Source organism: Dreissena polymorpha, chromosome 14 (assembly GCF_020536995.1).
Source record: "Dreissena polymorpha isolate Duluth1 chromosome 14, UMN_Dpol_1.0, whole genome shotgun sequence".
Taxonomy (NCBI): Eukaryota; Metazoa; Mollusca; class Bivalvia; order Myida; family Dreissenidae; genus Dreissena; species Dreissena polymorpha.
The window spans coordinates 10,956,802-11,023,943 of NC_068368.1; the positions used below are offsets into that span (position 1 = coordinate 10,956,802).

The 67,142-nt window shown below is 35.2% G+C and overlaps 1 protein-coding gene and 1 long non-coding RNA gene across 2 annotated transcripts; one reads left to right on the forward strand and one right to left on the reverse strand.

Moving 5' to 3' along the window:
- Positions 1-49,326: 49,326 nt before the first annotated feature.
- On the reverse strand, positions 49,327-55,994 carry LOC127857716 (homeodomain-only protein-like). Its single transcript, XM_052394381.1, has 2 exons — positions 55,340-55,994; positions 49,327-49,446 (listed from the first exon to the last, which is right to left on the reverse strand). Exons 1-2 carry the CDS (start codon positions 55,508-55,510, stop codon positions 49,369-49,371), a joined length of 249 nt encoding a protein of 82 aa, XP_052250341.1. The 5' UTR covers positions 55,511-55,994; the 3' UTR covers positions 49,327-49,368.
- LOC127857722 (uncharacterized) lies at positions 50,242-51,393 on the forward strand. The gene is made up of 2 exons (XR_008038580.1): positions 50,242-50,316; positions 51,043-51,393. It is a non-coding gene; the product is annotated as an uncharacterized LOC127857722 (long non-coding RNA).
- Positions 55,995-67,142: the final 11,148 nt, after the last annotated feature.

A 67,142-nucleotide genomic window follows, 5' to 3' on the forward strand; every position in this document is an offset into this window, starting at 1 on the left:
TAATTTGTTATCTCATTATATTAGAACAACTCAACACTACAGCATGCACGATTACATTTTTCGCTATTTTATGCTTCCCAGCTGATCGCATAGTAAAAGACTGAATCATATACATTGAAAGTCTCTCCGAAATATGTAATACTCATATAAATAAAGCAATCCATTGTTTAAAAGATATCATTGATTTATATATCTAAATGCTGTACCTGAATGCGGCGTACGAAATCTTTTAAAAGGGATCAGATGGTCTTACATATTTTAAAACCAATAGCTTTAATCGGATAACTTTATTAACCAAATAGAATTATAACAAAACAAGTGATATCAAATTATAATCGTAGGAAATCATAACACATCGACAGACCGCTGTGACGATGCCTTAAAACTAGTATTGCGGGTTAAAACCGACTTGTGTCCCTTAGCCCCTCCTGCCATTCACCAGAATATTCTATATGTACAACATATTGTCTGTACATGCAATATGTTGTAGGAATATGAATTATTATTACTTTTTTCATTATACCTATTATTTTACTTAATGTGTTTAGCCTTTTATATTAACAAAATTATGGTTACCGGTGTGTATTAAAGTTTAAAATAAGGGTGCGATTATGAACTTGAATACAAACAGCTTCAATTAATTTTTGCGTGACTATAAACATGTAAACTGTTTTGTTAAATGATGACATTAACGGCTATCACTCAGCTCATGCTTCTCTGTTAAGCAAATACATTGCAATAAATATACTATTAACGTGATATAATTCGATTTTATTGATGATGGGAGATACTATTTCCGTGATATACATCGGCTTCGCTTACGATTAGTCCTGCAATATATGTAATATTTATTTGCTGAAGATGAAAGTAAACTTCATCAAATCAGTTAAAGCATTTTAATATTGACAAGGTGGTGTGCATGTTTCTGAAAAATCGGACAAAACATTTGTTCATGCAGACATTATAAGTTTTTCAATATAGTTAGAAAAGAAATCCCAGTATTGTATGCATCAAAATAGTATGGATTCAGACATAATTGTATATGACAATATGTTCTCGCTTTATTTTATCACATTCGCTTAACATCGGCGAATTGTCATTGTGTGATATGCAGTATTTTTTTCTGCGGCTTTAATAATTCAAAGTATCAAATCAAATAAAATCAAATTTTATTTTAAGTCGGTACAAGTGTAACAAAGAAACATTAGCTATGAATAGCTATTAACCGACATTTACAATAATAACAATGATAACTTGCATATTAAAAATACATCAGCATTAAATGATCAATCAAATAGACTATTAAGACATGAGGTATTTAAAAACAAATATATTCATACAGAGACACAATTAAAAGAACTGGCAGTCTACAAACATCACAAATATAATTGGAAGAAATAAATCGGCGAGTAAATAAGATATTTTCCCTGAACGGGAACATAAGTCAAGCAACTTGTGGTGCATTTGTTGAGATGTTACTTCAAGCTTTCACTTAACACGTATTGTTTTTTTTTCTAAACCTCACGTGGTCGTTTTTTATTAAGAATATTAGTATCAACTATAAATACTTAAAACTTAATGATGATAATACTGATATATTTTCAAACAAAAACAACTGTTATAATACCTCGCACAAAATTAGTTTTACCCTTAAACAATTGTGAAAACTTTGTTAGTTATAACTCTCTTAAGGAAGTTAAGACGTTATACTTGAAGAAACATGGGCGTAGGTACGTCTGTCATTCCGTCTACCTGCTGTAAAGCTGTTTGTCTGTAGACACGAACACTTTTAAAGGTGTTTCTCCTTCCTTTTGACATAAACACTTTTCGGCAGTATGCCTTTTGATACAAAGCTGGACATGAGCGATTTCTTTATGTAAACAAAATTATGTTTCTTTATCCATTTGGACAGTAAATAATTATATAATATTATGCAGGTTTAACAGGTTGTATATCTAGTATGTTATATCGTATAGTACTTTAACATTTTTGTTATATAATGGGGTGAATATTTGCCACGCAATAGGGGTCAAACGGTTATAAAGATACATATTGGATATAAAAATCTTACACAATATGCCCTCTCTGTAAACAAGAGGCCGACAGTGTTGTGGTTAGTAACATCGTATTGCTGTCCTAAACCCACCAAGTGTTCTAATCATGCCCCTAGGATTAAACATGGCAACATCCCAGGGGTTACATGATTTTTTTAACTTGTATATTAAATACGTTATATTATATTGTGTGGGTTACTATAGTGTACTTTTTGGTATAAAGCAATGTATAATGTTGTATAATGTTATAATGACCTGCCCAAAGTGCTAACTGATTTGGAACATATACCTATGTGCGTCATCACTGGGTATTCTTCGTCAATAATGTGAGAATCTTTAGTTTTAATCGAGGTTTATTTATAAGAATCATCCCTATTTCATTATAAATGTAAGCATCAAAGAAAGCTGTGTAAGACCACGATTATTGTTTTTTTCGTGGGGAATGCATGCCTTTTAATGTGTTCACAGTGACTATGAGAATAATTGACAACACGTTTTGAAAATGTGTTTTGTTATTTTAGCTCATTTTAAACATGAAGCAAGTTAAATAGTTATGGCCTCAAACGATATTTATTGATTCAAGGCTTATGCAAGATCACTTCGCATTTAGTTCGTTTTGTAAATTCCAGCATTGTCAGAAGAAAGACACTGAAGTAAAAGTAGTAAAACAACAACGTTGCATATATATAATGTGTTGTGTATTTCATTTATAAATTTATTTCATGGAAAGTAGTATTACAAGGCATTTATTAAGTTGTGTAGGAATTATTTTAGCAAAGCATATTTTAATCACATAAGGAAATAGCAAAGACAAACTAGATTCTTACTGCTATGTACATTTATATGTTTTTACAAAAAACTCTTTACCATTAACGTTATAAATTTTACCAAAAAATCAACATAAAGAATTCGATAACAAAGTAATTGCAATTCAAAAAAGTGAGCCACCAAGCTGAGTCATTGGAAAAAACAACAGGAGACATGGCTTTACGCAATTGCGCGATCATGCTAGGTACATAATCTTTTAAAACATGAGATGAAAAGATGAAAAGAAAAAAAATAGTCATAATAATGATTTTAAAATGTTAACATAAAAGGGCAAAACAGACAAGCCCCAACTTTTTTTATAAATCTGGCTTTATCCGTTAAATTTTGTTTTTTTATTATATATGTGTCCGATTTTTAAGACGTCTCAGATGGACCATTGAATATAGCATAGTCCCTATTGATAAGCAGCTGCACGAAATGCCTACAGAATGTTTTTTTTCTTCTGGTAGATGGTGACGATGAACACATTTACGAAGAGATTTCTGCGTTGACGTCTAGGGAATTGAAACATGTTTTTGTTATCGGCAATATAATGGTAACAATCAAAGAGGGTGACATCACTAAAGAAGATGCTGACTGTATTGTTAACAGCTCCAATGATAATTTAGATCTTAAACTAGGTACGTTTTAGTAGTATACATAACATTATATAATATACATAAATATGAGAGTTATATGATTTAAAACAAAATATGCAAATGAAATATAAAATATCACACATTTGTTTGTTTTTAATATTTGTAGGACAAGTTTCTACAGCCCTTGTCAATCTCTGTGGACCAAATCTTGTGGAGGAGGCCAAAGCCAAAAGTATGTTTAATTTGTTACTCAATAAATACTTCATGGCAGGCGGTTCCAATAATATGTTTTTGTTATAACTTAAGGAAACCGATTCATCGATGCAGAACCTTTTCACAACGTGATCGAGAGTTACTTAGGTGGAAAACCAAGAATAGGCGTCCGCCATACTTTGTTCGACATGACATAGCTTTTAACACCTTCAAACAATGCGCAACAATATTATAATAAACCTCTCAAAGCCATGAATCACATTATCTCAATACGGATTGACTTTCTAAATAGAGAAACAATGTTAATAGATTTTTTGATATGGTGACCCTTAACTTAATATCCAAACACAATAAAACACTTGTCATCCATACGCATGCGTTTGTTCCTTTTTACGAACATCTACAAAGTATTTTATCTTGTTAAATATTACTCTGGAATATATATATACTATGTTTTCCGACCATTCCGACACTTGTGTGTAATGTCATTTCATTGTTCCTTTAAAATGTGCAACTCTGTTGCTCAGGTCTCCTGCCTACCATTGAGTAATTGCATGGTAATTAAATTGAATGCGTGTTAATTCCTGTTATTATTGTTTAATTTGAGTTACAATGCTCTGAGATTAAATGATTAAATGTATCATGACTATTGCTGGGCCAATTGTGAGGTTAAGCGCTCTAAAACCGGTTTAAACCCACATTGCTTTGCATTTACCGTTCCAAGGCGGTAACCCCAGCTTTATTCTTCTATGTGTGTATGTTGTTTCGTATTGCGCTGTTTCGTACTGTTTTGGCAAATGGTCACTTGCCTTAATTAAGGACTATTGTTTCAAAAAGATATATGCTCGAATAAAACCCTTCAGTGATAGCTCTTGGATATTGAAGTATTGATGGCAAAGGAATTCGTGCCAGTTGTCAATCGGTGACATTCGTTGAAAATTTGTATTACAATACAAAAAAGTGAAACTCCAGCTGCTTGAGCAGTAATGCATTCTTATTACACAATTGTGAGGTCCTTTATTTAGGGCAAGTGACCAATATAGCATCATACATTGTTAAGTTAATATTTCTGATCGTCATCGTGCAAATACAGGAAGAAGCAGCAATATTGGGTGTAAAAAATCCTACTACATAGCTTGGTTATTTATGTGACTGCTAAAAATTAATCAATCGAGAAACACCCGTCATGCTTGTTAACTCATTGAGCGACATATAAAATACTATTATTATATTATATTGATATATATTTACAGAAGAAGAAATGAAAAGGACAGGATTAGCGATTACCAAAGCACCTGGACTTCGGTGTAAATTCATCATGCACGTTGTTGTCAAAGTAGATGAGCGGAAACAAGTTGTTGGACAATGTCTAAGGAAGGCAAAAACAGAAAACATTCGAAGCATTGCTTTTCCGGCTTTAGGGACAGGTTTGCTTTATCAATTACTAAATTGTAAACTTAAGGCAGCTTGGGTTAATCGATCATGGTAATATAGACATTCAGCTGAGTTAAATGAATATTGATATATTTAACGTTGATACAGGATTGAACTTCCGTGTTGACGATATTGCTCAGGCGATGTGCATGGCTTTTGACGATTTTAAAAATGAAGGATGTGGATCGTTGACAGATATCAGATTTGTTATCATAAAGCCTGAGATGGTTGATAAGTTCTGCCAAGCTGCAAAACGTGCTAATTGGGTGCAATCAGGTAAATGTCACGGAAAAAACATTACTTTACATTTACATTAACGACATTCGTTACTCTAAACTGATTCGCAAGTGACGTAATTACACTTTTCCGAAGGTTCATATACAGATTTAATGTTAATGATTCCGGCTGTTAAAAAACAAATGGTTGGTGATGTCAAAATGTCAATTAAAAGCACAGTTACTCTATTACACACCGACATCTTTTTAAAAAAATCGCATTAGGGTGTTTTTAACAAAGAGCTTGATTGGAATAACATATTATTAAGAAGCCAATGTAGACATGTTGATACGTGAAAACAAATAATATTGTAACATAGTTTTGTAAAATGTACTATTCATTGACATTAGTTTGCTGGAAATGAAATTAATTTGTTTCATTGACTTATCTCCTACACTATGTTGGGTGGTATTTTGTGGTTGTTTTCAAAAAAAGACAAAGAAAATAATAGTTAAGCGCTTTCTTTTCAGACCGCTTTATTCTAATCACGGATGTTAAATAAACATTAAAGATTCACATAAAGAAATAGTTTAAAATCAGTTAAGTAATAAATAATTACCTTTAACGTGTTTTAATAGCATACACAACACATTGAAAATAAACATAACTTGGGCATTATTTTAAATATTGATGACCTATTAAGAATCATTTAATAAATACTTTTTAAAAAATACGATTATCATCATTCTAACTAAGACGTCTTTTAAATATGTATTGAAAAACATTCCCACTTTATGATAGTATTATCATTACATCCATTGCGTATTGCTATATGGCCGACACATTTAAGCCATGTCGGTGCAAATACTTCTTTATTTTACCGAGCCCTCAAGTCTCACGGCGCTTGCCCTTGCAAGCAAATGCCTATATATTAATGTTTAACAAGGGACAACATTGTCACACAACCAGGTTTTCAATATGAAAAAAAGTCTGATAAAAGGAGACAAGTCAAACTGAACTGATTGTTTATAATTAACCCCATTTGTTTCCAAATAAATCTATTTTTAGTCGTTGCGACCTTGACCTTGGAGATATTGACGTAATTTTTTCGTGTGCCACACCGTCAAATGATGGTGAACACATATGCCAAATGATTGTATCTTCTAACAATGAATGACATAGTTATGGCCCGGAAAAGCTCATTTATGGCCATTTTTGACCTTTGAACTCAAAGTGTGACCTTGACCATGAAGATATCGACGTAATTTTTTCGTGCGACACACCGTATAATGATGGTGAACAAATGTGCCAAATGATTTTATCTTCTCACAATGAATGACATAGTTATTGCCCGGACAAGTTCATTTATGGTCATTTTTGACCTTAGAACTCAAAGTGTGACCTTGACCTTGGAGATATCGACGTAATTCTTTCGCGTGACACGCTGACTAATGATGGTGAACAAATTTGCCAAATGATTTAAAAATCTCACAATGAACGACAAAGTTATGGCCCGGACAAGCATGTTCCGCCCGCCCGCCAGCCCACCAGCCCGCCCGCCCGCCCGACCATCCGCCCGACCGCCCGCCGACATTCGCCAATCTGATTACCAGTTTTTTCCTTAGGAAAACCGGGTTTAAAAAACGCTAACGAAAGCATTTATTTAATACGTGCTTAAAGAAATTTGTTTTAATTAACTAAACAAGCTATAGATACGCCCTTAGTTGAACCTCACAATTTAAGGGTTTATTTTTTTTCCTAGGACTTCCCAAGAAACCCACTTTTGATGCTGTTGGAACACAGTCTCGAGATCTGACTGGCGATACCATTCATCTGCAATTGTACGCGTTGGATGATTCAGACATCAGAAACGCCATCAAACAGTTAGAAAGAATGATTCAGGGCGAGTGCACATCGTTCACATTCACCGATCCCATCGTAAAACGTTTAAATGAGACACAGGTACGATTTAATAATAAGACTCGTATCCAATTATAAGCATCACATTTAATAATAGCAATATCTTTCATTGTACATTATGCTAAACTAAACTTTATTTTTCATTTGTTAACTGGAACACAAAAAACTCGTTTATAGATAAGCGATAATGGTTGACTTGGGGATTCGGGCGATTATGCCGGCGGGTTATCCGACTAGATTGTCATTGTAATGTATCAAACAATAGGCGTTTCGAATTACTGTCATATTTTATTTTTTCTTGAACAATCGTGATGAGATTTTGCACCATTGTTTCTTTATATAATCTTTTCTAACGGTCAATGCAAAACACACTCGAGGTTAAATGGTGCGCCGAATTTCATACTTAGCCCTGACGTATTCTATCAACTTATTTGAATAACACTCCACTGATTAAATAGGCCAACAGAGCGAGCTTATAATAATTGCATTGTAGTTGTGTATTTTTTATCATATCTTTGCATCAATCTTGAATAGAAAAATGCACAACTGTTCCTCGGATGTTCCACTTCCCATTCCAAGAACATTTTTCAGTCATACACAACGTAACCATAGTTAACAAAGATTTACATTTTAAAATAATTTAACATATATTATTTAAATAGTCCTCCAGATCAGTCATTCATATTGGTCCGATCATCTGCAAACTATGATCGATGGAGCTCACAGAACATTTATTTACATTTTTTATTCCGTTCTTCTTTAGACAAATCGTATAATTTGTCTGATAATATAAGGTGTCTTCGTTGATACTCTGAAAAAAGCTCATACTTTATGTTTACTTTGTTTTGAATTATACTACTTGGCTTAAATTTATAAAATAAAACATGGCCGACTTGTGGACATCTTCGAATATATTTTCATCTATCCTGGTTCCTTGAGTACTAACACATTATACAGTAAATTAAAACTTATTGCAAGTTGATTATCCAGATGTTTTATATTAAAATTTTACTTTTATATTGAGAAGAAATATAATGCCATATTTTTGTGATCATCGTATAAAAATGACTGGTTTGCGACAATCGTTTTGTTTCCTCTACGACTGGGATTTTCATATCTGTAAAATTAAAAAATTCCTGAAATGCTGTCAATTGTTTTGAGCTCAAAACATCATGTAATGACAATAAATTAAATTGTAATCGATTTACTTTTTGACATTCAACGAAGATTAACCTTTCGTTGTGTATTTGTGTCACTATTTCTTCAACTTTTCATTTGACACTTTCAAAACTGGGGATACATTCAGCAATTTAGCATGCATATATACTCCATCGCCAAAAATATGACCTTACTGCAGTTACCACATGTATCTCTTTGAAAATTAATCTGTAAAGCCCTTTTTAGTGTGTGTAACTATACAACTGTAAAACCCGTGTGCAAGTGGGTATAATCAACTAAATATATTAACTCAATCATTTTAAATGAACCATCAACAAATCAAGACTAGTATAAAGCAGCATTTAAAACGAGTCTTCTTGATAGTAATCTTGAGCAAAAGGACACATTCAACCTAGATAAAAAAAAGTCAGTTTTGGGATTGTTTATAAACGGTATAGGTTGTTGTAGCCCACAAAAGTTTTAACTATAACAAACTAATACAATACCGAACAATTTTGATCTGCCACTGTCACATAGGAAAAATGTGTGTAGCTAAATAATACAGGGTAGGGATTTGAACAGTCAATAAATTCAACGTTTTACTTTTAGTACATATTATTCTAAATATGTTAAACTATTAGGAATAAATGAATTGTGACATGCATTATTATTGTAGAGAATAAAACATTCTTAATATATACTAAATATTTTAAGTACAAGCAAGCGTTAGTATCATTCTAAAACAGTTTTCATAAAAAACGTAAATATGATTTTTTATACATAATTAAACCCCTCATCTAATAATGTTTTTCAAACTTAGAAAATACGATTGCATTAAATGTATGATAGCCCAATTAAAGATTGATACTAATTCATATTAATAATAAAAATTGACATTTTGTCACTAATCTGTAAACAATATAATAATCAACACTCGTATAAATGACATATTTAATGTTACTGCAACACGTGACTTATAGGTTACCACTCATGTGTAATCTGATTGGAGCAAATTAACGTTAGTTTAACTAAGACAACATTAATTACAGTACTTAGTGCACCTTGACGCAATCGTATGAATTTTGAATTACAATAAATTTACTCATCAAACTTTGTGCATTCACGCTAGTTGCATGGAATCACATTGATATCTACATGTCAACGACTTATAAATAAATGCAAACTCAACTAAATAAACTTGCCAACAGAGAATCACATGCTAAAAAACGTTAAATATTTCCATTAGATTATTGTCATTTTGTCTTTGTGTATAAATGACAAGATGTACAAAATAAATGCTATTATATCATTTTTTCTGTATTATTATTTTGCCGCAGTACACTTCTAATTTTTTTGCAAAAATGACCAATCAAAGTACGTCCATGAAAAAATATCATATGATCACAAAAACTATAAAATAAACAGTTTATTACGCTGTCGTTTAAACATATTTCAGAAAAAAAAGGTTCATTGAAAACAAATTAACATTACCTATAATAAAGTGATGTACACAAAAGCACTCACTATCGCCAATAAAAGATCACTGTTTACAGCAGTATCTCACCTGTCAGCTCAACAGTTGGAGTATCATTTTACAAATTTGTAAAATTCTAAATTTATCCAAGGGGCACACTATGCAACAATAGTTTTTTATTTGATTGTACTTTTTCATTAAATTCACGATAGTGACCCCCTTTTGCTGTGACACCCTATTTGCGAGTTGACTGTATGCAGTATCAGCAGGAACAAAATACGTATTTGGTCCTTTGATTCATATTACAAAACGGAGCAACATAACTACAAAGCACGAGGCATAACGTACATATATACAACAACAACAAAAATGAACCAAACTTAATAAACAATACTCCAGTCACCAGTAACGTGTTTAACTCAATAACATATTTTAATGGTGCAATTATAAAAATGTGTAAATCAAATCGTGCTGCGCGACCACTATTGAACTAGACATTGATAAGAAGTCGCGGGTATTTTCAGCATTGATATAACAAATTACTTTCCCAACGCATGAATAGCGCCATTAAAATAACTTTGATGACAGTTTCGTTTTCATAGGAAAAAAAAAGATAATTATTTGTTAATGTGAATGAATATAGCTTTCTAATTATACAATACAAACATTCAGATCGTTCATAAATACATAAATTCGTGATGGCCGAAACATGAAACTGTGCCACATTATTTAGGCAGTTAGTATTCCCGCTGAATATAATTATCGCAGGAAATCTAGTTTAAAACCGATCTTCGAACGCTGCGCAGAAACAATTTACTTTTGATGGTGGAAAAAAAATCGTTGTCCTTATAATGGTCCCTACATAGGATGATGAAAACGCACTAACATTTAACATACAATTATAACCATAAGAAACAGGACGAAACACATTACATGGTCATGCACAGCTACAATGCACGCATTCACTTTACCGTGATTACCGTCGTCCCAGTTTTAGTATTTTATGTTTATTGTTGGTGTAATAAAAGTGAATAAGAACAATACTGCCCCCCCCCCCCTTATAGAGTTTCTGGAGTTTCATTGTTTGATATGGTTAATCTTTGGAATATTATATAATATAGAGTTCCTCTACGAATGTTATTTGAATCATGTCCAAGGTTTAAAAACCGACAATGCCATAGGAGTCACATTTTAAACATATGCATTATTTATACTTATTTAAAAATATCTAGAAAAAACAAGGCCCAGAGCTGTGTTGCTTAGTTTGTAACACCTATTATTTTTCATTCACACTGTTTCTTCAAATCATGCCCCTGGGTTCAAACTAACCATAACTAGGAGTAACTTGGTTTATGTTGACTGTTATAGCAAACTAATTTTAATACTCTTTGCTAAAATGGCAATGTTCAGAACTAGACATATTGTTAAGTAACATTGCATAATGCGCCCCTACTTAGTTTGTTCAGTGTCTGCCACTGTCGTTAAAAATATCCGTAACTCAGGGTGCTCAGGTTCTTTATCTTATAGGTACATTGTGACATGTGAGCGTTCAAAGATCGTATTGGTCATTTTGTAAATACAGGGTCAGTATAATTTAAAAAAGGTGCACGTTATTCTTCTTATATTTGCAAACAGTTCATGTTTCGCTTTTTATTATGAAGATACATCTGGTGTTTAACTAGATCAGTTTTTGAGAGAGGCCCCGTGTTATTTAAAAAAAATGAAAAGTGTTAAAATGTCAAAATTTGAAACATCAGTGGTGGACCTTTTTCTGATACTGCTGGGTCATGTCCAATCTTCTTTGTGTCAAACCATTTTATTTGGTTTTCTTGCATTTCCAATATAAGAAATAAGAAATTTTGGTGCATACATGTTTAACAAATACTTGACTAAACGGTTAAAAAAGAACATTACTTTTTTCTAGATGCAGGCGATTGGAAAAGTTGTAAAAAACAACCAAGTTGATCTGAAACACTCCAACGGTCAACCAGAAATTTATGGGCTGCTGACAAATGTACACACAGCAAGTATTCAAATAAACAGGTAACTGTATTTATGTTGTCTTGGTAATGTACATTACTGCAAAGTGATGTTCTGTTAATTTATTCGCGTATATGTTCTACTTTTCAAATGTGACATTTGTATGTTACTTTACCGACATTTCCTGTTACAATTACGTATAGATTAGTCTGTAAGTAAAACAGCGGATTATGTTAACCAATATGCTAGTTGTTACAGTAAAATTATAACGCGTTATGGTGCTGAAGTCAAAATTGGACATGCATCGTAACGATGTAAATTATTGTATTGAAATTTTGGCAACGTCTGATGCCTTCAACAAATTTCGTACTTTTTGTACGATGTCATTAAAGAAATGTTTCAACAAAAAATATTTTTAATAATTATAATCACAAGGACATTTTGTGCTTGCCCTGGCGTTTTAACCAGTGACCTCTAAAAGCAACCCAATCGCGCTTCCGCTCCACCGCTCAGCCTTGAGTTCAGAGGGTAGACAATCGGTAAATTATGTTTTTGCTAATTATCGACTGTAGCGTTACACGTGCTTCTTTTAATTTTCAATTGATTATCGATTACCCAAGATATATTTTGTAAAATGCTCTTGTTCAGGTGTTCTTTTTTCATAATTATTATTATACATACATTATGTTTTTATCTAAGAAAATCTTTTTCAAACTTATCACTTTGCAAAACAGTGAACAAGTCCCTTTAATAGAGTGGTGAAAACGTCAAATTGTCTTACGAATTACACAAGTAAATATTGACCACGATTAACTTGAATTGCTCTTGCTCTGTGGACAGTAACGAGTTTTCAAGTTTTGTTGCGTATTTGTTGCATAGTTCGCTATGAGATGTAATTTTATTGAGTATATTATTTCAACAAAAGTATCATTTCCGTTAGTCATAAACTATTACAAATTATATTTAATGGATTAATATTATACATTTCTAACTGCTTCATGTTTTTTTCAAAACATGCACTATCTGTATTTTAAGATTAAATTGTTCTCTTAAACCTAATTAATTGATAAGAGTTCAGTTACTTATTATAAATGTATACAAAACCAATATTGAGTTATATAATATGACTAACCTCTTCATCCATGAAATTTCATGTATGTCTTCCCCGGTCGTTTTGGGCCAGGGTGACTACCAGAAATTGTCCCGAGTGTATATATGAAACCAATTGAATATTGGACGCTTCTATCTTTTAATAATTTAATTTTAAAATCCAGAGTATTTATATATCGATTAGGTGATAATTATTATATGATTATACCCCATCGTATTTTCTAGGCCATCTCACTAGATATGTTGACATGTTGTATGTATGAATGTTTTCTTTTTACATTGCGTTCAAGGATAACCCATGAAAATGCACGCACTTATTTCCAATGAGGTCCTTTGTTTTTTTAAGAGACAACAAGCAGAAGAGACAATAATGGTATACAAGGAATCCGGGTGCGATACCCTAGCTCTTTGCGAATAGATCCCTTGGTTCTTTTACGTATTCAGTGTAAAGCACCGATACACGCGAAAATTACCTGGGCTTCATACCAGTACATCTCTAGTTGGGTGGGAAACACTTGAAGCATTTCTGACATGTTCAGTGCCCCGGGCGGGAATTGAAACGGGGACCTCTACAATGGTAGACCAGAGTGTTACCGCTCGACCACCGCACCACCCTTATAATAATAAAAGGAGAGGCCAACCATTTATAACTATTATGTTTCTATATAAGAATGCTCTTCCATCGTATAGCTTCGACCGTGTACATTTTAAAGAGCATCACTACACTTACTGATCTTTTAATTGAAACATCTGCGTTTCCATTTTGTGGCCATGGCCTTGTTTACTTTCGTTAAGCCTCTACTAAAATGTATAGGTTTATGTGTGCCTTCTTCCTGCTCGGGTCTCGACGACTCAAACGGTGATAGTCGGTATACCTATTTGTAAGGACAACTTTAACACAAATTACGTTTGTAATCGATCGCAAATATTCATCGAAATACAACACGGCGATTGACATTTAAGCCAATTTCTACACATCACTGGGATAATACACGCTTGATACCTTTAACAAGTTATTTATCTGATAGTAATCATGAAATAATTAAATACACAGAAAATGTATTTGCTGATTTGGTGATACTGTGAAAAATATAGTTTTATTAAAGTGGAAAAATTACACATACGTACTTTCTCACTCAACTAACAAACGAAGTCCAATTTATTACCCCTTTAGCAAACAAGTATTCTTCTTTTAATAGTACATGTGCTACCATTATCTTATACAACATTCACAGTTAAGATCTCAACGTTATGAAACTAAAGGTTTTTTGCCATGTTACATTATTTGAATAAAAGTATATCATCCGTATATTATCGTAATTTAAAAAAGGCAATAAAGAAGAACATCAATTCTATTGAGCTACAAGTGACCGGATGTTCCATTGAGCACTTTTGTGTCACGACGAAACGAAGTAAATACACATGTCAGCTCAATGCCTTATTGATGGCACGATTTCGTTATTAAGAAAGCATATTCATCGTCATAAAGCGTATTTTATTTCTAATGAATATATTTAGAGAATCCAATCAGCTGTTGCCATTCGTACCACGTAAGTTCAATATATTCCGTATTTTACGGTCCGAGTTTAGAATATTTTTGATGTTGACAAATTATAACTATTGCTTATCAGCCAATTCGTTGCTAAATAATACGTCCAACAAATAGGCTCCAAATTCCATTCTTTATAAGATTTAAAGACGAATGTATTAAGAAACAGTTCACACCAAGCACCGTGATAAAATGACGTGAACGCTCGCGCTCTGAACGTGAAAAATACACATAATTTTTCGTATATTATGAGTATATATCAACATATTGTTTAACAGACTTGTGTACAATACTGTGATTTATTGGTGCCCGTACGCATCTATAATACTCACATTATACTCATAAATCGGCTCGTCATATATGGTTTGTCGGCTGAGTCCAAAATTTTACTAGACGCCATTCAATAAAATATGCACGCTTATAATATTGCGTACAGTCAAAAGCATAAGTTTTAATTTATCACAGTTAATTTGGTTATTAAAATATTAAGACCAAAAGTGCAAACACATGATTCTGAGAATCATTTAGTTCTCCATGTATGATATGTATACATCAATTGCATATTATAACTGCCATGAAAATACAATTGACTGGTGCATGAAGTTGTATATTACGAACCGAAAAGTATCAAGTGCAGTAAAGTTCAATCTTTTTTATACTTAAGGTATTTACTGATTGATTTTTAGCATACAACAGGTTAAGTCCCATTAAAGAATGCATCCGTCATTATAAAATGATAGGATAGCAATCTCATTAGCCAGGTATATGAAAAAATATCAAATTGAAAATATTGTATTGTTTGGGTAATATATATCTCGTATATTTTATAAAGCAAATATCCATTTTAAATAATTTGACGTAAGAGAAATATAAAAGGTAACGTTCGTTTAATAATCATTTTCATTTCATGAAAGATCCTAGCAGACAAACACGCCTACTCATGTGTTTATTTGATAACGACTACGTGGTGTTTTGTATAGGATCATTAAGGACGCGATTCAGATAGAAAGCGAACAGAAACTAGCCTTGATGTGCAAAGCTTTGGTGCAATGGTGCTTCATTGAAGTCGTCGATAATGATGACGTTTATCGCCCTTTTGAAGACCAACTAAACTTCAAAATAGAACAGTCATACACAAATACAGAAGACACGTTTACATATCTGTAAGTATTTTCTATCATTGGAAGGTAACCTTATATTACATATTAATTTAATCAGTGATAAATTAAGACAATAATTTCATAGGTAATAGGTAACTTGGAAACAAAAACAATAAATCAATTAAAATGAACTTATTATAATCACGTATTTGATATTGTAATTACAAGTACATTGTTCATATAATTTTAAAATCAAATATCAGTATACGTGTTCGAGCCTTGAATTCTCAAGTGTAGTGTTTTCTTATGTATATGTTTGTTGTCAAGTTATGCCACCTGATTTGTATTAGGCAGTGTACAATAACTTTAAAATCCAAACATAATTGTCATGCTTTTACAGATTTTGTTTTATTTTTGGAGTAACTGTATTTTGTTGCCATTACTTAGACTTTATAATTGCACGCAGTTTCTTAGAAGAACATTTTATAGATTTAAGATTAAAGTACAAGCTATGAATCAGATATAAATTTTTCAGACGGTGATCAGTAAAAACGGGATTGCCTAGTTTGATGCAATTGAGCTTAAAATCAAAAATAGCCAGTATTAGCTTTCTTTGGTTTGTAATAAGTATACTTATTCATGTATTGTTGTTACAGGAGAAGTGGCTTAGAAATCGTCATTGACTTTAAAACATTACACAGATATGAGAAGGGCGAAAAGGATGAAAATAAAAAGACGCGAATAGTGCGCAAAGATTTGATTGAAGGTATAAATTTATTGTATTAAAGTATTATATTATTCTTTCGCAATATTGACGCGACATACTTTTGCAATTGGGTATAATATGTTTTGCTTATTTGGTTATATATTTAATGTTATCTTATTTATGGGCCAAACGGTATTTATTTTGTTATTGGTACAGAACAACAAATTGAAACCCCAAAAGAATGGGAGCAAAGTAAAGGAAATTGTTATTTGAAAACATTACATATTACGGATCCTAAATACGAAGAGCTGGAAAGCAGATTCAAGCAAACGTCTGGACTTGGTTGGATGGTCGTTAAGGTCAAACAATTCATTATTGAACTACCTATATCATATTTTGTGACACCAGGATTTATACTACATCAAACTTAATTACATATAGGTGTTTTTTTTACCAAGCTTTATCTTCATATGCTTGGTTGAATATTCAACAAATATAATGTTTTGTTTTATATCATTAATCTCGTGAAACAGTATACTGTGTATATGTTTGATATTAAAAATTGATAATCTTTTTTTCTCAGATTTTCAAATATATAAATGAATTTGCTCTCTGGCGTAACTAACTTAAATTATCTCTAGACATACGTGAGTATGATTTCGTTTGGGTTTTCATCTGACTTCCTTCAAACCTTGATCATTCTACTCTCCAATTAGATACGGACTTTGTCTATGCACCGAATGATCTTAACGTTGGTTTCTGTGGCTGCTATTGCCGCTGTCACTATCACACATCTTTTTTTAAACTCTCTCTTTGATTATAAATAATAATCGAAAACGGAAAGTGTATCCCTCCTGATATAAACTCGATGCAAAATCGTGCAATTCTGGTATTCGTCCTTGAATATTTTTGAAGAAAGGCGAAGGTGTAGTTAAATATGTAGTAGCAATTAAACGCGCGTAAATGATCAAAATATCAACATATATGTAAATCGCTGAACGTTTAAGGTATATATGCATATGAAAAGTGTTTCTCTGTATATTATAATGTGAGATGATGTTCGTGTCCGGCCAATTTCTTCATCTTGCATGGTGGGACTCTGATATAAAATAGTCAAACATATAATGAAGACGACTAAGGTGTTAACAAGATTTCAATTTGGTAATAAGCAGGTTGTTTAGCTGTTCATGGTTCTCTTGTTCACACTAATTTTAGCGATTTTCCTGTGTCCTATGAACGCGTTCAAGTAAACGTCCCACTTTTTGAACATAACTTAAGTAATACTCGAACATGCACAATTTAAGATTTTTTAAACATTTTAAGTTAAACGAACTATATATTACGACATGCGACGTCGAGGATGAGGGCTATTCCTTTCTACTGTGAAAACATTATTATATCATAGCTAGAAACACAATCAGTGCCTATTATATGGAACTATTTTAAATTACCAACTGTTTTGGGTGAAATGTATATAAAACTGTTTGTAAATTTGTAAGTTATTTCGTTCTAAGATTCAAGAGGTCCAGAACAAGGCCTTATGGCGACAGTACGGGGCAAGGAAAAGGCAGCTTGAAGAACAGAATCCGTCGGGAACAACAAACGAACGTCTGCTGTGGCATGGGACAACAGAAAGCACAGTAGATAGCGTCAATTTGCATGGCTTCAATCGCAGTTACTGTGGACTCAATGGTAGGTATTTAAAACTACATATGATGTAGAACTAAATACATTTGTAAAGCGATGATTCAACTTAAATATTGGTTGGAAAGACTTTCGTATAATTTGTCCTGCATAACAATGATATAAAAAATATATTTTTAGACAAATTTATAAACATAATGGACGACACTAATTGGCTCGTCCGAACCAATAGTCACGAAAGATATTAAGGTGGTATATATATATCGACTGTTTTTGATATGGTATAACAAAAGGAAACAGGAAAAAAACTGTTCGTTCTCATTAACACGGATAGTCTTATTTTACCGGCGTTGATTTGTGCTGGCTGAAGTCTTGCTGGCGTACGATTGTGAAGCGACCGCCTTTGGCCATGTTTTTTTTTTGAGCCACGTTTGGAAATGTTCGTTACCTATAAAGACGATCATTGAATGATTTTCAACTATTTGACGACCGAGCGCAATAATTTATCTCTGAGTTAATCAAATGTTTCTAGTATCATAGATTGTGTAATAGAGGTGTCGTTCTTCGTTAGAACTGTGAACAGTTTTAAACTGATCTTGTCGAGCTGCGATTCTATCGAGCAAAATGTTGAAGTTTCAGCCATAGGACCTTCCTGTTCAATTTGTTTCTTTTTTAAGTCTTTCTTTGACTTCTGCCCCTTTAAATGTTCAAAGACAGAAGAGTCGAATCGGCTATTGTCCGTTAGCTTGCTCGCAATAGATGAGTGCTGTCGTTTCTTCATGATTCACGGGCTTAACGGGACTCTATTCAGAATAAATCCTTAAAGGGGCCGTCCAACAGATTTTGGCATGTATTGAAGCTTGTCATTAAATGCTTTAAATGCTTTATATTGATAAATTTAATAGAATAGAAAGAATACAATTTTTAAAAAAGGAAAAAAAGAAAACCTCAACAGGGCTCGAACCACTGACCCCTGGTTTTTCTGAAGTAAAAAGCATCCCGCCAAGACCACTCGACCGTCCAGGCTCATGTTTTGAGCGGATGTAATTTATAGCTTTATAAGCAATCCTCGTAGTTTCCCAAAATATCGTTTCGCGTCGATACGACGATTTATCTGTTGAACGACCCCTTTAACAATCTTGTCAAATGTAGCTGCAGTAACTGTCACGGTGAACTATTATCACGTACATTTATTAGAGTGTGACGGAGGCGCTCGACAATGACCGTATGTGTGTATTCACATATTTATGTTTATATGCAAGGTCTTTTTACCACACCCCACCCGTCAATAGAAACAAAAAAATGAAGAAAAGTCTTCACAAAGTCACAAACCTGGTTTTATTTTTTGCAGATATCACACATATCCTGTCCGTCCAAACATCGAAACACATTATAATCACTTAGAAATGTTTTTTGTGTGCCTCACATGTGTTTTTTTTTAGTTTTTAGACTTCAATGTTTAATTTTGATGTTAACTAAAAGCCGGAAGCGGAAATATATATATATAAGATTTCCGCTTCCGGCTTTTAGTTAACATCATATATATATATATATATATATATATATATATATATATGTATATATATATATATATATAGGTATAAAGGTATATAGTTATTTAATGTCCAGCATTCCTCGGTTTGTCCTCGCGTAGTTGTTTCTGCTCTCCAACTGAACCATGTTTCATCTGATCGTCGCAAAATGTCCTGAAAATGTTTATAAACATAATGAAGAAATTAGCCGTGCAATAGAAACACGATTTGCGTCTTAAATTTTATTCTTTGACGATTCTTTAACAACTATAGTGCTTATGGATCAAAACACTAATGAGCTTACCTTAGTAAGTTGCTTGGACTTGATTCCATTGTCAGCAGCGTCAATAACCGCGCAGAATAAAACTCCGTAAGAAAACAGAACTGGTCTTGTCAACGGTTGTTTACTGCACACCATCTCTTTCGTCATAATCTCGTCATAATCGCGTTCTTCGGTAAAGAGGGCAATTGGGCAAAACAGAAGGATGGTGAATTGACAGTCCGGTCAATTTCACCATATTCCTCCCCATTTTATAGCCCTCCTCTTCACCCCACCAAGACAGTCTGCCACTCTCCCATACCATGTCCCAAGACTACACAATATGATCTCAAACTTACAGACCAGAAAAATTCTGGCCTAGATTTTTCATCGCATTACCCATTCACCATTTTACCTTTATATTTTATTTTAACAAACCCGAGCATTTATTTAATTATTTGACCAAACGTTTCCTTCTCTTAAGCATAGACCACTTTACTTAGTCCTGACACATATTCCATTATTTGACCTTACTTTTTTCATTATTGAGTCTAAATAACCATAGGATCCAATTCCAGTCTAACACATAGAGTACACATTGCACTATCAACATCCCTTGGCTAGTGTCTAACAGACATCCGACCGCCTCAATCACTAGTTAAAAAGCGCCCCCAAACGTGGCACCCTCGTATGGTTCGACCCCCAGCTCGCCAACAGACTATTTCCAGTATCCGACCCGCTACATGTTATAGAGACGTCTGCCGTTCTCAGCAGTAGTACGCAATATCTCCCTGAGGGTAACCTTTAGGATCTGGGCCAAAGTATTTGCAACCTCACCCACGTAAGCCGGATAATTGTCTCTCTTACTCAGGACTCGCAAGTAGGTAGAGTCGGTCTCCACTAGGAGTCGGTCGGCCGGAATCCCTCGCACAGCTGACTTTTGCACCTCATCAGAACGCGCCGCCAGACATGAGATTCTAAATTAGCATCGAGTGAAAGCGGCGGACCAACTCAGAACCTGATCGAGGGTTACCGTAAAGCAGTGAAGGTGTATTCTTTGAGTTGGACTTACGTTTTTCTGCATGAGTCGGAGGGCTAGGGCACTAGCCTCACAAGAGTTCGTGTCCTGTCCCCGAATATGCAAACTCACTGGTCGCCTAGGGCAAGCCAGCTCCAACAGCCCTACAAACATCTCCTCCTGCCCAACCCACTCTCGTTTAGGCACGGATCTGTCTAAACCGATCTCTCAAAGCGCTACCACCACATCCTTTCTCAATTCTCCCTCCACCTGTTTAACCCCTTTAACGTTCCGTAGAGGCGCCTTAGGATGCACCCAGACAGCCGACCCGAAGCCAGTGACACTGGGGTATTCCCTTGAGTAGCTGGGTGGATCGCAGAAAACTGCAATTCCAATGATTCATTTATCTGCACCGGTAACTCAGGCATTGGCCCCACGGAATGCCCCACCATCGCCTCAATAGAACCAACCTTGGTCGCCTTACAACTGCGGTCCAAGTAAAAATGGCTGCCGAATGCGATGAGTTCCGCATTCTTAGCCGAAAACCACTGACGAACCACAGGTGCAGTTTCCACCTCATCGTCCCATTCACACTCGTGAATTCACACCCAGGCTCTGGAGTCGACTATGCCACTTGAGCTGACGCCATCACCAGGGCCCATTTCGCCACACAACTGGCTGGCTCGGGCCTCTGAATTGAATTCATCTCTGGACTCGACACAGTCGCCTGAGCCTTCACAACCACACTCCGATTTAATCCGGCTCCCTGTGTCAACTCAGTTGCCCGAGTCGACTTAGTTGTCTGGACAGCCATACACCAATCTGGTCCGGATCTCTGCATCAAATCAGTTGCCTGAGTCGACTCAGTCGCCTGGACCGCCACACAGCAATCTGGGCCGGGTTTCTGCATCAACTCAGTTGCCAGAGTCACCTGGACCACGCCTCGCCGCCTGTCAAACCTTTGGGACAGAAAATTGTCTCTGACCTCTTGGCTGCCTAGCTTCAGCAAGGCTACCCCGAGTTGTTCCGTGCAACGTGGAATACAGGTGGAATGTATAACATGAAACTCGAGAGACCCTTTCTAACCAGACCTGGTCCCTGTCGTTCGGCCAGGACTGCTTCGGAATAGACAACCTCTGTCGTCTTGCGAAAAGCATAGCCTCATCAAAGCTCTGGAGATCCAGACAATTGATGAGGCATATGACCCCTCAGAACCGCAAATGGTCAATATCCGGATTATCCTATGCCTCCCGACGAAACACAGGCGGAAAATGCCGGGCCTCAACATGGTGTCTTATAGATCGTTCCCTTAATCCACACACGGGACAACCCTGGATTTTATTTCTCTTAAAACCCACATCATCCTGATGGGACCGGGATCTGTCCCTGGTCTCAACCTCTCCATTAATCTCTGCACCTATATCGAGAGGCCTGGATCGTCTCTCACACCGGTCAATACCTCTTATCACCCTACCTTAAAGTGACATTGCCTTCACGGGCTCCGCCACTTCATCAATGGGCCGTGCAATGCCGGTCTTCTCCGCCATTTCCTGTTGATGATTAGCCTTAAAGTGAGCTCCAACCTCCATCTCTTCTGAATCAGAGATGAAGATTATCTCTCCCTCAGGACTAGCTGCGACCACAGCCTCCGCCAACCTCACTGGCAACACATGGAAGCCCAGTGCTGATGGCTGCGAGACCTCCCCCTCAGACTTGACCTTTACCTCCATCGACCTCACTGGCGACGCAGGGAAGTCCAGCGATGTCGGATTAGAGGCAAATGCCTCCCCTTTGGGTTCGACCTTCGCCCTCCCACACTACGACCCCACTGACAACACAAGGAAGTACAGCGAGATAGGATTAGGCACGAGTGACTCTACCGCTTGTTCAACTTTGACCTCCTCCGATCCCATCCTCGCTGGCATCGCAGGGAAGTCTAGTGTTGTCGGGACCTGAGTCGGCTTTGGTCTCGGTTTGGGTTGCTCTACCTTACACCGGGGCCTTCCGCTGAGTGAAGCCCCCGGAGTCCTCCGCTGTTTCTCAGGACCGGCTAACACCCTCTTGATAAACGAGTCACTAAGAATTTGGTGGCCGTACTTCCTGACCGCGGCTACAAAAAAACCTAGGCGCCCTTTCCTCCTGGCCAAACTTACTTGACCTTCCACCGTCCTTTCCACCCGTCCATTATCCAGGGGCAACATGGTACGAAGCTCTATGACCAGGTCCCGCCCCGAACTCCAGAGCGTTCCCCGACCGCTGGCCTCCTCGACCTCACTATATATGTCGCGACCATCGATGCGGCCAACCACACGTGGCGTTCTACAAAACATCACACATTTATAACATAATATGCATGAGCTTTGCGATCTACCGGAATATACGATAAATATAGACATAACCTGTCCTACAACTTGGACATTTATACAGATCTTTTCCTCACCCTGTTCCTCCGTGACTCCCACACACTTTCCATTTAACCACTCCTCACACACATCGCAAGCAATCATAAAGGAACCATCATCAATTCCCCTACACATACTGTGATGATGATACTGTATACTTGCTCATCTTGCACATCTTCCGCAAGACGCAACTCTCTCGCTCTCGAACCACCCATGCAGGAGGGTTGTCCAATTTGCAACTTTTCAATCGGGCATGATTCACATTGACCCTCTACCCTCGTACCTGGTATAGGAAATCAGTGATTTTTTTTTCACTACAACCCCCGGTTTAGTCCATTGTGGAAACCACTTCTTAGCTTTGCATGTCTTTCCCAACACATTCAGCACATATACCAGGTCACCCACCCGATAGAGGTTCTGGCATAACCTCACATCATGATCCCGCTTCATGTAAGCTGATATCCGTTTAAACACTTGCGAGCGGTTCAAGAACTGACAACATACTTTGTTCTTAATTGTGGACATACTCTGTCACAGGTTGTGCCTCATTAGGTGGCAATGGGAAGACCAACTCAGCAGGAGTAAAAACCCCTATCCCTAGCATCATGCGGTAAGCGGTGAAACCGGTACTTCTTCACACTGCTTAACGCATTGCCGCCGCTATTTGCGGTAGATTTTAGTCCCAAGTATTTTTTCGGGAACCTACATAGCAACGGACTGCATCCATGAGTGTGCGATTGTACCTTTCCACTTAACCATTGGTGCTTGGTGGATAGGCAGTTGTTCGCGTCTTATGAATTTGCAATAATTTACACACTTGTTTGAACAGAATGCTCTCAAAGTTGGTCCCCGATCAGTCATTATTTCCATAGGTACCCCATACCTACAGAACAATTGATTCACCACTGCCTCTGCAGTCACCCCAGCTGTCTGCGAAGGTAACGGAATGCATTCTATCCATTTAGTGAACTGATCCACCACCATCATCGCATACCGATTTCCCATTTTCGTTAATGACAAAGGACCTAGAAAGTCTATGTGAACCCTCTTTATTGGGAGTCCAGAATGAAACTTAGTCATCTCGCCCTTAGCCTTACGGTTAGGTGTTTTGCGTACAGAGCAACGTGGGCAACTGGATACGTACTTGATTATGTCCTTTGACATGCGGTACCAGAAATACTTGGCCTTAACCCTTTCAAAAGTACGCTGTTTGCCCTGATGTCCTGACATAGGAATATCATGGTTCAGGGCCATGATATCTTTGCGCAATTCCCGTGGCACCAATAACTGCTGATAATCTGTCTTTGGGTCGATTCGCCAAAGCAGATCAGCCTCCAATTTGAAACATGGGCGAATTATACAATAAAATATGGAGGATGCATTTGCTAGAAACAGCTCTCCATCAGGAGGCTCGGTACCATGCAAAAACCAATTCCGAATAAGCCGGAAGTCGTCATCCGCCCACTGATGTTCTTTTAGGTAGAGCGTCCCGGTCCTTGACTGGAACGGCTCAATAGTACGATGTTCGCCCTGATGTCCTGAAATAGGAATATCATGGTTCAGGGCCATGATCTCTTGGCGCAATTCCCGTGGCATCAATAGCTGTTGATAATCTGACTTTGGGTCGATTCGCCAAAGCAGATCAGCCTCTAATTTGAAACATGGGCGAATCATCCAATAAAATTTGGAGGCTGCATTTGCTAAAAACAGCTCTCCATCAGGAGGCTCGGTACCATGCAATAACCAGTTCCAATTCACCAGAAGTCGTCATCCGCACACAGATGTAATTTTAAGTAGAGTGTCCCGGCCTTGATAGGAACGGCTCAATAGTACGATGTTCGCCCTGATGTCCTGACATAGGAATATCATGGTTCAGGGCCGTGATCTCTTTGCGCAATTTCCGTGGCACCAATAACTGCTTACAATCTGACTTTGGGTCGATTTGCCAAAGCAGATCAGCCTCCAATTTGAAACATGGGCGAATAATGCAATAACATTTGGAGGCTGCATTTGCTTGAAACAGCTCTCCATCAGGAGGCTCGGTACAATGCAATAACCGATTCCGAATAAACCGGAAGTCGTCGTCCGCCCACTGATGTTCTTTTAAGTAGAGCGTCCCGGTCCTTGACTGGGGCGGCTCTATCAGTACTCTCGACACCAGAGTCTTCTCCGGTTTTAACCTCCTGGATTATAACCTGTGCTAAAGAAACAACGTTATCCACCTCGCGAATAAATCCACCCCATTGTTCCTCTGCCCGAGTACATGTCGGACAACCACCACAAGGCAAAACTTCCAGGAAACACCATGCTCATAATGGACTCCCCTATCAACAAGCAAACGTGTCCATATCGTACTGGCTCAACTCCTCCATCCAGCGAGCTATCTGCCCTTGTGGCACCTTAAAATTCAATAACCAGGCTACTGTGGTCAGTGCGAACCGTGAAACGTTTGCCCAGCAAGTAGTGGCGGAACTGTTGAGTAAACCTCACTACCGCTAGCAATTCCTTTCGCGTGGTATAATACCGCCTCTGTACTTAAGTCAGCGCATATGACCCATAACAAACAACCCTAGGGACCTTTGCCTGTATTTGACTGAGAACCGCACCAACGCTTTATCAGAAACATCGGTGTCAAGTACTAAAGGGTCATTCCGATTAGGAAGTCCTAGAACCGGGGCAAATATTAGGGCCTCCTTCAAATCGAGGAAGGCCGCATCTTGGTCATCCCCCACTGATAGTCTTAAACTACTTTATTCAGCGCCCTCAACCTTCCGGCATAATCCGGTATGAACATTCGGTGGTACTTTACCAATCCCAAGAACCTTTCTATATATTTAGAGCAGGTTGGCACCGGCCAATCAACCACCACCCTAACGTCATTTTAGGACAATCCCAAACCCTCTGTTCCTACAGTGCGCCCCAAAAAACTCCACCTTATGCTGAAATAGCTCACACTTCGCGGGTTTTAATTTAAGTTAGTATTGTACGCACTATCAGGTCACCACACTCAGCCACAATTGCAAAGGTGCCTATTGGCTTTCCGAAAGAACATTTAATCATGGCTGCCGAGTTGGGTGGGATAGTCCCAGTTCGAGCGACAGTCACTTTTGCACTCTTTCCTCGACTCCCCCCCTTCTTAAGACATGGGAACCCCTCTGGCCATTTAAAGACATGGAGGCTTCCACCATGTTAAAAGTGGCTCCATGCTTTTTCAAGGAATCCAGCCCGAGCAACATGCAATCTTCAAAAGGGGCTACATAGACCATCTCTTAAAAACCCATGTCACCCAGTTGCAGTTTTTATTCATGTACACATGTTCCAACACCGGAACCTCTACCGGCAACTGAGCCACTACTCGGTCCGAAACCAATGTAACCTCAGCCGCCGAATCTACTACAGCCTGTACTACAAGGCCGTTCACCCTCACATGAACCCGGAACATCAAATCAGACCTTATCTGTCTAATTATGACCGATAGGCCCTTATCATTGTGGATCAGGTCTGAACCATTTACACTGACCCCTTGCCGTTTAAATCGGCAAATGACACCTTCCTACCTTCTGTAGGGTAATCAACGACCTTATCAGTTGCTTGTTTGGGAAAATCTCTGGCCATGTGACCCAGCTCGTTACAACGGTAACAGCGGTCACCTCTAGCCGGGCACGATGTCCTGCTCATAAGCTTAGGACAGTCCCTTTTGAAATGCCCCGCCTCGTTACAATTAAAACATTGCCGCCTGGCTGGGGATGGAGATTGACTTCTGGTGGGTCTTGCCAACAGTTGGTCAAGTTTACCCATCAAGATATCCATTTTCTCCGCCAACTTGACCACCCTTTCAATAAGTCTATTCTGAGAGGCCACCTTCATCTCAGCAACCTCTACCTGCCCCTCACATTCCACCTTTTGCACCAACTTAGGTCTACCATACATTAGCCCATGTGTATGGATAGCCCATTTAAGTTTGTCAATGGCCTGTTTTGTTGACACAGGCCGCTGATTTATAACCTGCTCCCCAGCCTCTCTCTCCTTAGCTCCCATGCAAAATCTCAAAATCGATTCATGCACCATGTGCTCCTCTGGCAAATATTTAAAGACCTTGCCAGCCAGGGTCAAAACCCTGTCCGCCCACTCATCTACTGACTCCTCCTCTCACTGCCTTACGCCTGAAAATGTTACCCTTGCCGTTTCCGGCAATTCTCGGACACCAAACCTCCTCTCGAGCTTGTCAATTACCTCAAGGTAGCCCAGCTCCACCTCCCTGTCCATCACTAAGGCATAGTACTCATTAGCCTTATCGGTAAGAAAGAGACATAAGTAATTCCGCTTCCTCCCATACGAAAATACCTGCATATTTTTCGAATTTGGTGAGGAAAGCCTGCCAGCTTCCCCGACCATCATAAACAAGTATTTAGGTAAGAACTGGATCCTGGATTTCTGTTGACCTAAAAGCATATCTCTCTGACGAACAGGTGTTGCAAACGCGTTATTGGTAGCACCGCGCGCCGCATGTGTAGCATTTCGCGAAACACAATGAGGTGTTGCTCCGCTCCTGCCCACCTGCGGTGTAGGTACCACCTGTGGTGCGGCAACATACCCTGACTGTACAGGTTGGGTCATATATGTCATATGTGGTTGGTTTAAAGGGTCAATTAATTGACCCTGACCGCCCACCAACATATGTTTCAAGTGACCCCCTTGCGAGACTGGCATCTGGGTCATTAACTGGTACTGTACCGGCTGTGTACCCTGCGCCATGGCTTGGTAATTTACTGGGTACATCCCATTTGCCACTGCCATCTGAGCCACTGCCTTGAATTGACCAGACTGCACCCAATTGTGTACCGGCATATGCTCCATGATATTGCGCAGGCTGCGCCTCCGGTGACACTGCAGCCGATGTCACAGGCACAGCCCGATACTGCACAGGCTGTTCCACTGACACCTGCTGCCACCTTGCATCCACCTTAGGCGGCGACGATTTAGGCCTCGCCCCCTGTTCATCCTCCCTTGCATCAGGTGGATTAACATATGACGCATGAGGTCCACTTAGTGAGGCATTTGCAATTACTGCCTTCATTCTCTCTATCGGCTCCATTCCCTTATCAACCGGTTCACTCAGTGGTCGACTCGCATCCAAGTATTCTTCCTCCTCCTCCTCATTCTCACTATCCACCACATTCACGGCCAAATAATCAGATTTATTGAATCTAAGCATGCCCCGCATTTGACTAGACAGTCGTATATAAGGAATGTCGGCCAAAGCATCAGGTGTAATGCTACCGTGAATTTCCCGGTTCGCAACAATTGCTTGGGCCACCCTAGCGCTAATACCCGGAACCATTTGTAGTTCCGTTACCGGCGCGCTTTCAATATCCACTAGTTGAACAAGATTCATTTTTTCAATTTATGTAATAAAAGTAATGTGTGAAAGAAATACAAATATTACAACGCCAACTTTAATTTAACACGTAAATAGCACACAACAACGGACGTATATTATAATAAATAGGTTACACACATTGAAGTGTGCAAGCAGACACAAATAAACAAGGGGATATTACACATTCAAACGCACCATAAACTTGAAATTGGCATTGAATTTGAAAAAAAAAACATTAACACAATAATGGCATATAATGTACTTATCAAAGCACCAAAAATGAGTAAAATATAACAAGTATTGAACCTCACTTGTAGTGAAATTATGATTCAATTATACCAAACGAGAAAAGCAAAAAATACAAAAGATATTAATTTATAACTTGTAAAAATGTGATTAAATCACAAATCAATGCATAATATTTTTTAATGATAAAATATCTATATGATTATATAAATACTCAAGTAAAATGTAAGAAATTCACCAGTTATTACCTGATAACTTTTGAAGTTGTAATTGAGTCACAAATCAATGTTTCGAAAGTTAACTGATAAACTATATATTTCAGTATAAAGATACACCCAACGAGAAAATGTCAGAAATTCACCAGTAATTACTCGATAACTAGTGAAATTGTGATTAAATAACAAATCAAATTTTACTGATAATATCTAGTTAAGTATATATGTAAATACATCCAAAGAGAAAAAGTTAGAAAATCACCAGTTATTGCTTGATAAATAGTGAATTATCTTCACTACAGGTTAGGCTCTTCCTGTAGGAAAACATAAGAACGTACCAAGGGACTTGTGTAATTCAACACGGGTCAACACGGGTCACAGAATCATACAATAAACATGGGCAAAATACATAAACAAATTCAATGAAATAATCAAATTCAATACGAAGAACACTCAAAAGAAATTGTGTATGGTTTGAAATGTATTAAGAATTATTTAAGTATCACCATCACTTATAGCGGAATTATTAATGATGAAAATGTAAAACTATCAGAATTAAATTGAGCAGTAGAAATACTCTTCTGAAACGTTATTATGGTTATCTAGAAATGTGGAGATTCGCCTGACGATAGACAAAACAATCACAATTCAAATGTACAGCCAGCTAAATATAGATGACTTATATGGAGCAAAAACAAATCGCATATGCGACAGAGCAATGTAAATAAACACTGCTCTAAATATAAACGTGTGATGATTTAAATAGAATTCACAATCCAACACATTTAACATAAACAACCTAAAAATATACGTCACATATGAGCTGTTAAATGGTTTAGCGAACCGCAGTATGACGTATAGAGTCAAACCTTAAATTCAGGCAATAAGCTGACAAAAACCGACGAAATCGGTTTAATTTAATGGAAAGTACTTTAAGTATACTAAAGAAATATTTTATTCAGCAAAAAGTGAACAAAACAACGATAGGAAACTTAAATTTAAATTAAACTTTATTTATTTTCAAGATGGCTGACTTCGAACGCTGACGGTTAAAAATAGCCGATTGTTTACAAGTAAAATACTGCAAGTTTGGTGCTCGCAGCGCCATTTATAGTGCTTATGGATAAAAACACTAATGAAATTACCTTAGTAAGTTGCTTGGACTTGATTCCATTGTCAGCAGCGTCAGTCACAGCGCAGAATAAACCTCCGTAAGAAAACAGAACTGGTCTCTTGTCAAAGGTTGTTTACTGCACACCCTCTCTGTCGTCATAATCACGTCATAAGCGCGTTCTTCGGTAAAGAGGGCAATTGGGCAAAACGGTCAGGATGGTCCATAGACAGTCCGGTCAATTTCAACATATAACAAGTACAATTCATATATCAAATTATAAAAACATTAAAAAAATATTACGTGCATAAAATAATTCAAACAAACGCGCTTACGTAATAATAATACATACAGAAATACATATACAATATAAATATCAACAATATAATTACCGACATAAATTATTCCATACTCGCAAAGGCCTCACTCTTAAAACAATTCTAAACTTAACTGATATTTACGTAAATGAACAATAATAATGAATGACGTCAGATGCGTTAATGTATTGAGCGACAACGTTATAATTAAGTTTCGCGTAAATTGACGTTGTTTACTCATACAATGGAGGCTAAGTTCAATAACATGCCTAACCTTAAAGGAAATTTTGACGTCATGGCTCTTGAGTTTCTCAATATTTGTCTCTTTATTAATTTCCGCACTCCCCAACTCCAACAGTTTTCATTTTATTAAAGCTTCTTAAAATGTTAAAAGGCTCAAATGCATATCGCGTTTAATGACCAGCACAATGTGGACTTATTTTCATTAGCTGTGCTCACAATATTACAAAAGTTTGCCGTAAAACAGCTTCAACATTCCTGTCTCAGCCATTATATTGCCATATATGTGATGGATATTGATATACTTACATTGATTAAATATTGCCACGTCACAGAGGTAAAAGATATAAAAAAAATCACAAGACGACGCCTAGTGTGTAATACTCGTCTCCGTGACTCAAAGCTCAAAGTGACACTTTGAGGTCCAATGTTAAACTTGGGCTCAGGCAGATTTTTTTTAATTAATCTTTGTCAGTCATCATCATCAAGCTGTAATAAAATACCTATCAACAAATGACTCCAATGATGGGATGGCATGTCGTGTGTAACACCTGTCTCTCTACCTCAAAAGTAAAGGTCACCTATAAAGGTAAACAAATATAAATTTAGCCAAATTACAGCTTTTCCGAATTGTATGTTTTTACGATTCATGTACGTTTGAAATAACTTATCACAAATGACATCATTCTGAGACATGAGATGCATCAGCCGCCTATTTATCACAATAGTAAAGGTCACATTTTAAAGTAAAATGTCAAATTTTGCCCAACATGCATCGTTTTTACATAAATGGAGTTGACCACATGACTTGTTGCAAATAATGTATTTCAGACTTTTTTTCAATATTTCTTCATATAAAAACATAGATTTATTGCAACTCACTCCATGCATGTTTTGTGTCAGACATAATTGCATATAAGCACGAAAATGTACTAATCAAAATCGCAGAAAATAATACACATATGCAGATACCTCCTTACTGTCGATTTCATGTTTGTGACACAGGTTTATCTGCTTACTTTCGAGGATTGGTAAAATTTGGTATGGTTGTTGCGCCATAACTTAAAGTTCCTCATTGGTACAAGATATAAATATCGAACCATAAGTTTTGGAAGCCAGAAATATAATGTATTTAAATGTGGTCCTAAATTTTATTTCAAAGATGTATTTGTTATACATTAAAATGTCTTCAATATAAGCACGTCTGTCAAAATCGCACATTATACCTGAAGATAAAGATTAATATACAATGTAAATAATTATAGCTTAAATGTGTGAATAACGTCTCTACCAAGTTCAAAAGTTAAAGTGTTTACTTACAGCGACTTTCTATGGAGACGGAGTCTACTTTGCGATCGAGGCAAGTTATTCTGCAAGCGATATATATTCAAAACCAGATGCTAACGGTGTTAAGCGGATGTACAACTGCAAGGTTTTGACTGGGGAATATGCAAAGGGTGAACGTGGAATGCGTGTACCGCCGGCTAAACCATCTGGTGGGAAAAATGCATTATACGACTCGGTCACGAATGATCTACAAAAACCAACGATGTTTATAATATTTAATGATACGCAAGCATACCCATTGTTTATTGTACATTTCAAGAAACAAACGTGAATATGTATGCATGTTATGTTCTGTTAAGTTCTGGATTGTTAAACAATATTCAATTACGTGTCGTTATTTATGATTTTTAATTTATCTTAGGATTTGTATTTATTATATTTAACCAAATTGACGCAAAACAATTTCAGATATTAGTTTATAAAACTTAAGTTATATGTGCGATATAGAAGTAGAAAATGTTACAAAACTTTGAAAATAATGTTTGGTGCGTATTAATGTGTGTTGCTGCACTGTGTTACTTTTGTACTTCCATTATAATTGATGTATTATTTGGTACACGTTATTTCTAAATTAATAAATAAATTGTTTCAATAATTTTGAACAATCAAATCTGTATAACTAAGTTAAGTTTGGTATGATTCCTTTCCATTTAGCGATTTTATGATAAAGATTCTTTACTTGAATAATATGAGTTAATAGCAACACTGAACGTGTATTGATTTAAGACTGTCTGATTGTACAAACTCAGCTCAAAAACATTTCTTTGACATTTGTCAAAATCGATTTGACAATTTATAATATACTGTAGATAATGAAGTATGTGTGTTTAGAAGCAGACGATCGGATGAAGGTCTAGTCCATCTTCTCCAAAAATGCGATTTGAAGTTGATCGGGCACAAGTCTTGAAAAAAAATCCTACTCGGCTTTGTGTTACAAATAAAAAAATTTATAGCTGTCAGCAACGTGGGAATTGGGCTGGGATATTTTGTTTAAAAACTAAGGGATCTTTTCCGCTTAATTTATTAAACTACATATCTGGTGTGTTGTATTGTAAAATGTATAATGTCCAGCTCACTTAGCAAGACTATTTTTGAAACAATGTTATAATGGCATGTGATTTTAAATCTTAGCCGTGAAAATGAATGAACACCGGCGAGTCAACGGTTATGATATAATTATGAACTTAAGTTTTATATAGTGGTCTTGGGTAAAATGTCCAATTAAGTTCAAATGATAAAAAATGCGTTACCCTTTGATTGAATTTGTACCAACGATTAAACACACATAATAAGTATGTGTTAATCTTGAAAGTTGTTATTCGAATAATTAAAATAATAAATTATATATTTATACAAGTTAGGCGACTTACAAGACCACCCAATTTAGCGTCATAAGGAGTATTCCAATATTTGTTTCATAACATGTTATTTCTGAAAACATCCATAGTTCAATTATCCAAACTAACACAGGGATTCGAAAAATACAACTGAAAGAAATATGTTTTTAGAAAATTATGTTGCTGAGAGAATAAAGAGGTAGGTGGTTCAGATTCAATTTAGCCTGTAAAAAGTATTTTGTAAAGAAGAATGTGACGTGTTCAGACGCCAGTATTTTTTAAGAATGTGCCCCATCATTTCATAAACAAGTCGTAAGTGTGTGTTATACATGATATTGTTTCCTCTATTGTTAGCCTATGGGTTACGTTTATGAAGCTAATATATTGTGGGTATGAAGGGCGATGCTTTCGCATTTATATTAAAGATAAAGTATTGGGCTTAAATAATGATAACATAAATGACATTATTTTCTTATGCACGTGTTTGCACTTAAGATTACAAGGAGAAATTAATTCAGCTGTTAGGTGCGTATTTTTGTCCAATCCAAAGGTGTTGTAATCATGATTGTTATTTCCGACAAGAAATGTTGAACTGTCTTGCATTCATAAAACATTTGTTTTATAAAATCGGTACTTTCCGAACAGATATTGCACGTGTTCTATCCTACAAGTTTACACTTAAACATATAAGAATTATTTTGTTTAATGTGTGTGATGTATTTACGATAGACAGTTCTGTGTTTAGTATCTACAGTAAGTGCCATTTGACAGAAACACTGTGTGTTTCGATTGACTTTGTTTCAAGTAGTTTCCACTTTGTTACACATTTAATTTATGTAGGTTTATTAGCGTTAAGAAGACGTGTGTACACTATTATGCATATTTTAGTCTAAATTGTTATATGATTAACAAAGTATTCCGGTTTTGTATATGATACATACCCGAGTAAAATAAATTGTTTCCATTATACTGGGATGCTATTTACGAGTGAGTAAACGTTTCAAACATACTTTGTGTTAATATCATAATAGTTATTGGAGTATTTCAAACAAGTAAAATCTTGTATTACGATTATCGTAAATATGCTCTACAAATTGTATACCTCTGTTATGTCATTCTTTAAAAAAGTACATTGTTAGATTGTACATGCGAATTGTTCCAAATTATTTGTTTTGAAATGATATCTATACTTTCGTTTTATGTTGCTTTAGACCAGGTTTCTAAATTATGTTGCAAAAATATTGACGGAAGTTTGATTTTTTCAAAATCTCTTTGATTTATTTTGCATATTAAAACAGTGTATCCCCCATGGGGTGAAAGCACGGAGTTTTATTATTAAATTACCTTTTTTTGTGGATTAACCATTTTACCTAATTTACGTTTAATACATCTAAAATAATTGAATATCGAGAATTTAAATCCGCCTTCGTTATATTCCTGTATACTTTGGTTTCTTGCAATAATGTCGGGTGTTCTATCAAAACAAACATTGAACAACGTTGTTTTCAGTTGTTTTATAACATGTGAGTGTGGATGTTGGAGAACGGTTAGAGGATACACAAGCTTCTGAAATGCAAATGTTTTAGTACTGTGATTTTGCCTATCAATAACATTTTCCATTTTTCCTAGAGTTAAGACAATTTTAAATTGGTTTGATTTAATTAATTTTTATTACATGCTATAGAAATGTTGGGATTATACAGGAAGTTATACCTACATTTATAGATGTCGCTCCCATCAAATGGTTTCTTTTTGCAAATTTCAATATTAAGGGTCCCTTAAAGATCCGTAACGCAAAATAGTACATTTCGACCTATTTAGTGTAAGACCTGATATTTGTCCAAAATTATACAACGTTGACATTATATTTCTTTTTTAACCATTTGTTAGATAACAAGCATCGAAAGCAAAAATATCTGTTTTGATGATGTATTTTCTTTTTTTATCCCACTTATGATTTGACCATTGTGTTATTCTATTGATAAATTTCAATGCAAAATGTAATCTATAATGTGATAAAGAAAAGACTTGTCGAACACCTATTTTAATTTGGAACAGTTCTGAGAAAGAGCCATTGTTAGTGAAATTTACGCTTAAATCGTTTGGGTTAGCATCATCAATTGTATTGCTTCATTTTGAAATAGGCAGGATGTTTTGAAACATCTATTTTAAAGCTACTTTATATAAATTTTCGTTATAACATGAAATATGTTTAAAAACTTCGTTTTGGTTATTTAAAATGTTTCCTGCTTTGTCTTTTATTTGGTCAACAGTTTTTCTCCAGCCCTTTTTTCTCCCTTTAAGCACAAAACTTCGTATTCGTATTTGCCCCTACAGTCCAATTTGAATTTGATATCAATAAAATTCCTTTGATTATTCATTCAATTAAGTAATCATACTTTTTCGCTTGGTTTAATGCGTGGGTTTCATTTAAGTTAAATGGATATTCGGAAATATATTATTCTAGTTTAGTGATTTTAGATAATAATTTTGTTTTCTCGTGTAATTTTGTTCTTTTTTAATTTGCTTGCATATTTGATTGTGTCATCTCGTATTGGACCTTGTATATGCACGATGATGATCTGAAATGTTAACTAATCTTTTTCTCAAAATAAGGAATGTAGTTGACACTTCTTCGTAATTTCATTTCATCGTTCCTCAAAAAATTGTAACTCTGTTCACCTGGCCACCTTCCTACCATTGAGTAATTAAATGGTAATTCAATTGAATGCGTTTTAATTCCCTGTATTATTGTTTAATTAGAGTTACAGTGCATTGAGGTTAAATGTTTAACCGCATATGTATTATGAATATTGCTGGGCCAAATGTGAGGTTGGGCGCTCTTCAACCGGTTTAAACCCTCAATGCTTTGCATTGATCGTTCCAATGCGGTGACCGCAGCTTTATTCTTCTATGTGTGTATTTTGTTTAGTATTGTGCTGTATCGTGCAGTTTTGGCAAATGGTCACTTGCCTTAAAATAAGGACCAACTAATTTTTTATAATGAGAATTCAATACTGCTCCAGCAGCTGGAGTTTAACTTCTTTATATTTAACCACTTCCAATAGTTTGTTAAGGTTAGTTTCTTTATTATATTTTGCTATTTCATGAAAAACTCGTTTGATATTCTCTTTCTTTAATAATGGAATTGTTTATTTAAAATATTTTGCTTTCTCGTCTTTTGTGGGCAGATAATAGTGAAAGAAACTATTGAATGATCTGGTTTTTTAAGCCTGAACAATTGTAACAATATATATCGTGGTTTAATAAGTGGAAGACAAAAGGAAATAGCGAAAGCTACAACAAATAATGGGTTTTCTATTTGAGTTCCATGTGTATTGCTTATTGGTAGGATTGAATATTCTCCAAAATGTCATAATGTCATGACCTTCTTTAATTGCATTGACCATTTTCAAACAGTTTAAGTTTGAATCGTTTTTACAATTGAGTTTGTCTTTTTTATAATTAATAACCTTTATTAAAGTCTCCAGCAATAATGATTCATGTGTGTATTCTTATAGATTTTACAAAGTCTGAACCAGTGTTGTATCGTCTCTGAAATATTTTTGTATCGTCTGTGTTTTGACCATAGATATAAATTACCTGATGTTATTGATTTGCATTGTTATAATCACTTATTTAAAACGCCCTACTATTGGTTCTTTATGTTCTATCATTTCGTTGCGCAATTTTAAATGGATTATGATTCCAACTCCTTTCGAGTTTTGAACAGTTCCCATTTAAAAACAGTTCGCCATCCCATTGCTTTTCCAATTATATTTTAGCTTTGTGAAATGAGTTTCTTAGAGTAAGCATATATCAAATAAGTCATGAAACCATTTAAACCCATGCTGAATCGCTTGTGACCCATGTATTGATAGTGAAGTGAAATCCAATATGTATAATGTGATTCGATGGCTTTAACATTTTAGAATGATAAGCATGACTTCTTTTTTCTTTGATTGCCGCTGTTAAAAGGGATTATTTTCATAACTCGGCAAATTACTTATCAGTAGTTTGGACAAAGGAATACGTGATGGGAGTGTCGATACTTACTATGATTTGTACAAGTTGCATGACTTGTTAGTAGCTTTGTATAACCACAATTAAAATAATTTAATATGATGTCCTTTGGCTCATAATGTGTACTGGTGTATTAAGTGTTTGGAATAAAACTGAAGTAAGAATCGGTAAGTAGAAGGTAAATGAATTGAAATTGTGGTTGATTAATTTGAACTTTATGGATACAAAGGAATATCATTCACTGACTACTTAAATCAGTGCATTTTTTGCATTACGAAAATTTAAGTCAATATTTGACGTTGATTTAGGGCCCAAACTGTTTACAAAAAAGTCATAATAATTACATAGGTATCAACAACATTTTCTTAACCACCAAGCTCAAAATGACTTAATGAAATTTGCCTCGCATTATGTGAATACTGCCAAAGCAATCAATGATAAATATGTACGTACAAGTATTTACCTTTTCGACATGATTGCAAGAGATACTTATCTACGCAATTAAACCAAATGGTGTGAACATCTCAAACCTGTGTTTGGTAAATTTTCTACCGGTAAATAATTCGCAGACTTAGGAATCATTGTTAAAAATGACTATGCCGTTGTTATTTTCCGTAAAAATATTAAAAACTCAAGAGCGTAATACTAAAACACTTATTTCATTATAATAATTGGATAAAAGGAGAACATGTTGTTTAGCTCAAAATAAAATTACAATATAGGACTTGTTTGACCATTTCCATGTTTATATTTCGACGCCATACTTGTATTTGATTCGACCCTATTGTCATTTTTTATCCGGATGTCTCATTAGTCGTGAGTTCGATCCCAGTCTGTTGTTTTTGTTTTGCAGACTTATTTTCTCATTTAAATAATGTGATCAATTATCATGTGTTATTATAGTAGACTTTTGTCTCAATAATGTCATTGTGTTTCTTTTCAACGCAGGTCTTTAAAAGGATATAACTAAACGCGTAATAAGAATATTTTTTTCATAAAAACGTAAAGTTACTAAGAATGACGAAACAATTGGATCGTCCAATTGTTTGTTTTCCATTATGTTGTCTCCATCGGGCAATCTCGGAGGACATGACCTTGAATTTTGAAAATCTGGAAATGAGTTACCTAACAAATAAAAGGAGGAAACTGTTTGGACATAATTAAGTTATTGATTAGAAACACACACATTTTTACAAATCATTCGTGATTCATCAGTTATGTTGTTTAGTTAAGTTTACATATAATCTAGATAATATTTGTATTTTTCAAAAATTATTTGATGTTAAAAAGATATAAAAAAAACATTGAGTGGTCGAATCAGTTTAATGTGTAGGTGTTTTATTAATTTTTTTCAATGTGTTATGATTAAAATGGCTGCAAAGATTCAGCTGCTCGAATTGACATTTTGAATGTGACCTGTGTGGTGTGGTTGTCTCCGACAACTTGTAAAGATGCTTTTCAAAAAAACGCAAGGGGCCAAAACAGAACACGCGGCATGAGTTTTATGCTTGTATAGATTTTCACAGCAAAGGAACAGTTTAATCTTCTTCTCTGAAAAGAGAAGTCCTACAGCTTTGGTATTTTGTGTCTAGCATCAAATAGTCGTCTTATGCAACATTTATTGTCGGTATTTAACAACACATATTGGTATTGTACTTCTTGTATTCGATTCATTGTTCCACGAATACATGTGAAAATCTGTAAAACCACAAGACCCGGATGTTACATTGTTAATAATGATTGTATTTCAAAATGAGATTAAACATTTTCTTCTTTTAAAAATCGAAGCCAATGGGAAGATTGTTCGATATACCATATTATTCATCTTTAAAATTAATGTTATTCATGCAGCAATGGAGATACTGGGAAATGGGCATATGGTGAATATACACACTTTATAAGCCAATAAACAAAAATCGACTATCAAAACACATTAAACGGGTGTTCACGACAAAATGTTTACCGTTTCTTTTTATTTTCTTTTTATATTTGCTTCTAGAAATCGTAGAATTGTGTAATCGACAAATATGTATGTATCCTGGAACTACATTCAAAATAAAACTATATCTTAGTATGTTGTTGTTTTTATATTTTTTATTGTGTTGTGTAGAAAGAAATCGTGCGGCATTGCCGCTCAGTAACACCGACTGATTTATGACAGATATAAATTGTCAATAACATTTTTGTGTCAACGTCATCAAAAACAATATATTTATAGTTACATGTGTACATATCTACATAAAGAGATAAATGTAGCATGTTTTTCATGAAAATTAAAGTATGTAAGTTGTTTTTATTTTAACATGCGGTAATCAATCGGTAAATATAACAAGTTTATTACATACACATACAACAGTCAAACACAATATTATCGCTTCTTATTTGCTATTAGAGAAGAACGAATTGATAGCAAAATATTTAATACATTTAATGACAATATTGTATTTATGCAGATGATTTATTAAGCTAATTATTTATAAAAGCATTAACCTGTTAATTGGTATACTTTTATAAAAGCTTGCGATAAACAAAAAAATCGATACAATGATGTTCAGCTAGAATGTTGATAAAGATTTCGAAAAAAATACCCGTTATACCATTGTAATTGTATTTGCATTGGGGTGTTTTTATAATCTACGAGAGGCGCCCGGATTATATTTAAACGAAATCTGGAAATACGTTCAGACAGTACCGCATGCAAAACAAGTGCACTTTTATTCTAATCTATCGTGCACAATCCTCATCTTTATGTTTTAACTTTGATATTCGCCATTTTAGCATGGTATGTTGACAAATTAGTTCAAATGTTGAGGGGGTTATCGTTTGCTTTTTTAAGGCTAAACACACGTATATATAGGATCTGGCACGAGTTGTCATATGATACGATATTTTATTAAACGATTTCTGGAATTTTGTAAGTAAACGAGCCTTTGAACTTCCTGGACGAGTTTAATAAAATATGGTATAATATGATAAAGAGTGTCAGATCTTGTTTATCACATGCTTTTAAATGAGCAAATGAAATTAATTTTTACGCAAACATAGTGATAAATCCCGATTGTTGTTTACTTTTCGTGACGTCATTTGACGTTGCAACGTCATTTCAGCAAAATAACAAAATGCGATTGGTCAATCTTACGAAAACTAAGTCAATGAAAACGCTTAAAAAGTATATTACACATGTGTAAGATAAAAAAATTCGTAATGGTTATATTACATGGGAAATAGGGTATGGCGTGTGGAAAATAAGTATTCGTTATAAGTTTAACGCAATTGGATATTCGATTTCCTTGATAAACATAAAGATCATTCGTGATAATTATGGAAATAAAAAATGAAATATCAATGCTGCTCTTCCAAGGTCAAAGTACATGTATGGTCGTCATAAGGACACACCGACCGTCATCAGTATAATCAGTCGTATGCTTGAAATGGTAATCCACCGATCAAGAGTAAGATGTCGTCTATGTTAGACATCTCTCAGGGAACGGTTTATAACATTTTCGCTTTAATATTGGTAGCTTAAACTTAGAATAAGATATGCTAAGTATCTGATTAACTTGGCGCACATTAAGAAGATTAGGGCTAGATCATGACAGTGGTGTCACATAGTGCATAAGATAGATTACTAAGGATAGTATTAATTTATGTTTGTTTTGCATCAAGCCCAATATCGTGTCTGCCTAAATTGATATACAAATTTACATCAAAGGTTAACGTCAAACTAGACGAGTAGAATGCACCGATGTATTGCCCATCGATTGTTTCACTAATTAGTCATGTTTTGGGTAAGCACATGCAACCCATTAATTATAGTATAATTTTATGTAAATGACAGGCTAACATCTATATACGTTCGTTGCATACGTCATATTACGTCGTTACATTTGAGCACGTGACTTTAATCACGTTCCGTCGCAAATTGCACACGTCACCATTTAGTGTTTCAATGTAAAAGTATATTATAATATTCACTAAAGTAAGGAGATCAGTAAGCGTTATACAGCCGAGTCGCGGGGCCGTTAGTCCGCTGCATATATCTTGTTGTTCAGAATATTTTGCGGGCATTTGGAGACGTTCGTGCTAAAGATTATGCAACAAAAATAAATCACAATGAAAACCGAAATTTACGTGTGTACATGATTGTGTTCCACCGACTATGCGACAGTTATGCATGCAGTTAAGAGGTGGAAGATGGTAGAACGTTGTTACATTCATAAGCCCATTTCAATTTAGGTGGTGCGTACGGGCAACGCAAACTTTGTAACATGATACAAGGTCAAACAGGCAGCAATAATCTTAAGTTCTTTTAGCGGGAATCCTTTAACAAGGGTTTAATGACATTAGCTGGTGTCTCTTAGAAAAGAAGAAAAGGAATTAAATTATATAACAAGTTATTTTTAGATAGGTATTGGCGCCGTTTCTTCGAAGTGACGTTCCCCAACTTGTTGAAAAAGGTCGTAGGTCAATGGTTTCCTGCGCCTGAAGTCACACATAAAAAAAATCATTCAGTTTCTTATGGAGGAGAATGAGCACTTTATTGACCGTGCCGAATGGAAGCCAAACTCTCCGGATGCTGCTAAACTAGACAATATATATGGGTAATCCTTAAACGCTGTCAACAGAAGCGCGACATTAATTCGGCTCGGTTATAGGTTTTTAAACAGGTTCTGTTGGACGAGTTGGGAAAACGGGATCAAACTATTATTTACAAGACTATTGAATTGTGGCCAAAGAGGTGTAGGCTTATTTATGCATACCATAGTGAACACTTACTTAAATACAGGTACTGTTGCACTTCTTGTTTGAGTCATTAGGTACTGTTGCAATTCTTATTTGAGTCATTAATCTTTTTTCAGTTAAATATACTTAATAAGTTACAATACAGGTCTTCTAAAGTCTCAGTACAATTCTATATTGAAACCACTTTAAATTGGTATCCCGTGAAACACAAAAAGGCACATCAAAATCATGTCGTCATTATTGTATTTCAACATACATGTAATAAAACAATATTTGACCATTTATCTAAGCACACTGGCGAAGACTCGATTTGGTAGTTATATCATATATAGGTTTTGTACCCTTTGCGTTTACTAAGATTGACTGTAGGCTTGTTTGGTTGAAATTTATATGCACAACTCATTATTTCAGTAACAGGTGAACAATTCAGTATTCTGCATCAAGTCCTCAACAAAATAAACGCCTCATTAAACCATGATTTAAAAACAAATTTATGTTACATATTGTTATGTCTGGGTTATACAGCACGGGAGTTTGAATCTCATTTCTATCTTTTCACTAGTATATAATTTAATTCATGTTGTTATGATCGTGACTTCCACAGTTATATAATTTATGAAAATCCATCATTATATGGACTATATGGATCCGTCTTCAATTCCTAGTTACTTTTCTACGGATCCATTGATCTCTGCTAACAAATTATGTGGTAAATTAGGCAAAGAAACCAAGGTGTATCGTCCTATCGTTGTTACAATTCTTTAAGACCAGTTTTTAAAATGGCATTTTTAACAACTTTGTCAACATACTTTATTCCTATAATTTATTAAGATCATCGTAAAATGTCAAGCCAAGCATGTCAAACATGTGTTGGTTCCAGTTAAATGTCCATCTTGTTTTAATGCTTCCGAAGTGAAAATTATGTGTACATATCAAGGTTATGACCATGAGTTGTGTGTGAAGTTTCACAATACGTCTAACTTTCATTGAGAGATGCTTAAGAGCCATTCGAGAGAACAGAAGTGACGTCAACAAACTGTGAAAACTTGTATGATCTGTAATTGTGTTTTATTCATTTAATCTGATGAGTGTACTTTAATTTAATATACAATATTCATTAATCTTGTTCAAATATAAGTTTGGCTCCTCTCGTATTTGTTTGAAACCTGATTCAGTGACAAATATTTATTAAATATAGCGATGAAACCTACCCTTTACTTTAAACTGTATACACTGCATTCACAAGTGAATTCCTCACTAATCTGGAAAGATTGCTAGTTCGTAGAGGTTTATTATTTAATGCAAATTTGTGTTACTTTCTGCATAATTAAACTTTTCATCTATGTCAAACATGTAGGTTTAAATATAAAATAACACGAACGTTTTAATTGAACATCATCATGATATGAATGTGCTTGGAATCAGTCATATATCCAAAGATTTAGATTTCCACTTAGAGCTCGAGTAAATTTCCTTAGATGTTCCGCAGCCTATTTTTCATTATCACGTGACCTAACCTGACACGTGACTAAATATTCGCAAAGAACGACAATGGGAATCGTACATATTTAGCTTATCTTGGTACAAGCCGAGATAAACACCATTACCGAAACGTTGAAATATAAATAACTATCGCAGAAATCCCTTAAAACTGAGAACAGCCGAGAAAAAGTGAGTGCATTGTATACAATTCATGAAAAACATAAAATTGAGAGTGTTTCGGAAGGTTTTATACTTTTCAAAACGTTTTAAATTGTTTACGGTACTTTTGTTTGGAATGATAAATTACATTTCTAATATTTTTTTAACTAACATTATATTTACTGCATATATGAATATGTGATTACCCTTATTAATTTGGAGAAACATGTAAATACTCATCTTGCTTTGAATCAATTTGTTTTATGTCGGTAAAAATAGATATATTGGATAGTGCAAGTAGTTTATTTACATGTTTTTCTCAGCAGGTATTAACCAGTAAAAGTACGAGTAGTTATATCGTATTAATATACATATATATATATATATATATTGCTTAAATAAATTAATATTCAGGGCTAGCCTACAACACTGTACGATGCCGTTTACACTTAAAGTACATTTGTGACTACCAGGTTGAGATTAATAATGTAAAACAAAAGCTTTCAATAATTTCTGACAGAGCGACATAATTTCTTTAGGGGTGTCTTTAACTAGGGTTCCACAGGACTCGGGTGGTTAATATATACTGATCCTATCAAAAACATGTAGAATAACGGCATTATTAAGTATGTTAATTTTATGGATTACAAGTATGTTATAAGTATCGTTAACACATATCAAAACTCATGCAGGGTAAATAAGGAGGGATTCTGAAGAATTAATTAATTAATGGCGTACTTGGAACAAAAAATCAAGTCATGTAAATCTCTGTGCATGTATACTTAAAATGCTTGGCATGCATGTATATTGTTATATCGGAACATATATATGTAGAAATCTCTCAAGTAAAATGACGCAACTCATTTTCTTCAGGTTTTAAGTTTTTGTGGTATAGTGGTTATGGTGTCCACCCAAACAACATAAAGGCGCCAGGTTTGATTTGAGAGCCTGTTCAAAATCTTCTCTTATGACACAATGTCAAAATAGTGCTGCTACCTTAGTGTGTCTAAATTTCTATTAGACTTTCAACGCAAAGAAAAAATTGCACTACAACTTAATGTCAGGTAATTATGTTCAAACATAAATGGATTTTGGGAAAGGCAAAACAAATGCCACATTACAGATCAATAAATTATATAAAGTCAACCATGCAATATAACTGTGTCTAATATTTTTCTGAACTCTAAGAGATGGTATTGAACATAAGATGTCCATTCATGTAAGCAGTTCGATGATTATTCATCAATATTGTCAAGTTATTTGTTTAGGTCCAAACTTAGTCAATAGTCAAAATGATGTAAGAATACTATTATAAGCAAAAGTAATTTAAATTTGAAATAGTTATCGGTTTTTATGTGGCAGCCGGTTAAAAAAAGGGAAGTTGTTGTTTAATTCGTCACAGAAAACACTAGTTGGCTGTTGAAATGAAAGCTTCTAAAGGTTTGGTGTAAAAATTATAGTATCACACGATTAATACAACTCATATCAAGTTATACGAAATACTGATAAGCAATACACGACTATTAAAATATCTAAGCTATGTCAGTTTATTTGTGTGTGTAATGAAATAGAAAAAATAATATGTATTTCCTCTTATCATTTTATTAAGCTGAATTACACAAAACACATCTAGATGGTTATCCCTGATATGGGTTACATTATGTTGAAACATTTTTTAAGCTGAGCATGGTTACTTTTTGTTGCAAACAGATATCACTTCATATATTTGACCAATGCAAAGAATATGCCTTTCATCTTTTGATGCATCTGTTCTTCGTGAGCCGTATTCAGCATTATGAAATAGTATTTCGATAGAACACATTTATTAAATGTCCATCGACTAAATACGTCTGATGTTTACAGATTTCGTTTCAGTTCGTAGTTATCTTTAACAAATGCATAAGTCAGTATAAAAGTTCTAATTGTTATATAATTGTTGTAAATGGAGACAATAAATCATAACAATGAAAATAATTAATTATCGAATCCTGGTAATAATGATTGTAGTATCATTATAATAATAAAATCAACTTAACGTGATTATAGCTCGATGATCATTACTAATAATAACAAAAGTTGTAGATTTCCAACCTTGATTGTTCAACCTCGCAATCATGTAGTGGGCTGATTTATAGTGTTTCACAAGTCAATATCCGCTTGTCGGTGGTGGGTGATGATATCAAAGTGCAACACTGGCTTACGTAAAAGTTTTTCGAACGTCTCCGAAATTGCGACTGAATTTGAAAATAGCAATAAAAATCCATATGCATCTGTCAACTGATGATGAATATTGAATGCTGAATCAATTCCCTCATTTTCGAGTGACAATTAATGAACGCTTATTTATGTATCTTTACCGTAACCCATTATTTTGAATCCAATATAAGAAGTATAAAAGTACATGCATGCGCTTTGGTGGTAGTGGAGTAAACATATACGTGTGTAACCTTTCTATTGTGGTTTATTTGTTTATTATACTTTCGTTGTGTCACATGACTTGGTCAGTTGGTCAGTTGGAAGAAAATGTGAATATTGACAGACGTCTTCAGTCTTTGAACAGTCGTTCTTCCATGGCATTTGTTTGCGATTTGATGCGTTGATTATAAGGTTTGGTTCTTTGTCGATTGATGTTTGTAGTGAACTGCATTAATATTTTTAGCGGCTCAATGGTTCATACTTCTTATCTTTATTTTAATACAAGTTGAACTACATGGCACTTAATAATATTTGCATGTTATTAATTTACAGCAGCCGCACATGAAGATGTGTTAGTGAGGACAGAAAGAGGTGTTCGATTCCCTAAATCGGTAATGTATATGTATTGTATTATGTATTGTATGTGAACAATGTTCATGCAAATGTTAGAAGGTAAAAACAATGATACATGTTGTGTGGCGGTAACATCGGTCAAATGATGAACTTAAAAGGTACGTTATGGTTAGAGAATACGATGTATAGAGTCAAACAAATATTTATAAAAACTCAAATAATGTGAAAGGTTATCTCTTAGTTGGTATCGGTAGGATTTCTAGCATTCTATTTTCGTGTAGGCCAAACTCAAGCTTTAGCGTATTGAGCAAGCGCCAAGCATTCAACATAATACTTAAGGCTTAGAATAGCACTAGGCGTTAATACGGACTACAATAAAGACCCCCAGGTGCGATCGAACTTGTAAGCTATATACATATATACATATGCTACATGGATAAAAGACCGCAAAACCCGCAATGCAATAACTGGTAATGCATATCTGAAGGTCTATAAAGTTCTTCACCTTTATACCAGTTGTTGGTACATTCTCGTCTTTGGTTTATGCATCCTCTCCTCAAATATATTTGGTTAGCTTCGGCTCCCTAAACAGAAACTAAAGTGTCACTGAAGAGTAAGCCCAACAATAAGTATGTTGGATGTGCCAGATAGGACAGACATGATCGTGCGGATGTATGCATTTTAGCTGAAATACATCGCATTTAGAATAAATCATAAAATGCCAAATAAATCTGAATCCGATAGTCTGCAAAAACACATCAAACTTCTCTTTGGCGACAATTCATATTGACGTGTAGACATTTACACGAAGACGAGCAGCGGCTGTTAGTTGACTTGTCCGCTTGTGTCTTTAAACCGCTAAAAACAAGCGTAAAACCGTAAGAACCACACCGAGTACAGGCCTTATTGACACCATATCTTAAGACAAGACGAAAAAAAATGCGTATACACCTAAAGCCCGCTACCAAATATATATATATGATTTATAACATTAATTGTCTTTATATAATATTTATGTCCTGTTCTGCAACACAGTACACCTCTACCAAACGTTTCGTGCATATTGCTATAAGTAACACTGATTTGTTATGGTTTAGTTTTATTTTACGAACTATTTAACGTAAATATTCGTTGATTTTGAGTATTTATATTACTTTAATGTCAAGAGAGTTACTCATCCGTTTTTAACTGCAAAGTAAGACGCAGTAGCGACCCTTGTATATGAGTATATGTATATGTGAACCGTTGATTGTATACTTGTGTGATTAACTGGATGGCGACTGCACAACTGCAAAACTTACCAAGTACACATTTATTTGATTTATTTAACACAATACATAGATATATACGCACAAACATGCAATATTGCACGTGAAAGAAAGAACAGGCAAGTAGAACTACATTGATATCGTTCTGTAAAGCACTGAACGACACAAAATTCATTATATACATCATGTTCATAATTCCATTAAAGATCGGGAGTAATTAATTAAACTGGCATGCACTACAAGATGAAAACGCGCTTGCGTTTATTTTTATGCACATCAAACATTGCATACAACATAACATTACACGCGCGTTCAAAGCCTACAATTATTGGGACCACTGAATTTAAACATGCATGCTTTCTCCCTTTCTATTATTTTAAACGTGCTCTGATTAATTTAAATCCACAGTGTATTTCTATAGTATATACCTCGTGATATTCAATTAAAAATAATTTGGACCGTGCTCTGTGAAAAGGGGGATAAATGCATGTGCATCAAGTGTCGTCCCAGATTAGCCTGTGTAGTCCGCACATGCTAATCTGAGACGACACTTAACTTGATTTTTGAAAAGGAGAAACTTTCTTGAAACGAAAATGTCATAACAGCGGAAATTATCATCCGTGATTGGCCAGTGCAGACTGCACAGGCTAATCAGGGACGACACTTTACGCTCGTGCATTAAACCCCCTTTTCACAGAGCACGGCACAATCATTAAGGATAATACCGAAATGTTTGTTGAATACTCATGTAGTTTTATTTTGACAATGTTATTTTGATATTTCTTAATGTTGTGAATATTAATTTGAGTTTTAGAGCGTTCAAGATACACGTTGAATTAATGTCCAATCGCTAGATCGTGATCAACAGAAGATCGAATTCTAAAACAAAATACGGCAAAAAACTGTGCATTATTGTAAAACCTAAAACATCTTGTACGACATGCACAATGATGTATGTGACAGATAATTTATGTAAACAATAAGCATTAAAATGTAATCACGAAACATTTTCGAAAAGGATCTTCATCTATCTACATCCACGTTAACGTGGCTGGGAATATTTAATCCAGACTCTCCGCTTCTGAACGACATTGCCACGGGTGTTAAATTGAGTCGCTTTCTGTGACAACTGGGCTAATCAGAGAGGACACTTTCCGTTTTCATGGATTTTTTTGTTTAAATGAAGTCTCTTCTACACTTTAAGCCACTTACAGCGGAAAGCGCCATCCCTAATTAGACTGTGCGAACTGTACAGGCTAATATGGGACGATATTTTACGCACATAAATTAAGACAAGTTTTTACAGAACGATGCTCGATTAATGTCAGTTGACAAAGACTAAAGAGCAGTTTAAATCGCCAAACTAGAATTGTAACAGCCGATTGGTGTATCTGCCTCTTAAAGACCCACACATTCTAAAATTAATCTTTACGCATCGAAATACGCATACAGATTCAACGCCGACAAAGGCAAGATTCTTCACGCACAAAAGTCAAATTATGGCGTACACAGGAATAACAGAATATGCAGTCATTCAATGAAATCTTCCATAAACGTTATTCATTGACGTATCCGCTGTTTGCCGGAAGTCCCTGTCGCTGCCGCCAGACGGCTAGACGATGCTGGTACCACACCTAAAACGAAACATCCAGGCACCTTTAAAGGGACAGTATTTTACAGTATATAAAATGTTCTACATGCCATCTTTAAAAAGATGTTAAAATTGTATTTTTTATGTTTAAGAATTATTTACTTGTCAATCTCTATGTTATTTTATCAAGACTCTTTGAAATAAAAGATACCGGTACTTTTATAAAAATAAAAACGTATGAAGGCATTTAAAAGTCAAAAATATAAAAAATTACCAGTTCATATTATAAACTGTCATTTAAATTATAAATGTTCAATGCTCCACATTCAATTATTTGTCCATAGCAAATTCAGAGGATATTCTTGCTTTTTTATTTGATTAATAATATTATTATTGTTACCATATAATTATTGTATATGCAAATGTATTATAAATATGTTTCTGTTTATATGTTTTCTTTTTGTAAATACTAATGGAAAACTTTGTCCACTGAGGCTGTTGGCCATCTCGAAATAAGTTGATATCTAATACATATATAACAAATAAAATAATGATCAACAAGATTCTAAATATGTTATGTTGATTCGTGACATTTCTGACAATGGTATGAGAACAATTCACAATAAATCACGTTAGTATCTACATATGAAAAACTTAAAGCTTTCGTTCGTCTTTATCATACACAATATATTTCATCCGTCAAAATAATCGCATTTGCAATAGTTTGCCCGCTTTTAGAAACTCGTGTTCCTTTTCAAATTTTTACTTTACAATGCTACACATTAAGCAAACATTATCAGGGGGGCACGCGTATACGGGAGCTTACCGCGTTTAAGTGGAAAGTTGTTGCAAAACTTCAAAGATGGCGTCGTTTGTTGGATTTTCTTAAAGGAAGGGAGGATATTTTCACCCGGTAAGCCCCTTTGTATTTATAATTATTTTAAATGAATACGCCGTTTCGGCTCTCCGGTGTGTGTGCTTCCCTCGGTTTTTTGTTTCAAGATCGTAGACGTCGGGATAAAAAAGTTATTGAAGGAAAACCGTCCACAAATCTGTTGTCTACTTACGGGACGTTCGAGAAATTAGATGTACAAATATCATTTTCTCTTATAATACAAAGTATTGACACACGTGAACAGTAAAATATAAATAAAATCATGATTATTTCATTTTACCGACGCCGTTTTATCACTGATAATTAATTTATTGGCAAACATTATTGGTTTAACCCCCTTATTTGGAACTGACTTCCTTTTAAGCACATTTTGGGACCTGACTTCCATATGACAAACAGCACTTTCATATGTAAAAGAGCTTGACATGATATACCTACCCATCTTAAATAAAGTGTATATGTGTACTTCAATATTATAGTTTTATAGCATGTTACGTGGTGCAATATAAGTTTTTCTTAATCACGTTACTTACTGTAGAATAATAATAATGCTGTTCGAAAAACCTGCCGACCAATTGAATCAATTCACCTATTTTCAAGAAGATGGGTTGTGTGGTGGCTGATGTACGAGATAAAAGAACGTTTATCTTTCAGTAATATTATAATTAATTTCATGTATTTTATGACGTGTCGACCATATTCTGCTATGAACTTTTTTTAACCATTCTTTTACTGTCTTTTCAGATGATGCAGGTTAAAGGGCGAAAATAAGTGCATCTTTCGTTGCAGTATATGTAATGAGGAATTTTACATCAGGGGAGGATTGAGATATCATGCCCCATTCATGGACCACATGAGTTTAAATGTAGAATATGCAAGAAAGAATCCTTCAACAGAGCCGGACAAAAACAGCAAATAAAAAACACGAACATAACAAAACATGTACAGCTGATGTTTGTAGTGTTTTTGTTTTATTTATAAAGTCTACATAGACACGTCTGACATATAATTGCTATGAGTGCTACTTACTTACACGTTTTATTCCGTATATGTAATGATGCTAGTTTCTCACTTTGTTATGAAAATAAACCATTACCTGTGTTACGTCATTTCTTCCTACGATGTCTCTGCATAAATTTTCAATTGTATTCAGCACTTACATACATGATAAAAAAAGATTTGGGTCGGATTTAATTCGTTATGCATTTGACATATTAACATTACTTACGATTAGAAGGCAATGTTAGGAACAAACGAAATAATCTTTCTAAGTGAACCAATACTTTATTCCTACAATACAACAGTCATAAATAATATGTATTCACATAGGTATACAAGTGAAAAAAAACATACATGTATAAATATTATATTGATCACTACTACTGAAATCATATCGTGTATTGCATTTGCACAAATCTTTCTATCCACTACAAATTCACATTTTGCGATTATAATATAGTGACCAACTCAGAACTGGTTCAAAAGAAGGTCGTCCAAAATGTGTCACATCAAAGTCACATACATGTATCAGTATCGTTATGGTAAAACGCGTCAAATGTCATTGTATTAAATAAACAGTTCATATTTAAGTATCATAAAAAAAAACATCCACCGATATGCATCTTCTAAGCAGATGTCAGGTATTCCAAATTGCTTCATGTATTCCGAATCGCAACAATGGCAGTATTTGGTTACATCAACCTTATACTAGTATCAAACCAGCTTTACCCTCTTCTGTTTTTCATTACACTTTTATTGCACATATATGTGATTGTTTGGCAAGGTACTTCGACGTAATCTTTTTTGTTTGATTGGTGGGTTTTCATGTACCTATCGCATTCTAGAGCGGTACACACTTCATTACGCCGTCTTTTTTTAATCTTGGCATCCTCAACATATATAACTGGCGTCTAGATATCTGGAAATAGTAAGCATAGTATTCCGTTGGATGCATATTCAAACATAAGTATGTCCACATGTGTTAAAATAAACAGGTAAAAATGACACAGTGTTAATAATACCGTCGAATGTCTTATATTACACACACTTAACGTTAGCGTTAAGTACGCGATAATAGCCGATAAAACATATAATAATAAAAATTAATAATATAACAATTAATAGAAAAAAGATAACTCTTGATTTCTTCAAGTGAAAATGTTTTCCAAGACATTCGCACCAATGCGGAATTCATTCACGAAAGATATTTCGCATAAAACCTTCTAACATAGAAAAGAGCTGTTTATCATTTGGAAGTCAGGTCCCAAAATGTGCTTAAAAGGAAGTTTAGTTCCAAAAATGGGGGTTAACCGTTATAATTCGGCATTGAATGAATTAATAGACATAACAACGCGTCGAGATAATAAAATATTCGTGATTTATGTTATATTTTACTGTACACATGCACAAATACTGTTTATTATGAGAGAAAATGATATTCGAACATCCAACATCTCGAAGGTCAAGAAGTTAAACAACAAATTTGTCGACGGTTTTGCTTCAATAACTTTTTTATTCCGACGTCTACGGTTTTGAAACAAAAAACCGAGGGGAGCACAAACACCGTATAGCCGAAAGGGCTTATTCATTTAAAAGTAATATTAATATAAACTGGCTTACCGGGTGAAAATATCCGCTACTCCTTCACGAAAAACACTTAAACGACGCCATCTTTGAAGTTTTGCAACAACTTTCTCACATAAACGCGGTAAGCTCCCGTATACGCGTGCCCCCCCCCCCCCCCCCCTGATTATATTTGCTCGGTCGAAGTCGTATTTATTTAGCTCTACTGAAATGTACCAAACATTGACCATAACATCTACATTGCTATGTTGAAATTAAAATCGGTGTTTCTGATTACTAAGTTCACCTAAGTTCACACATTTTAATTGTTCGACATTTAGCAGCATGTGTTTGATATACAAAGTATTGAACTCAAATACGTTAATATATATTATGGATATGTTTCTGATAATACATTAAGGTCATAATGGCAACATTTCTTTAAAAGCGACTTTCTTTATATAACATTTTAGAACATTGAAGTAGTGTTAAAATTACCTTTGCATTTGCATCAGCAAATTCGATTAAATATAATGCCAACAACAAGGGCAATTTTATATCTAATTACCAATATTTATTTAACACAACCTATTACAAAACACGATTTCAATTACAACGCAATGTGATCAAATTTCCTTTAAAACAGGAATTCGATTAGAAAGTAACGTGGTCAAATTTCCTTTAATTTACTGGTTAATTTCAAAATAATATCTCAGATGTCATTTTCGCGCGAGTTATTAAAGGGGCCTTTTCACAGATTTTAGCATGTATTGAAGTTTGTCATTAAATGCTTGTATTGATAAATGTAAATATTGGATCTAAAAAGCTGCAGTAAAAAAAAAGAATAATATTTAAAAAAGTAACCCTCAACAGGGCTCGAACTACTGACCCCTGGAATCCTGGAGTAAAAGTCTACCACTTAGACCATTGGGCCATCCGTGCTGATACAATGTCGGATGTATTTTATACTTTATATAAGCAATACTCGTAGTTTCACAAAATATAACAACAACAGAACTCTCCAATTTATTCAATCGTTTCGCGTTGCAACGCGTTATAATTTTCAGGTTTTTAAATCGTCAAAAGATGCATGTAATGGCTATTTTAGAGCTTGGTAAATATTAACTAAAACGAAATTTTGCGAATCTGAAACAACTTTTTTAATTTTGTAAATTTACCAAAACGTGAAAAGGCCCCTTTAAGGTCAGTGATGTTTTATTAGTCCGAATCGATTTGCAAACTCAGTCCGTCAATTTAACAACATATTAAAGAGTTCAAGGTTCGGAAAACGTAGGCAGGCCTGTCCGGAAATCGACCTGTTTGTGAAGAGGGACGTTAGAAGCATAGTCATGTTTTATCGCCTTTTTTAACAAAATGACAACTGTGAAGTCCAACCAATTATTAAAAATGAGCCAAAATCTCTGAAATCCCTGCAGTCCGCAATAGACAAGCAGGTACGAAACTTTTTCGTTTAAACGTGGTCTCTTCTTAGTGAAAATCCAGTTTAAGAGGAAAGTGTCGCTTTTGTGGCTGTGGACAGATCTCTCTACTAACCCTAACCCTCTACTTAGACGCTATGCATTCAATAACGCCGTTATGCGTACAGAGCCGGTATTTCCAAAGTTTCGTAGGGATATCTTAACTTAAGTTTTAATTAAGGTAAAATTGCAGATTTAGTTTTTCTCTAAGTGAGTTCTGCTTACAAAAATGTTAAAATATGAATCACCTTAGTAATATTTACTTCTTTCAAACATATACGTGTTATAATACCTAAAATAACATAGACATAGACTAAAGTGATGTTTTAATTTATGAATTTTAATTAGTGCTTCCCCAAGGTGCTTAATTAATTGGGGCCATGGTCACAGTGGACGAACAAGCATTTGGCTAAAAGTGCTGTTCCAAACCTAATACACCGAGAGGCGAGTTGGTGTCGATTAGCGGGCGTGTTCTCAGAATAAATCAATAATGCAACCATAGCTGGGAATAATCAGAGAAAGAGCGCGGCGACATGTACACTATAACCAATGGCGGATCAATACTTGTCAATACGGATACTAACTATGCGCCTAGAGGCTAGAAGATCACGTCTGTTCTGGAAACCTGCACATGAAAGCATGGACAAATTATTCAGAATGAGAAGGGCTCTGGGAAAACCGGGCTTAATGCATGTTCGTAAAGTATCGCCCCTGAAAAGCCTGTTCAGTCCCCACTGGCAAATCAGAAACGACACTTTCCACCTTTTTACGAAACATTCCATGAAAGCGAAACGTGTCATCCCCGATGAGCCTGTGCAGACTGCATTAATTAAGTCCCGATTTCCCATAGCGAACCACAATTAGAAACTCTAACACGATATGCCTGTAAGTTGATCTTTCAATAGACAAATAACAATATTAACGTAATTAATAATAATATAATATAATGATGATGATAATAATAATAATCGTAATAATAATAATAATAATAATAATAATACCCGCACATCCTGCTCCGATAAACCGACTTCTGCCGAAATCAGGGAAAGTTCGAAGTCGTTTGGATTTCTGTTTTGTTTAAAGTTTTCCTCCAGACTCGTCATCTGGTCGACGTTCAGCTTCGGCAGTTTGTGGCCCGGCGTCAACTGCGCGCGGATGTTGCCCGTAAACATGTCGATTATTGGTACCCGGCTTTCCGTACACTCTTATTACGTCATTCTATACGCGGTCACGTATTTGTTGTCGCCTTTATGTACATTTCCGGTAACGTTCACTAGTATTTCATAGAATTGTTGTAACTGTATTTAACAAAAACGTCCCACTGAGCTAAAAGTAAAACACATCCAGAATTCCCAAAAATACTCGTGTCACGTCAAAGATTAATCTCCGCGAAAAGTGTTTGTTAAGTACAAACACAACAGAGGCTCACACGCGTGTCGCGAAATAGTGATACTGTTGATAACTTCTGCTAACAATACTGAAATTAAAACAAATCGAGACCAGAGCCGCACACATATAGTTTTATCCCAATAGCGTTATTGACACTTTGGAAGAAACTCGATCTGATTCTGGTATTTTCTTCGCATCGTTCTATTCATGACCGACAGGCGATGCATTCCACTGTGCGGCGTTATTTGGAATCGCCAATATATCCCGTTTCAAACGCCGTGCCTGCAATAGAAACCAAATACGGAATTAGAGAATGCTTGTGTATGGTGTCGCATTCAAGCCATAGGAATAAATACGTTGACAGAAAAATAGGATACACTAATTTAAAAGGCACCGATGTTAACACAAGTCAGTTGAAGTCAAAACTTTAAATTATGGATCCGGTGTTGGGAAGCATCTAACGATGTACAAAGTTTACATTGCAAGAATTATGGTGATGGTCATCGATGTACTGTTTAACAAGAAATGAAATTTAACCTTTTCAAAATAAACCTCGGTCGCAAAATGACACCCTTTAAATGCCGACACATGCAGCTTAGATTCGTTAAAATCAATACGTAACCGTTGTTAACCGACCAATAAACAACGGTTAAATGAAAATTATTAATCTTTTTACGAGAACTAACAACGAAATTTAAAAAAAAATGTATCCATAAATACATTTTACTTTTAGAGTATTATAAAGCCTTTGAAATATTACATTTGTTTCAAAACTGAAATAGTAAAAGGAATTTTCTATATTGAAATAGTGACAGAATATTTAAATTCCGGAAAAGGGACGAATAATTTATATACCGAAATAGTGAAGGCATTTTTCACTAGTGATATAGTGACGGAATTTCTAAATTGAAGTTGTGACGGAATAGTTATATAACGAAATAGTGACGGAGTATTTCATTACTGATATAGTGACACAAAAGCTCAAATTTGAGGGATGGGCGGGTGTGGGGGTAGGAGCAAGGGTAGCGCCCTATCTGTTCCTTATAGCATATATATGGTATAATAAATGCAAAAACGAGTATAATTATATATCTCACCCCCTACAAAAATGACCGTATCCGATTGGCTTCGAGCGGTCATGTGACCATGGTGCATTATCCATACAATCGAGTAGTCGGTTGAGATATAATCGACAAACAGTTAGTAACTGATTGTGTATGGGATATACACCCTCAGTTATTTCATACCATACTTCGCTCTCGAATGGTATGAAATTGCTGAGGGTGTATTCCCATACACAATCAGTTGCATTTTGTACTAACAGTGTAACTAATAATAATTTTAATTAAATTTAAGAAGTACTGAACCTGGCCGTTGAGAACACGTATATTGCTGTAGAGAACACGTATAGGCTGTCATGTCGATTTATGCGGCCCTACAACTGGCGTCGCATTTTAAAGATTTAATCCAATTTAGAAGTTAATAATTCTAGTTTATCAATGACGGAGTATTTAATCGTTTTAGAAAATAGCTTTTTTTACAATAAATGAAAGGTTTTTAAAGGTAGATATACGTTCGAAGTTTTAATGCCTCATGCATTAAAAGCGATATTCAGAATGCATGCAGAGTTTAAGAATCGTTCAATACATGAATTCATAGTATTTTATTTATTGTTGTTGACCTAGATTCACTTTTAAAATTTTGAGCAGTATAGTTTTACAATTACGTGCAGACCCATTTCGATAGTTATGTTTCCTGTTTATAGCATTAAATCTACGATGAGAATTTTAAAGTCTAAATTGTTCATTTGAAGTAATTCTGTTGTATATAGAAAATCACATAGTTTGTTAAATTAGTATCTCGCAAAACAAAACAAAAAAATCATAGTATTGAACCTTGCGGAATACCAATGTATGCGTGCAACAGTAAAAACTTCCAAATGTAGTTCTTAAAACAATGTGTTATTATCTGAAATGAACATGTTTACCCAAATGCCATTAGTATAATATGCAATTTAAGATTAATACACATTCATAGCCCATTTTACGCTAATAAATCGCATCGGTTTATTTATGGCTGAAAAGACGCGTTTTATATCGGCTTATAAGGCGAGTGATGGGATGCCAATTACTGTAAAAGCATTAGCATTCATGGGACATTAATTGTCGTTCACTTCGTATTCTGAGAAAATTCTGGGTATAATGCATGTGCGTAAAGTGTCGTCCCAGATGAGCCTGTGCAGTCCGCACAGGCTGATTTGGGACGACACTTTCCGCCTAAATTGGATTTTTCCTAACAAGAGACTTCATTTACACGAAAAATGTCTTAAAAGCGGAAAGTGTCGTCCCTGATTAGCCTGTGCGGACTGCACAGGCTAATCTGGGACGACACTAAACGCACATGCATTATGCTCAATTTTCTCAGAACGCGACTCATATGAACTCCATGAATATACGTGTCAACGAAAAAGTATCTTTTTGAAAAACCACGAAATTTCATGCCTACGAATAAACATGGCTTTACATTATGCAGACGGCAAATCGAAGAGAATCAAATCCTCATTGCATATGGTGCCATAAAAAGTGTACATTTCTCAGCAAATCCCATTCCGATATAATTAAAGTTTTAAATAAATTCTTGGGAGGATTATCTTTACGGTTGTATCGTATATATAGCAAATGTGAAAGTACGTAAAGTCCCGACGGTGTCTTTGATATGATTTTAACCCATTTAGGCCTAGTGGACTCTCCCATCCTTCTAAATTGAATCAATTTATTTCCAAAGATAGGGATGTTTAGTATATTTATTTCTTTACTAAGAATATTTCTTACAAAAATTCCTTTAAGCAAACAGCGCAGACCCTGATGAGACGCCGCATCATGCGGCGTCTCATTTGGGTCTACGCTGTTTGCCGAGGACTGTTTTCTAGACGCTAGGCATAAATGGGTTAAATCAAATCAAATTTTAGCGCGTGAATTTTGTAATACATATCTTATAAAATTATGACAGCAACTTTGTTGGCATAAACAAAACAATCAAGTGCGAGAAAATGAATTCATAGATAATGTGGAGATTGTTGTTTGTGTGCATTGTTACAACACATTATATCATCTCTTTATTGCGAGTCAACACGAACGAACACACATAAATTGCCAATTGCATATATATGACCAAGATATGACACTGAAACTAGCATTCTTATTTGATGACACTTAATATTTTTACTTTTAAAATACGTGTGCGACAATCACATATTCAAATGGTATCTTTCTATATGTATTACTTACCATAAAATAAATACTAAGGCAAAAAATAGTTGTTTTTCTTTCCACGCTAAAAATTCCAGTTTTCAGCAAGCATTTACGGCGTCACAAGTAACTATAACTTGCAACATATCACCAAAAACTTCCTTTTCAGCGCATATTTAGAGACTAAAATTATCTTAAATAAATTTCCCACCCTGTGAATGCATTCCATCAAGGAACAAACATGACACTTGTGGGGCGCTATGTAATCTCGCTGCTTAAATGATCAAATACACGGTCCACGTTTTACATTTACGTCCAGTTAGTGGTAGTTTTCAAAGGCTGGTGGTCATGATTTAAACACATCATATGATGTTAGTGCGTGCAAGTTTCGATGTTTATGAAGTCGGCGACCAATGCTGCATAATAGGAGCACAAAGAGGGTGTCCCAGCACTCTTACCGTATAAACTGTATTATACTCAAGAAAGTTGGGACCAATGTTAAATTATAGCTGTAATTTTTAGCTATTCTATTTCAACTGAAATATATTCAATGTTGGTGTGGTATTGTGCTGTGGGGAAAACTGGAGTACCCCGAGGAAACCTCACCTGTCCGGAATGGCAACCACTTACAAAGCTCACATGCACCGAGAGCGGGTATTGAACCCGGGTCGCCGAGTTGAGAAGCGCCTGTACCGACCACTGCCTAAACCCATCTCTTTTTGTGTACGTGAATTTGTTTATCGAGTGCAACTCTTTAGTTAGGCCATCGCCTCCAAGAGGCTTGTTAGTTAGATTATGCGGTTACCCCCCGTTCACACATAGAAGCGACTTTACGACGATCATCCCGATCAAGCCACGATCTGACAAAAAGGATCGAGGCCGATCGGAGTTTTGATCGAGCAATTTGGAAAATTATGTCTTCATTTCGACCGTTTTACGATGCCCCTACATCAAACGCTTACTGCGTTTACTGCCGCGACATTCAAGATCATACTACGACTCTACTCAGAGCTTTTACTGCGCTTTTACTACAATCATGAAGATCTGTGCACGATGCTTCCGCGCTGCCTGTTCGATTACGGCGTTTCTAAGTTACGCTCTTTTTACGACTCTACACGATCCCGTTACGCTTGTTTTGAGCATGTTCAAAATAAGCGTGTCGAGAGCGTAGAGCTCTCCGATCATGAAGACTCTACCGCGATCATACTGCGCTTATGAAGACTCCGCTACGTTTTTCCTGCAATTTGTCACGATCGGCCACGTTTTCAGCCACACTTTGATCGTAGTAGAAGCGGCGTCTGTGTGTGAACGGGGGTTTATGTACGAGATACAGACACGACCCTGCAACAAGCAAGTCCGCTAATTAAAAGACTGAAAATAAATCTCTGAAACCCCCAAAGTTCAAATAATTGATTGCATGACATAAAATGGAATGATTATCAATAAAGTATATATACAGTCAGCACAGATGAAAGAACTAAAATTATATGTGACTAATATATATAACTTTCTTAACAGATTTGTTATAAAAGGCCGCAACTTTGAGTATGTGATATAATCATGTCCGTGGAATCCCCCCCTCTCCTCCCCCCCCCCCCCACACGCATGTACACACACAAACTATCGACATTTTATTTATTACACAATACGTATGCTTTACGTTTCTAATTTGTAATTAATATGTGAGTACAGTTTGTTTCCATATTTACATAAGTACTTATGAAAACAAAAATCAAACAACGCAGGAACAAATTTGAAAAAAAAATCAGAATAGTTAAACAGGACCAACCCTTTTAATAACTAATAAAGTACGTAATATCTCACGTCAGCGCTACACTGACACCGGGTCAATACATTTGATCGTCTCAAAGATGTTTACTATATCGACCTCTCGCTCATTAACTTTGAAATTATGCCTTAAAGGCCATATATGTAGACAGGCGTGTAATTATAAATTACCTTTAATGACGCTAGATGAGAATTTCAATGTTCGATTGAGTACTTTTAAATGAGGAATTAGTTCATTTAACTACCATGCATGTCCACAAGAAATAGCATACACGTGGTCGTCTATTTTGACACGTACGGATGATGTTCAATCTTATTTAGGAATCATACTCAATTACCGTAATTCTTTCATTGCAAATCTCAGTAAAACACCAGCACCCGATTGTATAAACAGTCAAACCGGCGGTTAACCACATACCGACGGTTAAAAGTCATGATATTCCCATAGCACACTAAAAAAAGACCGAATCAGCAAACATGTTTTTTGCTTTTTTATAAATTCAAAGATGAATACATCCTTTTTTCATAAATTGGAAACAAAAAACATTCTACTTAAAAGAAAATGCTCTTGACAGCCGCGACGACAGAAAAACGTTCAGAGAATATATAACTTTCATAGCTTTTTGAATATTTCGATATGGTAAACTAAAACGAAATTTCGTTATTAACAATACTAGCATTTGATTCTTAAACAACTTGCTCAATCCATCCGTACATCTTGGTGGAAAATGACTGGCTTTTCATCTTACTCAAACCCTGTGTCACGCATGAATGAAAATAAAGTGATATTTGTCAACACACTTAGTAAAACTAGTAGCTAAATATTAGAGAAACCATCAAAATGAGCCACACTGTGGGACAACATGGCCTTATGCATGTGCGTAAAGTTTCGTCGCAGATTGGCCTGTTTAGTCCGCAAAGGCTAAACAGCGACTACACTTTTCGCTTTTATGGTAGGTTTCGTTTCAAAGCAGTCTCTTCGTAACCCTTTGCATGCTGGGAAATTTGTCGTCTGCAAAAATGTTGTCTGCTGAATTTCTAAAATTAGCATTTTCTTTGATTTTTTTTTCAAAGAATACTATCAGAATAGCAAACAGTTTGGATCCTGATGAGACGCCACGTTCTGTGGCGTCTCATCTGGATCCAAACTGTTTGCAAAGGCCTTCAAAATTCGGTTCCAGCACTGGAAGAGTTAACGAAAATTTATATTGTGCGTAAAGTGTCGTTCCGGATAAGTCTATCCGAACTGCACAGGCTAATGTGGGGCGAAACTTTTCGCACATGCATAAGGCCCCTTTTCCTAAAGTGTGGTTGAAATAGCTTACCACTTTTAAAACAGCTTATTAATTTGAATCCGTCAGTTACCGTACAATTCCGTAATGCCAAAATGTATAATCTTTTATTGTCAAACAACAAAATCGCGAAACAAAAACATTCGTGGCACTTAAATTCGCGATAAAAAATCCCCTTAGTTTCTGCAACCTCTAGGTCCTTTCTTTACTATATTAAGTTTAGTGATACGTGGGAATATTTACATCTAAGGAAAGGATAAAAACAACACTGTTTTCGATTAGTAGGATCCAACACGTAGTACCCGATCTGAAGGTAATGACAAAATTACTGTTACTCAAGCAACTATAAACGGTGATTTAATTCTAAAATAGATACAGAATATTTAAATACTGAACTAGTTACAGAAAATTTCAACGATGAAATAGTTAGAGAGTATTTTTATGCTGAAAAAAAATTAAATTCTGCAATAATGACATGATGTTTGAATAACGGAATATTTCAAAAATGAAATAGTGACTTAAATTTTCAAACATGAAATAGTGTCAATACAGAAAAGGTGGCAGGATATTTTAATTCTGAAATTGCAAGCTTTAGATAATCGATTTTTAAAACAATTCATGCTTTTATTTTAAGTAGTCATGTATTTAACATGAATATGAGCAACTACTTTTAATCGAAATGGAAACCTGACATGACCCCACTTAGCGATGAATTAATACATAATTAAACCCAGCTCCGTACGTGCACATTCAATAACGAATGTAAAGGCTTGTTTACCGACCTGTGTATATGCATAACCTTGTACATGTCTATGGAGCTATACAGGTACATGTATAAACATACATCCATGTTTTTTTTATGTTAAATATTTGTATTTTAAAATTAATCACTTCATTTCCTGTTTATTCGGCGGTTTGTTTACGTCAATATACAATTCTTTTGTTATGTAAACTAAAGAAAATGTAGTCCATTTATAAAAAATACATTTGAAAACGTATTGGTCGTGCTTAAATTCTACGAATAAGCTAAATCCATATTGCATTTGATAACCTCGAGATAATCTTTAAAACAAATCTATTCATTAACAAATTGATATGTTGATCAAATTCAACAGATGTTTGTATTTAGGATGCGAAATGGATGAAAAAAGCGGGCTGATAAATTGGAGCAAGGCTACGCCCTCTCTTTCCCGTATAGAGTATAGTAAATGGAAACAAAAACAGAGTATTTTTACGCTTTCAAATGTTATTAAAGAAATACTGGTACGGGTTAACGCCCTACAAGCTGGCGTCACCTTTGAAATATTTAATCCAATTAAGGAGTCAATTATTCGATAATGAATGACGAAGTATTTAAACGGTTTTGAAAAATGTCTTTTTCCTAATAAATGAAAGGTATTAAGAGGACGTTATACCTTTTAAAACAGTTAATACATAATGCATCAGAAGCAATATTCAGAGTGCATGTAGAGTTTACAAATTGTTCAATAAATGAATTCATGGCATTTCGACATTGCGGAATACCAAGGTCATGCTAAGCATGCGCGCAACAATCAAAACTTCCAAATGTATTTCTAAACACAGTTGTTGTTTTTTTCTGAAATGAACATATTAACACATTATTAAACTACGCAAGCTGTTATTGCATATGTATGTTTATGACGATGAGCTGTATATATGGTTAAGTCCTAATAGACTATTCAGTTCGGTTCTGTTCACGAATATCATTTGAATACAATGCAACCAACTTAGAGACTGAAGACGTTAACTGTCTGTTTTAATATACGTAAACAAATCGCATAGAGGTCTATACGCGATTTAAGGCTGAAGAGACGCATTTTATTGCGGCTTATAAGAACACATGTCTGAATGAATCCCCCATGCCGTTGTTTAACTTTGTTATACATTTTTCAGTGGATTATGTTTACAAATGTATCGTATTCATCGAAAATGAACATACCTTAAAAGCAGACGGTGCAACATCATCGATAATTTATGAATATTAGCAAAGGTTAGCATTCAAGCTAGAAAAGAATATCATCGTAAGTTATATGAGCTGCGTTCTGGGAAAACTGTCCTTAATGCACTAGCGTACAGTCCGCACAGGCCAATAAGGGACGACACTTTCCGCTTTTAATGTGTTTTTTTTCGCTTAAATAATTTTTTTTCTTAGCAAAAATCCCATGTTGCCGGAAAGTGTCGTGTCTGATTGGCCTGTGCAAACTGCACAAGTTAACGTGTGACGAAAATTTTACGCACTTGCATTAAGTCCTGTTCTCCCAAAACGAGGCTTATACCATCATTTAAAATATAGAGAATATTTGTGAATGAATGTTAAAGCGCTATAGCAACATTTAACTACGAGTCTTTGCGAATATTAATTAAGCCCATATCATATCTATGCATGCGATATCACTCCTAAACTAACTTTTATTTTATTTTATGAGATTTAAAATGTTTACTTTCTATATAAAAAGTGCTCTAACCATATATGGCGATGTTATCTTTCTATAGTAATTAATTACCATAAAATTAGATATTTCTTCTCGCCTTTAAAGGGGCCTTTTCACAGATTTTGGCATTTTTTAACTTATTCATTAAATGCTTTATATCGATAAATGTAAACATTGGATCGTAAAAGCTCCAGTAAAAAATCAAGAATAAAATTTAAAAAAGGAAAAGAACATTGTCCGGACCAGGTTTCGAACCAGTGACCGCTGGAGTCCTGCCAGAGTCCTGAAGTAAAAACGCTTTAGCCTACTGAGCTATTCCGCCGAGTACATATGCTTGAAGTATTTTATACTTTATATAAGCAATATTCGTAGTTTCACAAAATTTAACGACAGAACTCTCCAAATTATTCAATCGTTTCGCGTTGCAACGCTTTATAATTTTTAGGTTTTAAAATCGTCAAAAGATGCATATAATGGCTATATTAGACCATGGTAAATGTTCAGTATTACTGTTTCCTCACAAATATCATAACTCAAACGAAAATTTGCGAATCTGAAACAACTTTTTTCAATTTTGTCAATTTACCAAAGCGTGAAAAGATCCCTTTAAGATAAAAAAAATCCAGTTTTCGATATGTATTACTAGTATTTCGCCATCGATAACAATAACTTACAACATTTCGTCAACAACATCCTCTTCATTGCTTATTTAATGACTTAAATAACTTTCCCACCCTGTAAATGCATTCCATCAAGACGCCAACATTGTACTTGTCGGACGCTATGTTATCTCGCTGCTTAAATGATCAAACACACGGTCCACGTCACGAAATGGTCTTTTTTAAAGGCTGGTGATCCGGAATTGAGTCGCGTTATGGAAAAAAACCGGGCTTATTGAATGTAAGGCTTATTCGGGACGACACTTTCCTTCTTAACTTTATTTTCGTTTTGAAGAGAAATACCTTTAACGAAAAATACCCTAAAGGCGGAACGTGCCGTCCCTGTTGGGCTGTGCTGACTGCATGAAATTCGTGATATGAATGGAAACAATTATCAATAAAACGTCAACACAGGGCCAACAACTAAAATAACATGTGACGAAGTTTTCAGATAAGACTAACTCAAGAGATTTTTTTGTCAACGGCCCCGACCTCAAGTAGTTGATACAAAATTGCAATGGAACCTCCCGACCACCATCAAAAATGTATTTATTATAATGTAAGTATTTTTTTTTTACGTTTACATAATTACGGAAGTACTTAAGCAACACGAAATTGTTAATATCAAAGCAGTTATTATTTAAAATAAAAGAGGTCCTCAATAATTTAAGCCTCGTTTTTGGAAAACTGGGCTCAATGCATGTGCGTAAAGTGTCGTCCCAGATAAATCATGGACGACAGTTTCCTCTTTTATTGAATTTTTTATTTCAAAGGAAGTCTCTTCTTAACGATAATCTAGTAAAGGCGGGAGTTGTCGTCCGTGAATCTTAGAGGACATGCATTAAGCCCAGTTTTCCCAATACGAAACTCACTTCAAAGGACCCACCCTTTAAATTACTAAATTCTCAAGTCAGCGGTCCATCTGATCGTATCAAAGACGTTTACTTAATCGACCACTCGCTCATCGAAATTATGCCTTAAAGGCCATTTATTTAGACAGGCGTGTAATTATTAATTACCTTAAACGACGCTTAATGAGAATTTTAATGTTCGATTGAATACAACTTTAATGAGAAGTGCGTCAATTTATCTATCATGTGAACCCAAACTAGAATAAACGTGGTAATTAAAGTTCACAAGAACGGTTCTCAGTTTTGGTCTCATTTAAGAATAAAGGACAATACTCCTTACCTTTTAATAGCAAAGCTCGTTAAAACGCAAAAGTGGAATCAAAATGTCCATGGCCCAGTACAAAACGACCGAATTTCCAAGCATGTTATTGTATTTAAAATGATGTAAGCCTTTTGTAAATTTTCAGATAAATATTTCCTCTTCCGAATTTTGGAATTAAAAATATATAATATATATAATATGCTACTTAAAAGAAAATGCTCATAACTTTTCTTGACATCAACAGAAGGCAAGCTTTGAGAATTTATACTTTTCATTCACTTTTATGTCCCCAGTCTATACTGGGGGACATATTGTTTTTGCCCTGTCTGTTTGTTGGTCTGTTGGTTTGTTTGCGTCAAACTTTAACATTTGCCATAGCTTTTGCAATATCGAAGATGGAAACTTCATATTTGGCATGCATGTGTATCTCTTGGAGCTGCACATTTTGAGCAGTAAAAGGTCAAGGTCATCTTTCAAGGACAAAGGTCAAATATATGGGGGGAAGAAGTGTTTCACAAACACAACTTGTTTATCAATATTTTCGGAAGCATAAAATAAGACGTAAATTTCATTTACAACGCATGAATAAAGCACTTATATATTTACAATTCATGCATTTTCAGCACTTGCACAACTCATCAGTTCAACGTGGTGGAAAACAAGGTTTTATCAACTTTACTCCGACCATGTATTATACTTGATCAATAATTAATTACTTTTTGTTAACAAACTTTGTCAAACTACTAGCTTAACATGAGGGGAGATAAGAAAAGGAGACCTGCTCTGGGAAAACAGGGCTTAA

Excerpts from the sequence above, each read along its gene's own strand:
- LOC127857716 (XM_052394381.1), bottom strand. The coding sequence starts at position 55,510 with ATGTTTACGGGCAACATCCGCGCGCAGTTGACGCCGGGCCACAAACTG. Across the intron at positions 49,447-55,339 it reads TATCGGAGCAGGATGTGCGG|GTGTGGTACCAGCATCGTCT; the intron begins GTATTATTATTA and ends GTTTCGTTTTAG.